The 60948-nt window shown below is 36.4% G+C and overlaps 1 protein-coding gene across 1 annotated transcript; it reads right to left on the bottom strand.

The window, feature by feature from the left end:
• Positions 1-589: 589 nt before the first annotated feature.
• LOC136028207 (nucleoporin SEH1-like) lies at positions 590-47664 on the bottom strand. Its single transcript, XM_065705921.1, has 7 exons — positions 47508-47664; positions 36831-36990; positions 32114-32218; positions 17596-17743; positions 11582-11815; positions 4770-4933; positions 590-811 (listed from the first exon to the last, which is right to left on the bottom strand). The coding sequence occupies exons 1-7, from the start codon at positions 47628-47630 to the stop codon at positions 639-641; spliced, it is 1107 nt and encodes a 368-aa protein (XP_065561993.1). The 5' UTR covers positions 47631-47664; the 3' UTR covers positions 590-638.
• Between the last annotated feature and the right edge of the window lie 13284 nt (positions 47665-60948).

Below are 60948 nucleotides of genomic sequence, written 5' to 3'. Positions count from 1 at the left end.
TTATGTTTATTTGGTATATTTGTTTATTTAATATCTGTTTGTTTTGGGTTTCATTGACACTTCAATAGCAAAATATTTTCTTCATTTTAAGCTTGATTTCCGTATTTAATTTAAGCTTTACTCGTTTGATATTTATTAATTCATTTGTATTTTTACCTGTTTTTACTATAATTGTTTGATTTATGTTTGTTTTGGGTTTCATTTATTCTTCAAGAGAGATTTCTGGTCGTTTTGAGTTCGAGTTATTGTAGGTTTCCATTTCTTTTGATCTTAAGTTTAATATGACCTTTACTTTTCTTTAAAAAACTACTTTTTCGGAAAGTTTTTTTTTTTATTAATTATTAAAATAAGTTACACTATACGGATAACTTTTGCTTAAACATAGATGATACAAAGAAGTTTTAAAAGATTTTACACAACCAATCCAATCTATTTAAAACTGTTTAGGATGCATAATGTCAAAAATTAAGAACCTACCGTTCATGCTCAAGAAAAATACATTTTAATCAAAATATATTTCCAAGATTTGGGACTGTCAAAGAAATGAGGGATCTTTACCCAACAATAAAACTTCTGAATAAAAATATAATGCTTTTGTAAAACTTTAATTCAAAAAAAAAATGTAGAATTAAAACAAATTAGTGACGGGGACTTGGACCTTTCTGATCTCCAATAGATCCAGCTTTGATAAACTTAGCACTGACGGCCCCTACTTGAGATTTTAGCTCTTGGTCTCCAGTTGTTGTTGACTGGTAGTAGCTTCCATCACCTTTAAACTCCGCTACTTGCTTCCAACTTTGCATATAATTCGCTATAAACAGAATTTAAAAAAAGTCATAAATGTAATGATGTTTCATTTAAAAAAAAAATGCTTAAAAAATAGGAACAATAACAAAGCCTGGAGCTATTATTCACAACTATAGTATATGCCTCGCTTCTTTAGAATTTTTTTTAATGTTTTCGAAAAAGTAAAACTGTTGAAAACTTACTTGGAGTTTTCCTAAAAAAATGCACAATACCCTTTAAAGGGGTTTCGGAGGGTGGTTACACTGCATCTCCTTGTGGCAGAATTATTTAGGGTTTATGATAAGCTTCATGGTTCATTATAACTGCTGTTTGTTTTGAGTTTCATTTCTTCATTGATAGTAATTTCTGCTTTGATACCTCAAACATGCTAGTTTTCGCTCACTTTCAGAACTAAATTTACTCTCCTTATTTTTCATAGGAAAACCATTGTTTTTTTACTCCACATCTGTTCGTTTTTAATTGATTCTTTATATGTGCTAATAGTAGTAATATTGACCAATAAAATTTGTTAATAGTAACGGTTATTGTTAATTAAGAATTAAAATGTGGTTGTACCAGTAGGAGTGTTGAAACACTAATATTCTTGAGATGTTTAAACATCGAATGGGAATCATTTGCAGACTGTTCGCTTTTGGATTCTGGATCGAAATATTAGCCTCAAGGGTTCACAGAGATTCAAAATATTTGAATGATCTCAACAGGATGTAATTATGTCCACGTTTCTACTAAAATCTATTAAGATCTTTTTTAAACTGACCACTTGCATTATTCAGGAACCTTGCCGATTTGGGCTAAGCTTTAGCAATGTCGACCCGTTTTGGAGAAAATCTAACACGACTTGACATATTATCTTAATCAATTTTCTTTTCTTACATCGCAATATTATCCTCTTATTTTTAACCATCATCCTTAGAAATATTTAAATATCAACTATGGTGAAAATCCGGCACCACTTTTTTAAATATATACTTAGTATATTTTAGTCTTGGACTTTTATATTTCAACATTAGCCTCAGATTCATTGTCAAAAACGTCACAGATTCTAAAAACAACATTAGTAGCAATCATACACCATTTGTAACACCGACGTCAGTAATCCTTGAATACAAACTCCGTCTTGTAGCCTTTGGTGGGTAAATCTAAACTTACTGAAACTTATATATTTGAAATCAGCATAATAAGCCCATTCTTTTGATATATCTACTACTATCAAAGTTCCCTTTTCTAGTTTCGGTTACTATTGAGCTAGGTTGCTCCTTACTTACAGTTCGTTACCACGGAGTGTTTTATATGAAGGGTGTCACCCCCTCGCAAACATCTTGCTCTTCACGATAAAGTGCTATTCGGAACGTGAAAAATCCTCTTAATGCTCTAGTTAAGTGACCTTTGTGTTTTAGGATTCGTTCTTAATAAATTGGGTTAAAATCCAAACATTAGCGTAAAGAGCCTGCTGTTGACGCTGCAAAAGCATGAGTTCCCCCTGTTTCAAAAATCAGGCAAATTTTCTCAGGTTCGAACCCTTTGATGGGTAACACTAAACCTAATAAAACTTGTATATTTGGAATCAGCATAATAAGCCAATTTGCTTCATATATCTATTGGTTTAAAAATGGGGGTTTTTAGAGTTTCGGTTATTATTGAGTCGCGTCGCTCCTTAGTTACAGTCCGTTAATGCAAACTAAAAAACTTTTAGCACTTTTAAAAAGCTTCCTATTGTAACTAAATGGCTCCTGTGTTTCAGTTGCCATTCTTAAAAAAATTGGGACGAACAGTCAGACTTTAGCTTAAAGAGCAAAGTATTGAGGAGGGGTCAAACCCTTCATATATGGAATAGTTTCTTTTCGGTTTGAATTTTAATGTTGCTCCTTACTTTCAGTTAAAGAAACCTGTTTGTTTATTTATTTTCTGATTGTTTTTCAAATAATGCCGGTAAATCTGGTTCACCATGCATGAAATATCACCCCTCCCCCCTCCTCATGAGAAACTACTCCGCGGAAATTTCATCCGACGTAAAGTGTAAATTCCCTCCAGACAGTTCCATCCACGATGAAAATCCCTCCCTCCCTTCCGTAAAATTCCTTGCGGGACGATTCAGCCTGAAAATTCTCCTTTAGCATATTTACATTTGAAAAAAGACTTCAATTTCTAATCGGTTTCTCGATCACTCTGGGAATTCCCCCTTCCGTGGCAATTTGCTCCCGACAATCAAAACACGCAGAAAAAATCCCCCAGACAGTTCCCCCGGAACATCTCCGCACACAAAATTGAGTTGGCAAAGATAATGTATGACAATTAACGAGAATTTCGTATAGGAAAATCCCCAGTGTAAAATTCCCCAGGAAAATTTCCCACCCCAAGGAAAATTATCCCTATGGAAACGCAACCCAAGTACAAAGTCGGAACTCAGTAAAAAATTGTGCGGGAACTTCATCTTTTTGTTAAGAAATGCGAGCCTAGTTTCTTTTTTTAAATGGTAAACTGTAAATTATTAAATAAAAACAAGTTTTTTTTAACTGAAAGTAAGGAGCAACATTAAAACTTAAAACAAAAAGAAAATACTTCGTATATGAAACGGGCTGCTCCCTCCTCAACACCCAGCTCTTTACGCTGAAGTTTGACACTTTCTCTCAACTCTACTTTTCAAAGAATAAGAAACTTTAGCGTAAAGAGCGGGGTGTTGAGGAGGGAGCAGCCCCTTTCATATACGAAGTAATTTCTGTTCGTTTTAAGTTTTAATGTCGTTCCTTACTTTCAGTTAAAAAGAAACTTGTTTTTTTTCTTTAATTTCTAAACGTTTTTGAATTAATGCATGTTTTGAATTTGGCTCTCCGCACATGAATAATTAAAACGGAATTTTCATTTTAATTTATTCTTTTGGCTAAATGACTTTCTCATAGTTTTGATCGGACGATTTCAGAGAGATTCCTTAAGAATGACCGCTGAATCACAAAGGCCGTAGAATAAAGAGTTAAAACTACTAAAATTACTTTAGCGTAAAGAGCGAGGTTTAAGGAGGAGGTGAACCCCTCATATGCGTAATAATTTCTGTTCGTTTTAAGTTTTAATGCTGCTCCTTACTTATGGTTGAAAAAACTTCTTAATATTTATTTTTTCATTATTTTTTTAAATAACGCTAGAAAATCCTGCACTCCCTTCATGGAAATTTTCTTCCCCCATGACAAATTCCTCCATGGATAAGTTCACCCAACATATCTCCCTCTTCTCAACAACTCCCCCCCCCCCCAACTGAAAAATCCCCCTTAAAACGTCTGTACACTTCTCAATAACCATTACTATACATAAGCACTGATCAAAGTTTGTAACTTGTAGCCCTTCCCACGGGGACTGTGGGGGAGTAAGTCGTCCCCAAAGACATAGTTATAAGGTTTTTAGACTATGTTGAATAAAATGGTTATCTCAGAATTTTGATCCGGTAACCTTGGGAAAATAATTGGCGTGAGAGGGGGCCAAGGTGCCATCCAATTTTTTTGGTCACTTAAAAAGGGCACTAGATCTTTTCATTCTGGCAAAAAAATTCAAAATTCCACATTTTTGTAGATAGTAGCTTGAAACTTCTACCGTAGGTTCTCTGATACGCTGAATGTGATGGTGTGATTTTAGTTAAGATTCTATGACTTTTAGGGGATGTTTCCCCCTATTTTCTAAAATAGGGAAAATTTTCTGAGGCTAGTAACTTTTGATGGGTACGACTAAAGTTGATGATACTTATATATTTCAAATTATTTTTTTTGACATATGTATAGCTACATTTTTGATGTAGCTATTGGTATCAAAATTCCGTTTTTTTAGAGTTTTGGTTACTATTGAGCCGGGTCGCTCCTTACTACAGTTCGTTACCACGAACTGTTTGATGACGCTTATCTTTGGTTAGTTTTTCTGGTGAAACTACATAACTAGAGGCTTATAGTTTAATGTCCTAAAACGGGGCTATATTTCCTTACCCTTCCACAGCCGTATATATTCATCATCACCACAAGATGCCAACATAGTTCCAGTAGAGTTCCAGGCTAGTCTCCACACAAGACCTCCATGAATATCGGATTGAAATACTTGACTTACTTCTAAAGCGGGTGCCGAAACCGAAGTAGAGGTGCTGTAGTAAGCCCTGTAAAAAAGTTAAAAATAATTAATTCGTGTACCTAAAGAATTAAATAGTCCCAAAAAAGTAGCTATTTTTTATTTTCCGGGTCGCAGCGGTAGATGGCAATCTAGTATGAGACGATCACGTTCCATACTAGGATATAAAAAAACATAAGTCCTAAAACTATAGTCAGATCAAAAAACGAAAGTACACTATTGGAGCCGCCTTGTTCAGTACACCTACATTGGAAATTAACTGTCCCTTGGCTTGAATAACGGGAAAAATTAATTGGCTTGAAATAAAAAAAAGTGGCTCTAACAACGATTTTCTCCATCGACGGCATCGCTTTTTTCCGTTTGTTTCCTTTTCTAAAGCTTGCGGGGCACTGAAAAATCATTGAGTGCTGTTTAATGGCTCATTCGAAAGGAAATCCCTACATCTAGTGCCTTTTGTAATGAAAGAAATAGTTTTCAAAATAGAATCAATTTTTTACGAAAACTACGTTTTTATACATTACAAAACTAAAATATAACAAAGACAAAAATATTTTTTTTTATCATAACCATAAGCAAGTAGATGTAGTTATATAATATGTAGGAATTCCTTTAGGGTTTTAGCAAAAATCTGACGCCATAATAGGTCCCATGAGGCCCGTAGGGGGTATATTATTGGAGCTACTAGTCTCTCAAGACGTTACTTAAGCACAAATGGGTTTTACGCACTACTATAGTGCACCTGTAAAGGTAAATTACACCTGTATGTTACGTTATAGGGTTTGTTTACTTTAGGATTTTTTGTTTGTTACGTAATAGGAGTTGTTAGAGTTCAGGGCCCCGCCGAATCAAGATGCAAACGTATGCAAGATGCAATCATAGATGCGTTACATAATAGCTTTTTCTTTGATTGTTTAAAAAACCCATAAGGGTCAGGAAAAACCTTCAAGGCCCGATGTAGGGACATAGTCCGAATTGATCATCACCCTATATTTTCATGCTTCACACTCATATAGCCTTCTATTGTCGGCAAACGAAGGATGTTCCCGCTATTTCCAGGAATAAGGGGGGGGGGAATTGTTATACAGTCTAGACGTTTATTGATTTTCTAGCAAAAAAGGCTTATTATTCTTCTAGCAGGGTCGGGTAATTTTCTATCGTTCTCGAGGGGTATAAAATTGGGTATCAAACAAGCATTTTCATCAGTCTTATATTGGATATTGGGCGTATGTCTATTTTCTAAAATGGATGCTTCTAGAAATTTGAAAAAGAACTGGATTTCTGCCTATATACTAGTAAACCTCTATCTATATTAAGGATACGCCTTCCCCGCCAAAAAAGAGTTGAGATTATACCCAAAATAAGACCTAGCATGATTCTTTATATGGAAGAGCCAGTAAACCCTAACCCCTCGTCCCCATTACATATCTCCATCACTGATAAATTAATCGAATTTTTACCATGTCAAACAATATATATTTTTCCTCGTCTGCACTTTCAATATGTTTTTCCGCTAACTGAAGTTTTTTCTAGCAGGGGTACGATTAATAGTCGTCAGATATTTGCGTAACTTTTAATGACACCCCCCCCCTTCAGGTAGAGGGTTCGTTCCTGTGAGCAGGTACCATCTGGCATAGGGTTACGGTGAAAAGACTTGCTTTATTATATCTGTTTTGTCTGCTAAATTCCATCAAAAAGGTAATTGTGAAAAAGGAACAATTTTTCAGAAGAAAAAAAAATATTTTTGCTAAAATTAAGAGACGATAATTAAATTGATTGCATTTTTTAGAGAGGATTTCACTTGGAAAATTGGACAAAATTTCTTTTATAATAATAATGAATTATTATGAGGCCCCTCCTCGCCTACATAAGGTTATGCAGTCATTTTGAAGTCATATTTTTGGTTACACACAGCTTATTAAAGTCGAATTTAAAAAGAGGTGCTAGGTTGAAACTAGAAATTTATTCATGTTAAAGAATGTCTTGGTTATTTCATTTAAACGCTCTTGTATAAAACTGTTGTGGCTCAAGCGCAAAATAGGTGTGAAGAATAGATTTCCTTCCCTCTATTGTAGCATTTACAGTCTGCGATATTTTTCGAGGATTCCATGTGAAAAAATGGACAAGGGTCATTTTGATTATAATAACGATTTATTATGTGAGGCCCCTCCTCCTTAATAAGGTCAGATGTAACCCTAGACTACAGACTAATAGTTTGTTGATTGTGCAGTCTTTTCCTCTAGGGTGGCCTATTTATTACGCCTATGTCTCATAAAAAGTTGCTTCTTATAAACAAATGCCAAAGAATGCAGCCTAAATCAGCAGAGATTGCTAAAATTCTAGTTTAGCTACTTTTTTGCCATCTTGAAAAAGAGGTTAGGTTGGGGAAATGACACTTTCAGAGACGTGTCTACAGACTAAATTATGTCCTGGGAGGGCATTTCGAAGCACCTAGCAGACCTAGATTATCACCCTTTAAGGAAATAAATGTGAATCAGTTTACTTAGGTCCAAACAAAACACTGTATTCTCAATTTGTTGCTGCATTGTGAACTGGATTTCAAATTCTTGCCTTTGAATTGAAGCAATTTTAGCCTTACTAAAGTTCTTAGGCACTGGAATGATTGAAAATTTTTTTAACAACATTTTAAACCTATTTTCTTTACTTTTCTTAGAAAAAATTGTTTTGTCTTTCATAATTTTTATTTTTTATCCTCAATGAACCGTGAAAACTACTTCGAAAGCTAACAATTTAGGTTGCAGAGCGGGAAGGTTTCTAACATTGATAAAGAGGGAATTGCTGCAATAGGATTGCGTTAAACTTAAGTGGGGGTGCAAAATACATATTGAAAATGAGATGTATTTTTAACCCATTTACTTCATGAAAAGCTAAAACTTTGTTTCAGTTTAAGGAAAATTCCAACCAATCAAAATGAAATCAAAATGTCCCTCAAAATGAGCATAGGCATGCAATGCAACAACCATGCCTAGTGTCCAAGATGAGAAACTATCGAGACCAGCGGTCCCATTGCAAGGCGAGAATGCAGCAACTATACACGGCAAAACAACCGGCCCTTCCGCGGCCCCAAAACGAAGAAGGGAGAATGCTGCCCCTATATATGGCGAAATTACAAGCCCTTCCGAAGTCCCACAACGAAGCAGGGAGAATGATACCTCTTCGACTCTCATGCAAGATAGGAATGCAGAGCACACTGCACCCTCCAATTAAGGAGGCATTATCAACCCTAACGCAAGTAAAATTATTGACATTTTTTCACAAAACATAAAATTTTAGCGGTTAAAAACACAACGTTTTTTCGGCATGGGAAAATAAGTAGGATGACAGGGATCGTGTTCGCTACCTTGGTATATGGGGTATTATCCCATCCTAAAAAATGGGTTTCTTTTCAGCTTAGTAATACGTTTCTTTTCAGAGTATTATCATAAGTGTCTCAAGGGAATAACAACAGTCTTCTTTCCGGGGTGCACCTGAAATTCCAGCAATTGAGAAGACTCATGCCGAACCAGAATGGATCAAGCAGTTACTGGTGGATTTCTTTGGAGTACCATAAATGGACAAAACCTTCCCCTCCGAGTGTATTTTAAGACTCTTTAGAACTTTGTATTAGTTGAATAGTAAAGAGGAAGACAACTTAACCCGAAATATAGGGTAATTTCTGGCTCTTAAGTTCATAGCTGGTAGTAAGGTCTAAACAAGACCGAACACCCACTTTGGGTCCAAGTACAGAATAATTTCTGGTCATTACACCTTTCGGTGGTAAGGAGGTCTCAATAAATCCGAACGGTCAAGTTCCCCCCTCAAAACTTTCTCAGAATAATATGGTATTATTTTTCAGCTTAATATAAATTCTTTTTCAGGATGAAATCAAGTGTTTCAATGGACTAATAAGCTCTTATTTTTTTAGGTCCACATACCAACACTAACATCTCAAGGGGCGTAGATTCGGAACATATTGTCACCACCAACGCAATTCCGCGACAATCTGTGTACGGCCTCAGATAAAATTGAACGTGAGGGGGATTTTCATAAGGGAGTGAGCGCGGTTAATGCAGCCCTCCTATCTTTGACTTACACGCTTTTGTGAGAGAATTTGACCTCGATAAGGAGTTTTCACACTCTATTAATACCATTACCAACTAGCAAGGTTGAGAGAGTACTTGAAGAGCAGGTTGCCACCTTCATAGGGAGAGTTATGTAAGGGAAGCATGACAAAGTGGTGCTGGTTCAGCCCCTATATTGGCAAAGTTTTATTTAGCCAATTCTGCTTTGTACAATATTTATGTCTTTAGAGCAGAGTTCAGAGATCCTACTAATACTCTTACAAGTGGTAGTATTTTCAAGGATCCAGTTGACAAAATACACTACTATGTAAGCCTGATTCAGGCCCTTCTTTGAAAACAGATTCGGGAGGGGGGTAGGGACAGAGTTAAAGCATCTATCGCTAAGAAAAATAACAATAAAAATTCGGTTGAGGTGTAGTCACGTTAGCTGCAAACGGAAATGTAGACCTTTCACCCAGACTAAAATAATTTTGAGGGTGTTTTTTCGATTGGGTGGGTAGTATTTTTAATAGGGTGGAGAATTATAATAAAAATGGGAGCGGATGAGCAGTTCTACTTGTAAAAACTTTTATATTTAAATGTTACAAATTGTAACAGGGAATTTGTATTTAGAAGCGGGAGGGGGACTGGGGGTCGAAAATATAATGCAGATTTAAAGGGTTGTAGAGGTGTACAACACTTTATTTTGATTATGGCTTAGAGTGCTTCAAGGATTCAGTCCTTATCGCAGGGCATAAACCTCAGAAAGAAAATGATGTTAGTAAGACATATCTGGACAAATTGGCTGCTAATGGGGTAGATTTCAGCTGTTTAAAAGGGCAATATCCTGTAAGACTTAATGTAAATGACATTTTTGAGAGGATTAACGAGCATTTAAAATTGGTGTTACAGTATTACAAAATGCCACAGAACATGAAGAGGGTGAAATTAAATATAAAAATATTCAGTGAGAAAATATTTTCAATGAGGGTTCCATCCATTGAATCGGTGAAACACTGGGTATGGCTTCTCTATAAGCCTGCCACAAAGCCTGATTCAATTGAACATTTTTTCCAATTCCACACATTACCCAGGTTTTACAGGAGAAAAAGGGGATTGTTCTAGATTCCGAATAGAGTTAAAATTGAAATATCACTTGAGGTACTGTAAGCGCCATGGGTACCAGTCCTTGGAGACGATTATTGGTGACAGTTCTATCTTGCGTTTCAAAAATTTTTAGAATTCGCTCCTGTAGAGCGACAGAGGGGAATTAGATATCGAAGCCAAGCTCAAGGACGTGTACGATTCATCAAACTCGATAGAGTTAAAGAACATGAAGCCATTGCAGTCTCTTATGGCCATGACCAAAGATACTCCATTAATACCATTCAATTGGTAGAAGTATTAAAAGACATTGGGTAGGGAAGATGGTGTAGGCACAGCTATGGTTGCACTTATTAAAACAGCAAATAAGTCAATTTCACGGCTGCGCAACGTAAACCATCAAATGACTAAAATCAGAAGACGAGTTGGCAATTAAATACAAAGACACGTGTTGGGTTTGTAAGACGAAATTTGTTAAAGGTAGTGGGGAAATGTCAGTCCTTGACCATGACCCTTTAAACAATCCAATTTTATCGGGAGGGGAAGGTAACTTCTGTAGACTGGCACATATACCATATAAGTTAAACATTAAGCAGAAATATTTTCTGCCGGTTTACATGCACAATTCCAACTATTATTTGAAATTCACATTACCAGCACTGGCATGTTTGTAGAAAGGTCAAGTTGTAAATGGCGCATGGGTAAATGGATCTTTTTCATATAATATCCAGCCCAGATTATCTGAGAAGTGGCTGCTCTTAGAATTCAAATGAAAAACAGGGGAAAATATTAATACATACTTGAATAAAATCCGTTTTAGATTCGTATAGTTTTTCCCCAAGTCCCTAAGTCAATTGATTCAAAGACAGAAAAGTGACAATTTTAATAGATTCCCTCTTCTTAAACAGCGCTTTCCAGATGATGAAATGTATCATTTATTAACGAGTAAGGGGATATACCAATATGTGTAATAAAGCTCCACTTCGAGGCTACGTGATTGGCATTTTTATATACGCGAGGTATTTTTATGACACAAAACAGCTTTAAGTCTTCTCTTAGTTAATACGATTGTCATGAGACAAACAACAGTGAAGTAACAAATGTTGCAGAGCTCCGGCTGAAAGCCTTATCAAATCGGCAAAGATACAAAACCCAACCAATATTCTACCTTGGTATTCAACTCAAAGAAGGGAAAAAATAACCACTTACCTTTTGAAATAGAGGTTTGAAAGAATTTCATTATTTTGGAAGTTTTACTCTCGTGATATCTTTGAGGGAAATTGCTTTATGTTGGCTCAGAGGCATCTAATACCGTACCCTTGGGCGGAGAAGTCAGCAAATCACTACTTACGATTTCATGGTGACTAGGACGATTCACCTTCTGAACTGTTTACCGACTAAACAATTCATCAAAAACCCCTTTGCGTGCATCTCTACCAATTTCCCTTTTTTTTTATTATACTAAACATTAATTGAATAACTACGATTTTTTTAACTAATCAAATAAAACTTACGCATTGGATTTTATCCTGAAAACACGGATGTCTTTTGAAGCAACGGCTAAAAGGTGATAACTTCGACCCACATTCGGGGCGAATGCTATGTCGTTAACTGAATCAGTGACCACACTTAAAGATTCAACTCGATTCCATTTCCTTCCCGTTTCATTATATTCATATATTACAACTCTGCTACCAGGAACCGTTCCATCAGAATCGCTACCGATAGCTAATGTCGGTGGAAAATTTCTAGAAAAAAAATTATCTAGAAAGTTAAATTTTCTAAGTGAAATCTAAAAAAAACTTATAATATCTTAAAAATAAATCAAATAAAATAAGTATCTAGAAAAAATAAAATGAAGTGGAATATAGTAGAATGCGGAATTTTTCCAGGCAACGCCTCATTTTTTATCCCAACAGTCACGATTTTCATCAATGCTATCATCATTTTCATCATGGCATTTTTCAAAGATGGCTTGCAAAGCCGGTTAGCCATGATATTAATTTTCAGGTTTTTACAGAAACAGCAAGACAGATAGTCCAAAGTTTGATAAAAATACAAAACATATATCAAATGGCCTACAAGCACTGCAAAATTACATTGAGAAAATCAAGGTGAGTTAGATCTGAAACTATTTATGAACCTCGCGCTCAGCAATTTCTTGCAAACAAGATATAGCCAAATTATGAAAACTGCACTAAAATATGCATTATGAATTCATACCACACTTGTTTTCTAGAATGACACAGTTCACTTTACTCAGGAATGCAGATACAATATTACGATGAACAGGTGAGACACTAAATGATCATGATGATTATGATGATCATCACATGATGATTATGATGATACACAAATAATTCTACGAAATCGAGCTTCCGGTTCTTTGTAGGAGTTTTTCTCCTTGGATTTAAGGGGTTCAGCTTAGATTTGGAGAGTCAGAGTTGTGGTCGGAGCAGTATTATTGTATAAGATTCACCAGTCCGGTAGTCAATACATATGAGCAGTATTGCCATATCTGTTCCAGTAAGAACAATTTGGAAGAACAGCCTTATCAATTAGTTGTTTTGTAGATCACTATGGAATGTGAAATTTTAAACTTTCAATATTTGTTTTAAACTCAGCTTAAGTTATTCTTTCAATCATGATTTATACCAAATGTCTACCTAGTAAGAAAAAGAAACCCAAGATGGGTAGTTATATTCTCCTTATTCAACTGAAATTTTCATATTGTAAATACAATTTAAGCTAAACCCACAAATAAGGTCACAGGAATCATACTTTAAATTACTAAACATTGTTGTTGTGCTTTTGAAAAGTAGACAGACAAAAATATATTTGGGCATTTCTTCCTCCGTTTGAGAAGTCGTTAAAGATAGCAAGCAGTTTTCCTTCCTTATTTGTGATATGTTTGATTGTCCATCTTAAGTAGACCTACCTGACAAAATTAATTTCCATTGCTCATTTCATAGATTGTATTTAGAGCTGTTATGAAATTATCTGCCCCTTCCTTTAAAAAAAACGGAAGCAACTAGTTTTGGTAAGAGGTTAAAAAAAAAAAAAAAAAAAAAAAAAAATCAAAAAGTACGAGTAGCAGATAAGAGAGGAAACGCGAGTATTCTCTAATGGAAAAAACAACGACATCTAACGCCGAAGACAATTCTCAATAAGAACTTACCAATACTAATATTATTAACATAATACTAAAAATTGGTTTTGTTGGTGATGATTTTACCGTTTGCAATGGATTCAAGAATATATTAAATAATAAAAACTAGTTCTTTTAACTGAAAGTAAGGAGCGACATTAAAACTTAAAACAAACAGAAATTACTCCGTGTATGAAAGGGACTGTTCCCTTCTCAACGCCCCGCTCTTTACGCTAAAGTTTGACTCTTTCTCTCAATTCTACTCTATTAAACAGTAAAAAACTTTAGCGTAAAGAGCGGAGCGTTGTAGTAAGGAGCGACTCAATAATAACCAAAACTCTAAAAAATGGAATTTTGATGCCAATAGTTATATAAAAAGAATCGCATTTTAATGCTAATTTTAAATATATAAGTTTCATCAAAATTAGTCTTACCCGTCAAAAGTTACGAGCCTGAGAAAATTTGCCTCATTTTAGAAAATAGGAGGAAATACCCACTAAAAGTCATACGATCTTAATGAAAATCACACCATCAGATTCAGCGTATTAGAGAACCTTATTGTAGAAGTTTCAAGCCCCTATCGACAAAAATGTGGAATTTCGCAATTTTTGCCAGAAGACAATTCACGGATGCGTGTTTAGTTGTTTTTTTGTTGTTATTTTTTCCAGAGGTGATCGTATCGACTCAGTGGTCCTAGAATGTCGCGAAAGGGCTTATTCTAACGGAAATTAAAAGTTTTAGTGCCCTTTTTAAGTGACCAAAAAAATTGGGGGCACCTAGGCCTCCCCCCACGCTCATTTTACCCCAAAGTCACCGGATTAAAATTCTGAGATAGCCATTTTATTCACCATAGTCGAAGAACCTAACAACTATGTCTTTAGGGACGACTTACTCCCCCGCAGTCCCCGTGGGAGGAGCTGCAAGTTACATACTTTGACCTGTGTTTACATATAGTAATGGTTACTGGGAAGTGTACAGACGTTTTCAGGGGGATTTTTTTGGTTTGGGGGTAGAGTTGAGGGGGAGAGGGTTATGTGGGAGGATATTTCCATGGAGGAGCTTCTCATGGGGGAAGAGACTTTCAATGGAGGGGGCGCAGGATTTTCTAGCATTATTTAAAAAAAAATAATGAAAAAATAAATATGAAAATTTTTTTCTACTGAAAGTGAGGAGCAGCATTAAAACTTAAAACGAACAGAAATTATTACGCATACGAGGGGTTTACCTCCTCGTAATACCTCGATGTTCACGCTAAAGTATTTTTAGTAATTTCAACTATTTATTCTACGGCCTTTGTGATTCAGGGGTCATTCTTAAGGAATTGGGAAAAAATTTAAGCTTTAGAGTAAAAAGCGAGGTATCGACGAGGGGTGATCCCCCTCATATACGCAATAAAAACATACGAATATAGAAGTTCACTACGTAAGTTAATTCGTAAGTTATGTATATTTTTTACTTATGGAAACGTTCGTAAAAAATTAAAAGTTATAGTTGCCTTTTTAAATAATCAAAAAATTGGAGGGCAACTAGGCCTCCTCTCTCGCTCCTTTTTTCTCAAAATCTTCCGATTAAAACTATGAAAAAACCATTTAGCCCCAAAAAATTAATATGCGAATTTCGTTTTAATTATTTATGCGCGGAGAGCCAAGATCAAAAAATGCATTAATTCAAAAACGTCCAGAAATTAAACAAAAAAAAAAGTTTTTTAAGTGAAAGTAAGGAGCGACATTAAAACTTAAAACGAACAGAAATTACTCCGTATATGAAAGGGGCTTTTCCTCCTCAACGCCCCGCTCTTTACGATAAAGTTTATTACTGTTTTAAAATGTAGAGTTAAGAGAAAGAGACAAACTTTAGCGTGAAAAGCGGGGCGTTGAGGAGGAAAAGCCCCTTTCATATACGGAGTAATTTCTGTTTGTTTTAAGTTTTAATGTCGCTCCTTACTTTCATTTAAAAAAAACTTGTTTCTTTTTGTTTAATTTAGCATAAAGAGCGAGGTATTTAGGAGGAGAAGAACCTCTCATATGCGTAATAATCTCTGTTCGTTTCAAGTTTTAATGCTGCTCCTTACTTTCAGATGAAAAAAAAACTTTTTCATGTTTACTTTTTCATTTTTTTTAAAATAATAATGCTAGAAAATCCTGTGCCCCCTTCATTAAATTTCTCTTCCCCCATGGCATATTCTTCCAAGGAAAGATCCTCCTACATAGCCCCCTCCCCTGAACCCCCCAAACCAAAACAATCCCCCTGAAAACATCAGTACACTTCCCAATAAACATTACTGTATGTAAACACTGCTAGAATAAGTACACTGCAAGGTAGAATACTTTACTAGAACCTCCAAAAGATTGACTCTAGTCAATCATTTGACTAAAATGAAAAAAAAATCATTGTGGAGCGACATGAGAGGTGTAGCATAAGTGGGAGATGGTAACGTCGGCAATGAAGGGGGGGGGAATCAATGCCGGGTTTTTCTTCTCACTCAATTGGACTATCTGTCTTGGCTTTTTCTACAATTAGCCATGTACTTGATGCCCACAACTATTCCATTTTAATTCAAAAATCAACGGACTAGGTCGAGGCCTTTAAAATCGTTGTTTAAATAAATCAAATTGTTTTTTTTTAAATAATAATGCTAGAAAATCCTGCGCCCCCTTCATTGAATTTTCTTCCCCCGTGGCATATTCCTCCGAGGAAAGATCCTCCCACATGGCCCCCTCCCCTCAACCCCCCCAACCAACCAAAAAATCCCCCTGAAAACGTCTGAACACTTCCCAATAACCATTACTGTATGTGAACACTGGTCAAAATTTGTAACTTGCAGCCACTCCCCCGGAGACTGTGGGGGAGTAAGTAATCCCCAAAGACATGGTTCATATGGTTTTCAACTATGCTGAACAAAATGGCTATCTCAAAATTTTGACCCGTTTACTTTGGAAAAAATGAGCTTGGGAGGGGGCCTAGGTGCCCTCCAATTTTTTTGGTCACTTAAAAAGGGCACTAAAACTTTTCATTTTCATTAGAATGAGCCCTCTTGCGACATTCTAAGACCAATTGGTCGATACAATGACCCCTCAAAAAAAAAAAATAATAAACACGCACCTGTGATCGGTCTTTTGGCCAAAAATAATCGTAACTTTTGATGACAAAGACTAAATTTGATGAAACTTATATATTTAAAATCAGTACCAAAATTTCGTTTTTTAGAGTTTCGTTTACTATTGAGCCGGGTCGCTCCTTACTACAGTTCGTTACCACGAACTGTTTAATTTATCCTATAAAAAATTCTGAACCAAATTCATTTTCATTTACATTATCTACCTTACAGTTCTTTTTTCCTTCTCACCACTCAAATTTTTCTATACAGCTAAGGACTGACATTGATGCGCTCATTGATTGAGCCTTAACCAGCTCTGAATAAATAACTCGAGTTTTGGCTAAATACAGTTCTGGATACTAACTTCCTTGACTATGAATGGGTTAGGGATTAGCTGAATTCAAAAATGAATGTTAGCTGATTCTTGGTATTACCAAATTCGAATTAAGAAGGAGTATTTATCCAGCAAAATCATAAACTCAAAAATAAAAATTCATAGGTTTTGTCTCTTTTTTCCTTTTGTTTACATTTCTATACTATTGCCAAAAGGGCGCTTTAAATATATTTGCTATGCTTTTAAAAGCTAGCCTTTCAACAGTAAACTACCAATGTGCTAACTTCTTATAATCAAGAAAAAAAAGTTTGAAAATAAAAGAATCTGCCAACTTTGAGAAAATTTCAGTAAAATTTCAGGAACCTTTGCAATCCAGTTGGTTCGTTTTGAAAAGTCTACATGTCCCGTAGGTTGCAAGTCGTACACAAAAAAAGCTGTGCCTGTTTCAAACGTCACGAAATAACAAAAATAAATCAGTTTTTCAATTTGTTCGTCTTTGTGGAGTCCTCCAAGTCTCTCTCTCGACAAGCCCTGTGAGTAACAAGCTAGTCTTTTTTTGGATATTCTTACGTCACTAAGTAATGTCATCCATTCTCTTTTCATTTTTTATCTTTATCCAATAGACCCAGAGGACCTCTCTCAGTCCTATTAACACGTCACGTAAGTTGAATCAAGTCAAAGAAAAAAAAATTTTTGGCTCGGTTTCAGGAGTCAGAGACTGATACGTTTTTTTTTTTTTTTTTACAAAATGCTTGGTTCAGATTAATATTCAGATTTCAAAATTGAAATCCAGATTTTAATAAATTAAAATTAAGCTTGTTAGGAAATCTTTTAGTTTTGCTGCATGACGCTTTACTGTCAGTGACAGTAATAGTTTTATTTCCTATCAGAACCCAGTCAAAGTGTCAAAGATTTCTCTTTTATCAGTTTCCTAAACTCTTCAGAATACCTGGCAAGACATGGATTCCATGAGATGCAAGAACAGGACATCTTAATATGGAATTCACTGTGCACAATAAATTGACCTAAGTTCATCACATCTTGAGCTTCATAGAGACGAACATATCCATCAGCCGAACATGCAGCTAACATCAAACCTAAAAAAAAACTGGTCATAAATTTTTTCGTTCTTTCTATTACGACTTGTATTATTTTTTAGTGAAGTTCAGTCACTGTATTAACAAATAAAATTTAATGATTAGATTCTTAACTATGTTACATTTGATTACATGCCTCAGCTACAACTTTCCCTAATGCTGGTCTGACAGATCCCCATAAAAGTTGAAAAACTACAGGTACGACAGATACCCATGAAAGTTGAAAAAGTACAGGCCTAAAATATACAATTTCTGAGGTTTCAACTTACCATTGTCAAGAAAGACAAACAGCCCCCTTCCCCACCCTTCGCTACATGAAAACACAAGATATCACTTAAAATGATTTCCAGATTGTGAAAAAGAGCCAGTTAAACAATTGTTAGATTTCCTGCCAAAGTATGTGTGCATATTGCGGTCGTTGCGTGAAAACCCGTATGTAGCAAAAAGCTCAATTTTCAGGAGAGTTAGAAAATTAGCTCTGGTAGATTTTCGGTCGTAATGTACATAAATGATACAGAGGTTGGGGAAACACTTATGTAGGGCGAAAGGGAGATATTTCTACAAGTGTTTTTATCAATACACAAGAAAGGTATTTTTCAGAATCTGGTGGGGGGGCAGTAGCGTTGATTTTATGGCACTTGTTATTAACCAAGTGACATAGAGCAATCGCAAATTTTGTCGGTCTGTCTGTCGGTCCCGGTTTTGCTACTTTAGGCACTTCCAGCTAAGCTAGGATGATGAAATTTGGCTGGCGCATCAGGGACCGGACCAGATTAAATTAGAAATAGTCGTTTTCTTGATTTGACTATTTGGGGGGGGGTGTGGGGGGCGGTTAATTCGGAAAAAAATGAAAAAAATGAGGTAAATGGGTTTTAACTTAAAAACGGGTGATCGGATCTCAATGAAATTTAATATTCAGAAGGATATCGTGCCTCAAAGCTCTAATTTTAAATACCGACCGGATCTGGTGACATTGGGGGGAGTTTGGGGGGGGACCTAAAAACATGGAAAACGCTAAGAGTGGAGGGATCGGGATGAAACTTGGTGGGAAAAATAAGCAGAAGTCTTAGATACGTGATTGACATAATTGGAACAGATCCGCTCTATTGGGGAGGGGGGTTAATTCTGAAAAATTTGAAAAAATGACGTATTTTTACCTCACGAAGTAGTGATCGGATCTTCATGAAACTTCATAATTAGAAGGATCTCGTAACTCATATGTCTTATTTTAAATCTCAACCGGATCCAGCGTCATTGGGGGGGTAGTTGGGCGGGGGGACCGGAAATCTTAGAAAACACTTCAAGCGGAGAGATCAAGACGAAACTGGATGGGAAGAATAAAAAAAAGTCGAAGATACGTGACTGACATAACCGGACCGGATCGACTCTCTTTGGTGGAGTTGGGGGGGGGGTAATCCGGAAAAAAGAGGTATTCTTAACTTACGAACGGGTGACCAGATCTTAATGAAATTTGATATTTAGAAGGATCTTGTACTTTAAAGCTCGGGTTTTAAATTTCGACGAGATCCTGTGACATTGGGGGGAGTTGGAGGGGGAAAACGGAATTCTTGGAAAACGTGAAAATTAGGGTATCCATTTTCGACTCTAATTGGATCCGGGGACACAGGGGGTTGGAGGAAGGAACCAGAAATCTTGGAAAACGCTTAGAGTGGAGAGATCGGGATGAAACTTGATGGGAAGAATAAGCACAAGTTTTAGATACGTGATTGACATAATTGGAAAGGATTCGTTCTCTTTGAGGAGCTGGGAGGTGTTAATTTGGAATATCTAGAAAAACTGAGGTATTTGTAACTTAGGAACGAGTGACCAGATCTTAATGAAATTTGATATTTAGTAGGAATTCATCTCTCAGAGTTCTTATTTCAAATCCCGACCAGATCTGTTGACATTGGGGGGAGTTGGAGGGGAAAATCGGAAATCTTGGAAAACGCTTAGAATGGAGGAATCGGGATGAAGCTTGGTGGATAGAATAAGCAAATTTCGTAGATACATGATTGACGTAACCGTACTGGATTCACTCTCTTTGGGGGAGTTGGGGGGTTCAGTGCTTTGGCGAGTTTGGTGCTTCTGGACGTGCTAGGACGATGAAAATTGGTAGGCGTGTCAGGGAGCTGGACAAATTGACTTGATAAAGTCATTTTCCAAGATTCGACCATCTGGAGGGCTAAAGGGAGAGGAAAAATTAGAAAAAATGAGGTATTTATAACTTACGAGTGGGTGATCGGAAGTTAATGAATTTTGATATTCAGAAGGACATCGTGTCTCAGAGCTCTTATTTTAAATCCCGACCGGCATTAAGCCTCTGATTTTCCTTTTAAATCAATCTATTGATTATTAGAATTTTGTTAGAGGTCCTACCATATGAGCTCTTAGCTCTTCTTGCCTCGTCACAAGTGCCATATGAGTTCTTAGCTCTTGTTTGTATATATATATATATATATATATAAATAAGTTGTTTGTGGGTTATGTCTGTCGAGTGACGTCATGTCATCAAGTCGTCATGTCGTCATGAAGTTAGTTGTCGTCATGTTTGTTATGACAATGACGTCATTAAAGGTATTTAAGAAAATCGCTCAAAGACAAATTTTTAATTGTAAGAAGATCGTGGACGGAAAAATGTTTAATTGTAAAATGACTGAAGAACCTACAATGGCAACAGCCGAGGAAGCTGCTCAAAGAGTCTATGCCAAAAAACTTGCGGCTGATAGAGAAAGTAAGAAAAGAAAGCGTGCCGAAGTAGCTGAGTTGGTAAAGCGTTATGTTCCAGGTTCCAGGTCCGAGAGGTTCTAGGTTCGAACCTTGGCTTTAGCATTAATATAAAAGAAGAAAAAAAAACTAAAAGAGGTAAAAACTACAAAAAAACTAAAAAAAATACTAAAAAAGCTAAAAAACTTAAAAAACTAAAAAAAGTAAAAAACTAAAAACTAAAAAAGAAAAAAAACTAAAAAAAACTAAAAAAGGTAAAAACTACAAAAAAAAACTAAAAAGAAAAAAAACAAAAACTAATAAAAAAAAAACTAAAAAAACTAAAAACTGAAAAAGAAAAAAACTAAAAAAAGGAAAAAAACTGAAAAATAAAGGAGAAAAAGAAAACTAAAAACCGGGACACAGGGAATATGAATGACGACCGGGACACTCGAAGAGAAATTACAGACTGGGACATAAATAACGACCGGGAGATATAAATGACGACCGGGACACTCAAGACAAATTACAGACCGAGACACCGGGACACAGGGAATATAAATGACGACTGGGACGCTCAAAGAGAAATTACAGACTGGGACACTGGGACACAAATGACGACCGGGATACTGGGAATATAAATGACGACCGGGACACAGACACAACTACAAGGGGGATGCCGGGGGCACAGGGGGATATATAAATGACGACGGGGACACAGGGAATGTTCGATACAATCACCATCAACAAAGCTCAGGGGCAATCGTTAGAATAATCAGGTATAGATCTGAATACGGATTGTTTTTCCCATGGACAATTTTATGTTGCATGTTCAAGAGTCGGTAAACCTGACAACCTATTTATATGCACAGACAATGGGACATCGAAGAATGTTATATATTCGCAAGTTTTACGTAGTTAAAAACATATATATCTATATATATAATACATATATATATATATATATATATATATATATATATATATATATCATGAAAAGAGACATCACCAATGCTACAGCACAAACAAACAAACAAAAAAAAAAAAAAAAAAAAAAAAAAAAAAAAAAAAAAAAAAAAAAAAAAAAAAAGAGACAGAAGGAGAAAAGGAAGACTGTTTTCCTAAATTAGTGATTAATATAGACCAGCACTTGAATGAGGCCTTAACCCTACTCATCCATACAATCACATAGGTCAAACAGCATAGCCACACACAATCAACCATAAAGAATAATCCATGGACAGGCAGTCATGTTGTCAATAAGTATAAGTCGTCATTTTCCGAACAATAGAAAAAATAATATAGACAAATAATTCAGAGGCAACACCCAACATAAGGGCTCATCAGGAGAATACACTGGCCTATATAGGGTTTCGCCACTCTAAATTCTCTACCCAGCACAGTGTTGTGGCTACCACAGACTATCCATGGCATCCCCGGGTCAGGTATCACCCCCAGAATACATGCCTATGAAAAAAAAAAACAGCAAACGTAAAACAACCAAGTAAAACCAAAACAAGCTTATCCTATTAATATATCCCTCCCTTTAGCAACAATAGGTAAACTAAATATTATAAATTTTACCAAATCACAAATATTAACACATTGCAAAAAACCTGAATGAACTAAACAATTATAGAATTCATCTTTACCATGTGGCTAATTTTTTAAAAAATCCGCTCAATTAGAAACACAATTCAAAATAAATGGCGCTGTGACAACATTTCTCGAACCTCCGAAATTAGTTAAAAATTTCTTTAAGTATTTCTAGATAATTCTTTTGATATTTATTTAAAAGTTCGTTATAATGAAAACTAAATTTTTTAAATTGCCAAGTTAATTTATTTGCAGAAAAACCTCTTGATATCAATTTTTGGCTTAAGATTTTACATCTATTTTTAAAATCAATATAATTACTACAAATCCTTGCATAATGAAGTAACTGTGAGAAAAGCGCTGAATATGTGATATTTGAGTGTATATATATATATATCTATATATATAAAAATAAGTTGTCTGTCTGTCTGTCTGTGGATCAGGTGACGTCATGTTTCTGTGTTGACTGACGTCATGAAATTAGTTGTCGTCATTTTTGCTTTGACGGTGACGTCATTAGACCGAGACAGAGGGAATATAAGTGACGACCGGGAACCTCAAAGAGAAATTACAGACTGGGACACCCGGACACAAATCACGACCGGGACACAGGGAATATAAAGGACGACCGGGACACAGGGACACAACTACAACGGGGACGCCGGGGGCACAGGCGGGATATATAAATGACGACCGGGACACAGGGATTGTTCGAATAGAAATTACAGACCGGGACACCGGGACACAAATGACGACCGGGACACCGGGACACGGGGAATATAAATGGCAACCGGGACACTCAAAGAGAAATTACAAACTGGGACACCGGGACACAAATGAGGACCGGGACACAGGGAATATAAATGACGACCGGGACACAGGGACACATCATTAGAATAATGAGGTATAGATCTGAATACGGATTGTTTTTCCCATGGACAATTATATGTTGCCTGTTCAAGAGTCAGTAAACCTGACAATCTATTTATATGCACAGACAATGGGACAGCGAATAATTTTGTATATTCGCATGTTTTACGTAGTTAAAAACATATATTTATATCTATCTCTATTCACAGGTGGGACACAGGGACACAACTACAATGGCGCGTAACTAATATGGCGCGTAACGACTTACGCGCGCCGGGGGGCTTGGGGGGCGCGAAGCGCCCCACCAACTAGGTGTTGGGGTGGCGCGAAGCGCCACCCCAACAGCTAGTATATATATATAAAAATAAGTTGTCTGTCCGTTACGCCAGATTATATCTTCTATATATATAAAAGAAAACAAACTAGAATGTAAAAACTAGAAATTGCATAAATATTTCGAAATATTTTGACAATAGATTAAAGTAATTCGAAAAAAAGAAAAATGATAAAAAACTAAAAAAAAAACTAAAAAGAAAAAACCAAAAAAAAAAAATAAAAATTAAAAAAATTAAAAAAAGAAAAAACCTAAAAAGAAAAAACGTAAAAAAATGAAAAAGATAAAAAACTAAAAAGAAAAAAAAACTAAAAAGCTAAAAAACTAAAAAAAAGAAACAACTAAAAAAAACTGGGAATTGCACAAATATTTCAATATATTTTGACAATAGATTAAAGTAATTCGAAAAGCTTAAAACAGATACCCCAAATTTTGAGGTTTGATATAAATTGTTGGAGCTTTAGCATACTTGGCACGTAAAGATTTTTCGAAGTGTCAATGTTAGAATGAACATTGACAAATTGAAGAAAACAAATCAATAAAAAGAAGAAACTAAAAAAAAAGAAAAAACTAAAAAATAAAAAAAAAATAAAGAAGAAACTGTATCTATATATATAAAAATAAGTTGTATATATGCATGTTTGTTTGTTTGTGGGTTTGCATTTGACGTCATTATAAGTATATAAGGCTTTGTATATGACGTCATTATAAGATGGCACAACAGGCCGGGACACCGGGACACAGGGAATATAAATGACGACCGGGACACTCAAAGAGAAATTACAGACCGGGACATCGGGACACAAATGACGACCGGGACACAGGGAATATAAATGACGACCAGGACACAAGGACACAACTACAACGGGGACGCCGGGGGCACAGGGGGATATATAAATGACGACGGGGACACAGGGAATGTTCGATTAGCAATCACCATCAACAAAGCTCAAGGGCAATCGTTAGAAAAATGCGGTATAGATCTGAATACGGATTGTTTTCCCATGGACAATTATTATGTTGCATGTTCAAGGGTTGGTAAACCTGACAATCTATTTATATGGACAGACAACTTACTCGCGCGGGGGGGGGGGGCTGAGGGGGCGCGAAGCACCACCCCAACAGCTAGTATATATATATATATATATATATATATATATATATATATATATATATATATATATATATATATATATATATATATATATATATCTATATATATAAAAATAAGTTGTCTGTGGATGGATGGATGGATGTGTCAGGTGACGTCACCTGAAAAAACTGGATCAGGTGACGTCAAAACTGAAAAAACTAAAAAAAGGCAAAAACTACAAAAAAAACTAAAAACTAATAAAAAAAATAAAAAAGCTAAAAAACTAAAAAAACTATAAAGGTAAAAACCAATAAAAAACTAAAAAAAAAACTGAAAAAACTAAAAAAAGGCAAAAACTACAAAAAAAACTAAAAACTAATAAAAAAAGTAAAAAAGCTAAAAAACTAAAAAAACTAAAAAAAGGTAAAAAACTAAAAAAAATAAAAAATAAAAAAAACTAAAAAAAAGGAAAAAACTGAAAAATAAGCTAAAATAAAGGTAAAAACCAATAAAAAACTAAAAAAAAAAGGAAAAAACTAATAAATGACGACACTCAAAGAGAAAAAAAAGGCAAAAACTACAAAAAAAACTAAAAACTAATAAAAAAAATAAAAAAGCTAAAAAACTAAAAAAACTAAAAAAAGGCAAAAACTACAAAAAAAACTAAAAACTAATAAAAAAGCTAAAAAACTAAAAAAACTAAAAAAAAGGCAAAAACTACAAAAAAACTAAAAACTAATAAAAAAAATAAAAAAGCTAAAAAACTAAAAAAAACTAAAAAAACTAAAAAAAGGTAAAAAACTAAAAAAACTAAAAACTAAAAAAAACTAAAAAAGGTAAAAACTAAAAGAACTAAAAAAGAAAAAAATAAATGACGACACTCAAAGAGAAAGCGACCAGGACAAAAGGAATGTTCGATTAGCAATCAACAAAGCACCGGGACACAGGGAGTATAAATGACGACCCGGGGGAAACAGGGGGATATAAATGACGACCGGGACAAAAAAACTAAAAAGAAAAAAAAACTAAAAACTAATAAAAAAAACTAAAAAATCTAAAAATCTAAATAAGCTAAAAAAGAAAAAAAAAGGAAAAAAATAAAGGAGAAAAACAAAACTAAAAAACGAATGTATATACAGACCGGGACACCGGGATACAAATGACGACCGGGACCCGGGACACAGGGAATATAAATGACGACCGGGACACAGGGACACAACTCCGGTACACCGGGATACAAATGACGACCGGGACACAGGGAATATAAATGACGACCGGGACACAGGGACACAACTACAACGGGGACACCGGGGGAAACAGGGGGATATAAATGACGACCGGGACAAAAAAACTAAAAAGAAAAAAAAACTAAAAACTAATAAAAAAACTAAAAAATCTAAAAATCTAAATAAGCTAAAAAAGAAAAAAAAAGGAAAAAAATAAAGGAGAAAAACAAAACTAAAAAACGAATGTATATACAGACCGGGACACCGGGATACAAATGACGACCGGGACCCGGGACACAGGGAATATAAATGACGACCGGGACACAGGGACACAACTACAACGGGGACACCGGGGGAAACAGGGGGATGTAAATGACGACCGGGACACCGGGACAGGGAATGGTCGATTAGCAATCACCATCAACAAAGCTCAAGGGCAATCATTAGAATCATGAGGTATAGATCTGAATACAGATTGTTTTCCCATGGACCATTATATGTTGCATGTTCAAGAGTCGGTAAACCTGACAATCTATTTATATGCAAAGACAATGGGACAGCAAAGAATGTTGTATATTCGCAAGTTTTACGTAGTTAAAACCATATATATATATCTATCTATATTCACAGGTGGGACATAGGGACACAACTACAATGGCGCGTAACTATTATGGCGCGTAACGACTTACGCGCGCGGGGGGGCTTGGGGGGGGCGCGAAGCGCCCCCACCAACTAGGTGTTGGGGTGGCGCGAAGCGCCACCCCAACAGCTAGTATATATATAAATAAGTTGTCTGTGTGTGTGTGTGTAGAGTGACATCATGTTTGTGGGTCGACTGACGTCATGTTTGTCGACTGACGTCATTATAAGGATTGAGCTGTATGCGTCGTCAAGTTGTTTGTCGACTGACGTCATGTTTGTCAACTGATGAAATTACATACCGGAAACCGGGACACAAATGACGACCGGGACACAGGGAATATAAATGACGACCGGGAATCTCAAAGAGAAATTACAGACTGGGACACCCGGACACAAATCACGACCGGGACACAGGGAATATAAATGACGACCGGGACACAGGGACAGGGATTGTTCGAATATAAATTACAGACCGGGACACCGGGACACAAATGACGACCGGGACACCGGGACACAGGCAATATAAATGACGACTGGGACACTCAAAGAGAAATTACAAACTGGGACACCGGGACACAAATGACGACCGGGACATAGGGACAAATCATTAGAATAATGAGGTATAGATCTGAATACGGATTGTTTTTCCCATGGCCAATTATATTTTGCATGTTCAAGAGTCAGTAAACCTGACAATATATTTAAATGCAACATATATATATATCTATCTATCTATCTATCTCTATTCACAGGTGGGACAAAGGGACACAACTACAATGGTGCGTAACTAATATGGCACGTAACGACTTACGCGCGCGGGGGGGCTTGGAGGGGCGCGTAGCGCCCCCGCCAGCTAGGTGTTGGGGTGACGCGAAGCGCCACCCCAACAGCTACTGACTTATATGCACTTACTGAATTTATGGCATCTTTGTACGTATGTACTTGGTTTTGTGCTAAACGTGGATGGTGTCGAAAATTACAACGCCGTTTTCGTCTAAACCTAATATTTTCTTCTGTTAGAAACTGATGTTCGACACGTTCTGATTCTCGGTGTTTGTTTAGGTTAGGTTAACCTAAGCGACCTAACCTACACATGGTAGGTTAGGTTAGATGCCACAACATCTAACCTAGCCTACATTATCGACTTTTAAAAAAAACTATACACATGTTGACCGTCTTTTTTCAGAAGCAGTAATGCCATATGTTAGCGAATTGGTTTCTAAGGGTGCAGGTAGCCTTACAAAATAACTGTTAAAATAGACGTATGTTTTATTAAAAAAGAGTTTCCCACAGCAAAGCGGCGTTTTCGCCCATTTTATGGTGCAAAACAACAATTCTTACCAAAAGACGGCCAAAAAACTATTGTCTGAAAATTCTGAGATAGTCAATTAATTTAGAATTGTCAAAAATCTATGTACATATTGAGCTTTGAGTTTCAGAGACAGTAATGCCGTATGGTAGCGCATTCGTTTTTAAAGGTGCAGGTAGTCCCACGATATAACGGTTAACCTGGACATTTATTTTAGCCTAAGACTGTCTCATACTAATGCAGAGCTTTCAGGCATTTTGTGCTGCAAAACAACAAATCTAGTCAAAAGAAAATGTTATTTTGTGAAAATTCTAAAATAGTCAATTGATTTAGAATTATAGAAAAACCACACACATATTAAGCCTCAAGTTTCAAAAGCAGTAATATGGTACCGTAGCACATTCATTTCCAAGGTTGATGGTAGTCTTGCAAAATAAACTGTTAACATAGACAGTTATTTTGGCCAAAAGGACTGTCCCACAGCAAAGCGGTATTTTTAGCCATTTTGTTGTGCAAAATAACAATCCCAGCCAAAAGAAGTTCAAAAACCTATTGTGTGAAAATTCTAAGACAGTCAATGCTATAGAAAATCTACATGCATATTGAGCCTCGAGTGTCAGACAGTAATGTCTTACGGTAGCGCATTCATTTTTAAAAGGTGCAGGTAGTCCAACAAAATAAACGGCTAACATATACACTTATTTTAGCAGAAAAGAATGCCCCGCAGCAGAGTGGTGTTTTCAGCCATTTTGTGGTGTAAAACGACGATTTTAGCGAAAAAAGGTTAAAAGGCTATTGTGTGAAAACCTAACCGGTAGGTTAAAATTCAAAATGAATAATCAAAAATCTATAGGTATGTTGAGTCTCGAGTTTTATAGGTAGTAATGCAGTACGGAGGTGTGTTCGTTTTAAAAAGGAGCAGGAAGTCCTACAAAATAAACGGCTAACATATGCATTTGAATTGGCCAAAAAGACTGTCCCACAGCAAAGCGATGTTTTCAGCTGTTTTGTGGTGCGAAGCAACAATTCTGGTCAAAAGGGCAAAAAATATACTATATGAAAATTCTGAGATACTTAATTGATTCGAAAACCTATACACATATTGAGCCTCGAGTTTCAGAGGCAGTAATGCCGTACAGTAGTGCATTTGCTTTTAAAGGTGCATGTAGCTCTACAAAATATCCCTGAACATAGACATCTGTTTCAGCCATAAAAGACTGTCCCATAGCAAAGTGGTGTTTTCAGGCATTTTGTGGTGCAAAACAACAATTGTAGCCAAAAGAAGGCTAAAATACTATTGTGTGAAAATCCTGAGATAGTTAATTGGTTTAGAATTATCGAAAATCTATAGGCATATTGAACCTCGAGTTTCAGAGAAAGTACTGCCGTACGGTAGCGCCTTCGTTTTTAAATTATACAGAATATTTCAGAATATTAAATATATAAATTAAATATACAAAAACACTCAGAGGCAAATATATGAAGTAAATTGCATCAAATATTAGATATTTGTAAAAGTACTATTATTAAAATACCGAATGAAATAAAGGACAAACGATTTGCAACATCTCTCAGTATTAGAGGCTGGATAAGTCATTAACTGTGGACAATTGTTTTTTATTTGTCGGAGTCTAGTGACTGGCCCTTCAGTAGGGGGGCTCTCAAGGTCGGCTAGAACACCAGGAAGAGCTGGAGAATTCAAATAATTTAGTCCGAATGGATATACCAACTCACGTCTACGACTATCAAGTGAATTCAAGTTGAGTTGCTTTAGCGCGTCATCATATGTTGAGTAGTTGTGTCCTAGTATAATTGTTACAGCTCTTTTTCGTATTATTTCAATTCTATGTGATTGATTCTTCGTCAAACCCGGATACCAAGCTGACATGCATACTTGAGAGAAGGTCTAACGTAGCTGCAGTATACAGACTTTAAAACCTCAGTTGACATACCAAATCTCTTCAGGTTAGAAAATGAACTTAAAAGTGAGGCGCCTTTTTTAGTCAGATAGTCAACGTGCGAGTTTCATCTTAAATCTTCGTCCAAAAGTTCTCCAAGTATTTTAACAGTTTTCTTTATCGACAGTAGAGAAATAAGAGAAGAGTGGCTGTCGGTCTTTAAAAATGAAAAGGTCATATAAGAGCTCTTAGTTTCGCTGACCGTCAGTTTTATCTTTACCAATTCAGCTTTTACGTAATCTCGTTAAGTCAGACTTTTCAGTAGTTGAAGGGCTTAGTTGCAGTTATAAGACAGCTAAATCATCAGCAAATTTAAAACGCTCACCAACTGTTGCTGAAATACGATTAAAACAATTAGAAAGGAAAGTGGACCTAATTTCGTCCCTTGTGGCGATTTGCAAAAAAATATCTAAAAGCTTAGATGGCTCATGATCAGGGCGATGGACACAGTGAGATCTTTTAAAAAGAAAACTAGCAAGCATACGTACAACAAATGGCCGGCAGCCACAAACTTGGCTTCTTCCACTACAAGACTATGGTAGAGACTATCAAAAGCCTTAACTAAAACCATTATACAACAATGCAACCAAATAATAAACAGTACTATGCCCAGGTCAAAAAACCAAATTGTTGGGAATCTGTGTTATCTTTTATGTCCTCAAATAAACAATCAAAAATAAAACTTTCAAATACTTTTGAAAGAGCCGATGTTTTTTAAATCGGCCTCATTTCAGTAATGTTCTTAGTAGCCCTACATTTGGGGATTGGGGCAACATACGCCTGTTTAAAAATACTAGGGAAAACACCAGCAATAAAACATTTGTTAAAAATCGCCGTTAAAGGAATAGATAAAAGATTATCATACTCAATAATCGGTTTAAATGGTATTTTACTTGAGTAACTAGATCTACGAGGATCAAGTGCCTTCAACTTTTTAACAACTGAACTAATCTCTAGGATAGTGACATTTGAAATTGAGTCATTAGGTGGTAATATTGATAGTCGCAGATTAATTTTACAAATTGATTCAAAAAATTTATTACTCTCATTAGGTAGCAGGGGTTTACTCATAATTATCTCTAAATTCAAGTTTGATCACTTTTTTACCGATAATATTATGAACAGTATAATGGAACTTCCTTGGGTTAGATTGATATATTTTGCTTATTATTTTTGAATTATACTGCTTACGTGAACATCTTATTTTTGTATACAATTGTATTTCTTGAACTATTATAATGACCTGTTTGAATAAAAATGGAATAGCTGTGGGCATCAAGTCAGGGCTAATTGTAGACAAAGCCAAGACAGATAGTCCAATTGAGTGAGAAGCGAACCTGGCATTAATCCCCCCCCCCCTTATTAGGATTGTATAAACATGATGTTAGTTCATTTGTTAATAGATATTTCTATATATTATCCGTCCATACGTCATTCCTAAGGCAGTAGAATCAAGGTAGATAGTCATAGAGCTAAGATAGTGATAGGACCTGTAGGTAGTGATTAGAACCTATAGTTAGATGCAATTCATTCCTCAATTTCTGCTCGTTTTCAGTTTGACTCGGTTATTTTTGTAATTACTGTTCGTTTTGGGTTTCATTTAATCATCGATGCTGATTTGTGGTGGTCTTACGCTTGGTGGATTATTTGATTTTATTTTTGTTCATTTTTGGTTTAATGAAGTTCTTTACTTCTCATTGAAAAACTCGTTTTGTAGAGTTTTTTTAAACTAATCTCCAGAAAGAGAGATACACTTGTTCCAATCAGTAAACCCGTAATCTGACAGAACCTTTTTTGTCACTGACCAAGAAATAAAACATAGCAGATATATTTATAGCAAAAGGGGACACAACTAAGAATAGCATTAATTTTCTAAGTTTTACACTCGAATAAACTCAAATAATTACCCTACTTCTTTTTATAACACAGCCTCATACTTGCAACATTTGTAATGCAATTGCAGAAACCATGTACTAAACTGACAGAAGTTTTCAGAAACATAAAGAAACATGGTAATTTGTATATCAAAGTTCGTGGAAAACACTGTCAACACCATCTACAAACTCCCGAATAATCAGGATACTGATATTCACAATATTCTGTATTTACTACTTTTAGATAAAACTTATAAAATATTAATCATTTACTTTCTGTAAGTAATTGCCCTTTTTTATTGGTTTAGTTTGCTGCAAGCAACTGTACTTCTGTATTCACATTAGGTTCTCTTTTTATCTTAACCAGTCTCTTTAATGCGGATGAAAACTACACCCGAGCCACGAAGCGGTGCCCCACCTCTCTAGATCCTCCATCGTTCTCCCCTAAGTCGAATCTTTGTACATTTACAGTCACAGACACGCCTGCACTTGCGGAGGGCACTCCCCCACTCCAGGAGAATTTTAGTTATTCGGCCTAGAAACATAAGTCTGAGAAATCAAATAATCCTCCAGCCCCAAGATAAGTCCTAGATGCCATAAAGAGTATGGCCTATGCGGACCAATAATTTATATAATTCTAGCATTTAATTATATTAGTAGTAGAATGCATTAAAATTTGATAATAAGACCTGACAACAAATTGTCGTCTTAATCTTACAAATAGAAAAAAAAATACAAGAAGCGGAATTTAATGCAACTTACCTAGATGTTTAGGAGCAAACTTGACATCTGTTACAGATAATCTGGCATCAACGAGCGAATTTCTCTTAATCCAGTGGCTTTTTTGTTCACCTTGACTATCAGTATCTTGAAGGAAAAAAATTGCCATAAACAAATAAAACAATATCAAAGGATTTATAGGGACGTTTTCAATCATTACAAAGAATATAATGAGGAAGAGAAGCCATATTTTTTCATAGATATTAGTAATATACTTTTTATGATGAAATATTACGAAACAGCAAGGAAAGGGAATCATTTGACTAATCAGATGTGGGCATAAAGACTGTTTATCTTGGGGAAGTAATGTTAATAGTAAATACCAATTTATAATGTGCATTATACGAGTCATTTTTGACAAAAATTTTTTTGAAGAAACCTGAAAATAACGAAAGTTTAGTGCGTTAAATCATTCAAAATCATAGGGTTTTGGTTCTTCACAATGACGAAAGAATTAATAATCCTCGAATTTTTCAAGGAAAGTCCTTTAAACTTATCTTATTTTTGGGGGAGTTTCCGACCTCTGTGGAGGTAAGCCTCTGACAATAATATTTCCCGTATTTTACACTTAAAATTTTCTCAAAATACGATGGAAGCTGGCAACGACTTAGCCCCTAACCTTTACACAGAGGTCAAATGTGTTACAGACATTAAAAAGTCAAAACTACAGGTCTAGTTCTTAGTTCTAGCAAATTTTGGTTGGAATCTGAGACCGCTTTTAGAGAATCTCCTTGTAGTCAGAATTTGACAACCCATACTTCTTTCTCTCCTACAGAACTTGAAGTGACCGTGGATACTCAAACAAAGAAGTTAGTAACTCTAACTAGGGACTTTTCAGTGCTCTAACTGGGTTTGGTTGAGATAATGACAAGAATGTATCGGCTTGCTTGTCCTGCTTCCCAAAGAAGCAGCTTCCCTGCTTCCCATCAAGCTTAGACTTTGAAAAGGTAAGATTTGGAAAGAAGTTCCGGGTCACCAATGAGTTGGGTTCACATCCCACAACCCCTTCTGAAAGATGTCTTTACAACAAAATACTAGGGACACCCTTCCTCCTCCCCCCGGGTGGCTCGAAGCACCAAGGCAAGGGGGGTTAGTTCTCATCATTTAAACGACTCCTAGATCACATTATACGACCCGTGAGAATATATTATACACTAATCTTTTGTCATTTATACTTATCTATAGATACAAACAAGTATTTAAAACGGAATACAACATGTTTAAATGCGTAACTATAAACAGCTATATTTGTATTCGCATCTTCTTCAAAGTGAACCACCGCTAAAAAATCTTTTTTAAGTCAATTGAATGGATGAAGTCTTTCTCATTCGCCAACAACTTGAGGGAATCTTGTTAAAAATTGACCACGGCAGTTCTCAGCAAATTCTTAACAAACTTGAGCTTGCTAAATGTCTTTTTGGCAGGAGCAACTGCAACAGGTGCTGTTGCAGCCAATTTGTAGAGGCGATTAGCTTGTTCAAGATGATGTTAACGGTGATTTCCTTCACCTAGGACTTCTCTGAAGCAAGTAGCACCATGGCAAAACTGAAACAGAAGTTCAAGCTCTACTTAAAAAGAAGTAGAATCAGAAGCTCTTTCTTGGTTTGGAAAAAAACATTGTTGCTAGCTCAATATCTGCAACTGAAACTCTTTTTTTACAGGAGGCTGAATTCAGGATCAAAATGGCTGAAAATTGACAAGGCAAGGTCTGAGATTATCTTCCACCATTGTAATCAAGCTTTCAAGCAGGATTCTAAAATGTCATCTATAGAAATTATACATTGAGTCTCGGCTTGACTCTGAGCTCGGAAGTCAAAGGGGATGATCCAAGTCACCAGCTATGATGTCTGACGAAATCTACCTCTGGATCGTTCTCTTATTCCGGCTAACACTTTTGCATTGTCAATAAAATCGTTCATTTCATCCTCCGATATTCTTTCAAAATTTTCTTCATTGCTTTAAGCATCTCGATTGCGTCGATGATGTTGATCTCCTCTTCTACCAGTTTTTCTGTTGCTATCCTGATCTTGTATAGGATTTTTTCATAAAGATGAGGCAAGCGATGAATTAAAATTTCAGAATCCTTTTCAGAAGGCCGCTAGCTTGTGCCTTCGTCTATTTATCAGTGTTCATTATCTGTTTTGTTTCGTAAAGGTCGGATACTATTGCTTCAAACTAAGTAACTACGGTTTATATTGTTTCACCCCTTGCAGTTCACCGAGTCTGGGAAATAATTCTGGAGATTAAGGCTTTTTTCAATCGAAGAGAGTTTTTCTTTAAGGGTGGCTAAATGCTGTGTAGATGAAGAGTACAACACGTATATTTCTTCAAGGATGTTGAAAAAATCGACTGTCAAAACAGATGAATTACCGCTGTGTTCTATAGCAATGTTTAGCCTGTGGGCCTTTCGGGGAATATAAGGTACATGACAATCATGAAGTTTATATATTTCCGGTGGACTCTTTAAATCGACCAGACATTGCACTTGCATAGTCATAAGACTGACTGGAAAGCTAGTTTATCAGAGGGATTCCTCTCCTTGAAAATGTTCTTATTAAACTTTCTGCCATACCTTGTCCAATTTCACCATTAGCCTCTTAACGTCTAATAGTCTCTTTCTAGGTATTCCTTTCGAGCTGATATTGCGGAATGCGACCGCGAGCTTATTAGAACGAGAAGCATCAGGTATAATATCATAGTATAAGATTGTGAATCAAAAACTTCGTCAAAGATCTTCTCCCTGACTTCTCCTGAAAGAAAGTAATTGAACTCGTTCTGAGGAATTGTGTAGAAATAGGTAAATTTGTATGGTCTATATACGGTATCAAGAGCTGCCACATATCTCACTAGAAATACTTGTCTGTCCTTCTCAAGCGTTGCATCCGTCTCAACCTCGAATTGAAGCGACTTTTTTTTCACTATTCTGTATAAACTTGCTTTGAAAGGGTCTCATGGGGCTCCTTTTTTTAATTCTAGTTACTTTTCCACTGTGTTTAGAAAATTCTTGCCTTCTTTTCCACTCGTAGTCAAATTTTGACCGACACTCCATCCATGTAACATTGTCTCTTGCTTTTGGTTTGTTCATATTATCTTATAAGGCTTCATTTGAATTTTTCCAAACTACTGAAACACCAGACAGAAATAAATCATACGTGAGCATAAACAGATTTATAAGGCGAGTTGCTAAACTATCTATCCAGTCCCATTAAACCTGGTTTAACCTAAGCGACCCTGTTTAAATCCGAAGTTATTAAAAGAAGAATTAAACTATAAAATAAAGCGACTGTACTCTATTTACATGTAAATTTAGTTTTTGGTATCTACAACTGAAGCTAAGCAGTGCTAAAAGCAACCATTTCTCTACTGAGAAGTCTGAAAATTCCAAAGTCCTTTCAGGAGAAAGAAACCGGAACGTAGACTGCCTCTGACTGAATTGAGCACTTGGGAACTGGATAAGGTCAAAATAGACAACTTAAATGACTTCAAAAAAAAGTAGGGGCTAGATCTGAGCAGCCAGACAAAGCAAATCGTATGTGAGCATAAGCTGGTTTTTTAAGGTATGAGCTGCTACCAGTCCAATCCCTTTAAACCTGGTTTAGTTTAGACGGTTCTGTTGAAAAACGAAATAAGAGAATTAGAATTAACCGACATAATAAAACTACTCTTTTCTATTTACAAGCGAATTAGGTTTTTGGTATCTACAAATGAAACTGAGTTTTGCCAAAATCTGTCATTTCTTTACCGATAAGTTTGAAAAATGCAAGTCTTTTCAAGAGAAGGGTATAAAACTTAGACTGTCTCAGAATTGAGCACCTGGGACCTGAGTGAGGTAAAATAAAACAAATTATATGACTTCACAAGAACCAGGGGGTGAGTTAACCCCCCTTCAATCCAAGCCTGCCCCTCCCTATAGAGGTCAAATTGGTAAGTGACTTTTAAAAGACAAAAGTACTAGCCTGCATCAAATTTGAATTTGACCATTTTAGTTGAGATCCAACAAACCTTACTGGTTACTGTCTTGATGAAAAGGTTTCTCCTCTACAAAGATCAGATTCGATTTTGATCCCCCAAAAAGCATAACTGTTACACTAGCTTCTATTTCCCAACAGGTTTTCAAAGACCTGGCAAACCATTTTGCTAAATATCCTGATGACAAGTATTTATGAATCCCCACCTCTTCCCCCCTCCAAAAAAATGCTTAGAAGTGGTAAGATTATACCTGGATGGCCAGAAGGCACAATTAAAACATTTGCTATTAAGTTTGTCTGAGGCATGACATCCCCTTCTGGTTGATGTACAAATGATAAGAGTCTGGATACTTATCTCCCTTCCTAATTATGAGTTAGATTGTAACTAGAATACTTTAAGTCAACATTGAAACCAAATACTTGTATGTCCAAGCGATGGTGACTGTCTTGTTTTGCTTCTAGTTTATACTATTGAGAAATACTAGGTAGAAAAAAGGAGTTCAGTTTTCTTTAGAAAATTACTGAAAATTGGACAAGTTTCAAGGGAACTTTTCTTCTCTGTTCCACATTTCCCTTGCTTCAAACAAACTTTTGAATATCCTGGCAGCAGTAGTGTTCCTCCACAACTCTGTTAAATTAGTTTCCCAAAAACACCTACTTTGGTAACTCCAGATACCAAATTGGGTTAAATAGATCTATACCGTTTAAAAAGAAGATTTTAATATACAAACCTTTTTCCTCTTCCCAAATAGTTACCATTCTGTCAAATGAGCAGGTAGCCAAAACCTGCCCAAACTCAGGATGTGCCCAAGTTACTTTCCAGACGGAACCACTATGTGCTTTCCAATCTGCAGTAAGCACCCATTCATCAGTTTCATTTAGATCAAAAACCTTAAAAAAAGACAAACAAGTATCAAAGCAACGTAGAAGATTTAACTAATATATTTGGAAGCAGTCTACTTTCCCCTTTCCCCTACAGCTTAGATCACTGAGCATCTACATAAGCTGTTGGATGATGTTTTGAATAAGCTGAAACTTGGTCCTCAGGAATGTAGTCTCAACAAAACGGAAAATTGCGAAAGAAAAATGTACACACAAAAAAACCTAGCTTTCATACTGAGTCCAAAGAGGTGAAATTTGTTAAGTTTAAAGCTGAATGATATTTCAAATAAGTTGAAACTTGATCCCCAGAAAGGTAATATGAAACGAACAATGATTTCTTTTTAACAGATTTTTTAACCAACAAAACAATTCTCTTTAACTATACAGCTTTTAGCAAGTGAATAACATCTAAGCTTATCAATTGTAGCCAAGCCGCATTCAAAATTGAAAATTTGAAAAAAAGAAATTTGAAAATTTGAATGAAAATTTGAATTTAAAGTTACCAATCAAAATTTATTAATATAAGAAAAGTTACATCATTTATAAGAAAAAGTCTGAAACACCCTCAAAAGGGGACATAATCTTGATGAAAATCCCACTATTAATTCTGCTGCATATTTTATTCTTCAAAACAACAAATTTGGCACAAATGAAGCCAAAGGGCAGACATAGAAAAATCCGATATTGGTTATTGCTTTAAAAGTATCAAAAATCTATGTAAAAAAAAAAAAAAAAAAAAAAAAAACATTCCAGTTTTCAAGAATATGCTGTCACACAATAGTCAATGCATCGGAACACTTTTACAGTCTGTCTAAAACTGAAACATTAATATATGCTCATTAGAGACATCATTCATTGCTCTACTTTATCGCAGTTACAGATCAGTTTGATCTCATTTTCTAGGGATATAAAGAAAGTAGAACTAAGATAGCTTGGTCAAGCTTTTCGGAAAATGAATGACAGATTGCCAAAGATTGTACTTTTTGGCAATCCTTCAGGGGCTGAACAAAAAGCAGGTGGTCCCCAAATACGTTGGAAATAGGTCAAAATGGAGGATTTAAAGGAAATTGGATTTTCATGGGAGGGGGGAAAATGAAGTTCTCAATAGATTTTAACCTAGGACAAACTGGTGCAGCTAAGTTGGCCTAAGGTATTCTTATGTTGCAGTGAGTTGTTAGTAGTAGTATTGGTAGTAATAGCAGTAGTTATCATGGGAGAGGTCAGTGGGTATGGTACAGGAGCCCAAACCTCTCTATGTTTTGACAAAGCATGCAATGCAAGTCCTAAAGGATGCAGCTCCTTCCTTAGTATGGAAGCATTTACAGTGCAAATGGGGTGGAGCAGAACAATATTTGTACAAAAAAGAATACGACTTAGGATATTACATCCTGAAAATTCATTTTCAGAGCCCCCCCCCCCCCCTCACACACAAAAAAATAATTTGTTGAATCTTTTTTTCAGCAATGATAGCATCAAATCGATAATTGTAGAAAACCAAACTGATAATCACCTCAATAGTTAGGTCACTATAAAAAGTCTATTATACCCCCTAAAAATGTTATTTTCTTTTCACCATTGGATATGTCTAAATTTCTATAATACGGTATGAACCCCATTTCCCACATGCACTTTAATCAAAGAAATACGATGTTACAAGGTAAATATGTCCTATAAAAATATTACAAGAATGCACCCCACTCATATCACTAAGCCCACAAAAACATAGCAAATATAAGTGTAAACCAAATAGCCTAATCAACCCAGAAGAACTGATGGCTTAGTCATACATAGGTTATTGCAAAACCTGGAGATGAGATATCCTACCCAGAGTCCCTTGACCCAGACACAATAGTTGCTTGTTTTGTTGTTGTTGTTTTTTTTTTGTTTTTTTTTTTTTTTTGCAATTCATGTCCTAATAGTCAGTTCAAGATAACTACCCTAGTCATCAAGGGAAGACATTGAACCAAAAAAGCTAGAAAGAAGTTACTACCAGAAGTCTGGAATTTATTGAAGAATTTCTTCAGCTCCAGGTAAGACTTATTTCATCTATTATCTCTTTAGTTAATTTTCTTTTACTAGTGACAATTGAAGTACCTTTGTAGGGGTGTGTCTATAATTTTTATTTGGACTATGTCTCATTTGTTGAGTTTTTCAAGTTAATTTGGTCTAATTGTTCCATCACTCTGTCTGGGGGGGGGGGGCTCCCCCTGAATCCGCCACTGAATAGGTCATGTTAGCCCTACTTCTGTGTTTGGTAATTCCTGTTCGTTTTAAGTTTGACTTGGATATTTACTGTAATTTCTGTAATTTACTGTAATTTTTTGGTTTTCATTTATTTTGTGACATTTATTTATGGTCCTTTTACATTCAAATTATCATTGGATTTTATTTCTGCTCATCTTTGGTTTATTCTACCTCTTTAATTTTCTTGGAAAAATTCTTTTGTAGAAAAATCTTTTTAAGCTAGTTTATGTACGTTAAAAAAAAAAAAAAATATGAAAAATATTTCAGTAAAGTACAGAAGATGTTTTGGTCTTTAGAAGTTATTGGGTGCATTGTTACTGCTTCTATTTGTGGTAATTTCTTTTAAGTTTGACTTGGTTATTTATTGTAGTTTCTGTGGGTCTCACTTATTTATTGATAGGGATTTATGGTTGTTTTACATTTGGATTATTATTTGACGTTATTCCTGGTAGTCTTTTGTTTAATGTAGGTTTTTACTTTTCTTTGAAAAACTTCTTTTGTAGAAAGGTTTTTTAAGATAATTTATGTACGGTTTTAATTCACATGACATAGTCCATTTTATTGGTTAATAAAAATTATTTGTATGTATTTTTTTTATTTTACTACATAAGAATCATGATTACCATTACTACTACTAATGACTCACTGCAGCACCAAGCCGCCTGAGGCCAACATAGCTATACACGCTCCTCCTCCATCCTAATTTAATTTCCCTGGACTAGTTCTAGCAAATGTTCATCCGTTTTTCAGAGCTCCTATGCTTCAGAACCATATCTGACCACTTTCATCACTGTAGCTTCTAATATTCTAAATTTGGTTTGCAGACTTATCTTCCCATTCCTTCAATTTTTTTTTTCAACTTTGAAAAAACAGCCTGAGTTTTGGCTTTTAACGTCTTCACTGCTCCCACCATCTTTACTAATATTACTACCAAGGTAAGTAAAGCTATCAACTACCTATGAAATATAAGTGCGCTCTTCCTCTACCAGATGAACACCACACAAGTACCTCAATTGACCCGTTTTTCCTCATTGAACAATTAGACCAAATTAACTTGAAAAACTCAACAAGTAAGACATAGTCCAAATAAAAATTATAGACACACCCCTACAAAGGTACTTCAATTGTCACTAAGTAAAAGAAAATTAACTAAAGAGATAATAAATGAAATAAGTCTTACCTGGAGCTGAAGAAATTCTTCAATAAATTCCAGACTTCTGGTAGTAACTTCTTTCCATCCCCTAGAGGTTGCATATATTTGTCCATAAAATTGTCTAAACTGCTATATATACTGTTGAGGATTTTTATACTTATTTTGATACATGTCATCCAATCATATTTCCATGATTAGTTGTTAATAAATCAAAATTTTTACAGGACAATTCTCTTACTTAATGCTAAATCTGAGTCAAATTTTTATTTTTGTGTTCAACAAACATATCGAGATTTAAATTTTGAACTGAATATCTGAAAATCTCAAGACAGAAAAAAAAACTAGAAATCTACCACAGCTTCAAACCCTGAGAATTTAAAGCACCAATCTATACCTATCAAATAGCAAACACATGATTATTAGTTTTTTAAGGAGTATTTCGACTCATGTACTTAGTTTGAAGCACATACCTACAAGCATCTTTATTAGAGTCCATATCTTTTTTTTTACGATATTGGTCTTTATTCGAATATTTTAGGATGAATATAACAGGAAATACTAACACAGAGCTCTAAACTGACAGGGCTCTAGACTGACAGGACTAGCCATTATAAACGTTAACCAAAATATTGAGGTAGACATGTGCCACGTCTGCCAAAGAAGAAGAAGAAGACATTGACCAGGTAACAAATAGATATGGCGGTTGTGGAAATTCAGAACTATACTTTTTGTTATAAAATTGTGAATTCTGTAATTTAAGGGAAATATATTGAAAAAGTGGAAAGATACACTAAATTATAATGAAATGCAAAATTTTGACTATTAATTTTGAGATTTCGTCAAAGTTGACACCATCTATAAAAATACTATTCTTTTAAAGAAACAGTAATTAGTTACTGTCTATTACTTCATTGTCTATTTTGTCTATACTTAAAACCCTCGTTTTAAAGGTCTTATGCATTTCTATATCTTTGTTCTGTTTTTTTTTTTTGTTACACCCCTAAAAGAACTAGTATTTAATGTTTAATATATGAATATAAAAGCTTTATCTTTATCCTCATTTCCTACTCTTCATTACTGTTATAGCTACTAAACAATGTCACAAAGTTAGGTGACATGCTAAATGGTTTGATCTATACAAATTGTTACAAAGAGTGCATGACCCGAAAAGATGGTTCAAGACCTTTTTTTTTACTACAAAAAGCTTAACTCACTCGCTATAGCAGTCAGAAGGGCAAATGAAAAAAATTGTGCTGAAAATATTAAATACCATATTATTTTATAACCAGCTTTTTATTTTTTTGGCAGAGAGGTTTTTATTACTTACTATTTTTATATCAATATTTTTATACCATTTTAATTTCAACATATTTATTAGAACTTTAACCCTCACCAGATTTTAGATCAAATTTACAACCATTTCCACTACCTACCTATGACACATAATTGTTGCGGTTCCCTTTAAATTATGGGTATTTCTTTGTTTGCGAGTTTATCAAAGCAACTTATTATGCCCCCCCCCCCAATAAAATCCTGAATCCACCCTTGGCCATATTCTTTCAATACCAGAAAGTCGATTATGCTTTGCTGGACACAAAATACATTTTAAACATTTTCTCTTTTATAACACTAATAAATCAAAAATTGCTGAGATTCTCAGGAATGTATATCAAACTGTCAATCCACATTCATTTGTTCTTTTTAGTAATTTTGGTTATTATTCTGATTTTGTTTTATATTATGAGAAATAAAAACACAGTTCTAGGTGTCTTTCATTTAATGTAGCTCTTTGGTTTCTTTGAAAACTTTCTTAGTGGAAAAAGTTTATCTTGATTAATTTTCTTTAAAAAGTATGTATTTTGTAGAGGAAATGGTGTGTTTATATTTTCACTTTAAGGCATTATATTTTTACTTTTTACTCCATCTATTAATTTTAAGGCAGGTCAATGTTCATGGATTTTCTTTGGGGGATGTTGACTTAAAAAACATGTAGGCAAAGTAGCCTATCCAAGATCTAAACAAATTAGGTCATCATGCAAATCTGAAGATTTTGTAAGAGCATATACTTGAAGGTTCTGCTATAAAAACAACTTTTATTATGTCATTTCAATAAAATAACTTTTTTTATTACCTAAAAATTATTTCACCTATTATCTCTTTAGTCAGTTTCCAGTTACTTGTTGATAAGTGAGGTGTCTTTGTATACCTTAGTTTATAACATTTATTTTGACTATGTCTCAGTTATTAATTTTTTGAAGTTATTATTTGAAAAATCTTTGAAAATTCTCCTTTTGAAGCTACCTTTCCAAAAAAGAAGCAAATAAAAGCCTTTCTATATTTTTGTAGCATTAAAAGCTAACTAGGATGGTTTTTGACTCCAATGTGTGACATATTTTTGGGTGTACTGCTGAAAATTCAAAATTTTACTTTTTGTTATACTTAAACTGTTACAGGCAAAAGCAATGAAATTGTTACAACAATATATTTTCTAAATTTCCTAGTGACTTTTCCAAAATCTAACCATCTCTTCAAAAGCAAAAGAATTGTAATTATCAGTATTACCAAACCATAAGAAGCTATATACTAAATTGCTCTTTGTGTTTCTGTGGGTTTGATATTCTTGTATTCAATGCTCCAGCTTTGATAATGTAGTTTTTTTCTGCTAATACTATCCTACCATTAAAAAGGTCAATCTGTAATCTATTTTGTTAGGTGCCAACTGCTTTCTATATAAATGAGGCCAAGTATTTTGTTGAACATACTGCTAATGTTGGACTGAATCCAGTAATGGCTGCCAAAATCATACTGGGATTAATATTCCAAGACATATGAAGCACCAATAAAATGGTGCAAGAAAATTCACTTGAGGAGCAATCCAAGATGGAAGAAAGAAGCCCTCTTGTTAGTCCTGGTTCTGAAAATCAAGTAATGCTTGTTGCTGATGGCTGCCAAGAGGTAGGTGACTCTCATTTCTGTTTTGAGGGATGAGTGTAGCCTGCCTATGAAAATGTTAAGCTGACAGGTAGGGTTTTCAAGATAAAAAAAAAAAAAAACAATGGTAGGCAGTTAACACTAAAAAAGGGCTCTCCTACAAAGGATAAAAGATATAGCCTAGCTTTAATTAAAAATACCATGCCCAGGTGGCATCAACAGCCCAGCAGTTCTTTGCAGTTTTTTAGGAGGGAGTGTGGAGGCAATGGGCCTTTGAAGCCTGAGCCTCCATTCTGTTATTTCTTTGGTTGGTTGTCATTAAAATAACAAATATCCTTGGAAGCAGTAAACCAAGCAATTTTTATTTTAACAATCAAATAATATCCAAAGTACCATTTGGTTAAAAAAGGGCCTAAAGAATATAAGGTCCTCATGTGATGGGAATACAACTGACCTTATTGATTATACTATCAGAAATCAAAGACTGGCTGAATTGATACAAGACAATAGGGCATATAAAGTGCTGTTATTGTTGTTAAAATTAAAGATCACCATCTATTAGTGTCTTCATTTGACCTAAAGCTGAAATTTAGGAAGGGCAACTACCAAAAGGAATCACAAAATGTCAGTTGTCACTTGGGCCACACCATTATAACCATCTAAAGCTTCAATTGAAGTAGGAAGAAATAATGTGGTAGATTTACCTACAGTTACTGTAAAAATGAAACAAAATAAAAGAAATCTATTGTTGATCATGTAAATATAGGCCTAAGTGAGCCTCAGCCTAGTTTTTCTGCTATATACCAACCCTGGCCAGTCCCAAATACAAAAAAAAAATATTTTAACACAGGGGGTCTCACTTGTGATACCAGCCATGGCTTCTGATATCTTCAAATTCTATTACAAGATCACTTCTTAGAAGATTTGGCAACATGTTTTTGAGCCTTCAGACAAACTTCAGATTCAAAAAAGAAAATCACAAATAGTGAATTAGTAACAGTACATAATATTGCCTTTTGGCTTGTTTAGAGTAAATTTAAGAAACTATTTTACAGTTTACCTTGTAGGATATTTAGCATGCTGCTTAGGGTGAAATTTTCTTCCTTAACACTTCCTGAAGGCTTTTCTGACAGAAACAGTTGAAAAAACTCTTTGATAAAGTGCCAGAACATGAAAATAGCTCTAATCATAAAGCATGCTAGGCTCAGTGGAATTCAGAGGTGATTACCTTAAATTGCAGCTAGAAGCAAATCTGAGGATTTTCTATCCTTGTAATGCTCCATGATTACTTCTGTAGGTTGTTTGGTACAGTTCCTTACTACATTTGGACTGAGGACTCTACAGCTTCCCAGTTGTAGAGGAGCTGCTGTAGCCATTCTTTGTTAAGACTTCACTTGAATAAGTCTGTTAAATCAGCAGCCACTGCATCTTCAGAGAGTTGATTCCACAAGTTTGTTACTTGCTAACTGAAGAAATGGCTTCTTTCTTGTATTGAGGAGTGTTCCTTAAAGATTTTCTTGGAATGCCCTGTATTCACAAAACATTCCAGGGGGGAAGGAGACCAGGAAGAATATTTCTGGAAATAATTTTGTGGGTCATAATGATGTGTCTGTGCTTCCTCTGGCATGTAAGACTAGGAAGCTTCAAGTGATATAAATGCTCTTTGTATGGCATTTGACCATTTTGGTTTCTCTTGATTGTACTCTTTCTAGTATTGCTTTGTCCTTCTTGACGTAGGGTGATGTCAGGGACATTCTAACCACTAGGCACAGGCAAACTAGTCCTTTTGATCATTCTGAGAGATAGGAGGGCAGACAATGATGCAGATTTTTCATCAGTGCTGAACTTAAGTTGATAGTCAACAATGACTTCAAGATCTCTTTCTTCAGAAACAATAGATATCCAATCACTACAGGGACCAAATGAAAAAAGATAAAAATATGATTGGTGTACTTCTACATTTATTTTAGCAAGAAAAAGATAAATCATGTAATAATTTGAAGAACTGGTCAACAAAGGAATTAACAAAATGATTTATGACCTCTCTAATAGGAATGCTCTCTCTCAGACTATCTGTCTTTGCTTTCTCTATAACCTCCCAACCCCCCCCCCTCAAATATGCAAAATTATAGCCTAGATTATGTATTTTTCAATGCATTATCCTTCAATAACTTGTTTTCTAGTTTTGTGTCACTGGTTGATTCAAGCTACAGGTACATGGGTTGAAACAACTGAGATGCATTCTGAGAATACATGGGAAACAAAAAGTTTGGGCTACATACTTGCATATCAGGGAGGGGGGGGATCAAAACTAGCAGGGCTGCATAAAAAATGTGTTAGCTATTATTATTTAATATATTAGCCCATGAAGTAAGAATTGTTTTCTTAAGTCAGGAAATATATAATTTGGACTATATATTTGCACATTATAGGGGTTGGGGGTAAAGTATAGCAATGGCTGCATACAAAGTAAAAATTGCTTTCTTAACATGTTTCCTTCTCTCCAGGTAGCTACCTAGGCAGATACCATAAATTACATTTGCAAAAACTAGAGCCAATAAAAAGACTAAAAAATAAAATACAGGTAAAATATTTTTTGTTAAAATTTAGATAAATATAAACCTTACACCTATGCAATCTTCTTAGTCCAAGATACATGGAAAGGAGAGATTGGTGTAATCCTAGGACATGAGTTCCACATAAGGAAACAGGTTAGAAATTAATTCTTACTTCATAATATGTAGAATAATCATAGTTAACACATTTTACATGGGGAGAACCTTTATCTTCACTTCTTGTCTTGTATTTTCAGTTTTCTACATTCTAAACTTTTTGTGTCTATTCTCAAGTATTGAAAAACATTTTCAAACAGACACCCACCTGCCATCTAGCCTTGCTTAACCTAACTCAATTTCTCACTACTTTTCTATTATTATTTGATATGAGAAATAATTAGATAGCACTGATAGTGGTAAAATTTATATTTAAAAAAAGAGAAAGTGCTAGTCAAACCTGTTCTTATTGTTCAGAAATTTGTAAATAGATTGTACAACAAATAAAAGTGAAGATAAAGGTTCTCCCTGTGCAAAATGTGTAAACTGTGATAATTCTGTATATTATGAAGCAAGAATTGTTTTCTTAACATATTTCATTATGTGGAGCTTGTGTCTTAAGATTATACTGAGAGATTTAATAACACCTTCTCAGAGTAAATTTTAGGCCTAGGGTTGGTAACTCAAAACTTTATTTGGTAAAATTGTAGTTGATTGACTTTTGGCTATCTCAGAAAGAGGTTAGGTTAGGAAAATGAAACTTTCAGGGATGGGTCTAAAGGCTAAAGTATGTATGAGAAGGTATTTTGAAGTACCTAGCTCTACTCCTTCTCCCTCAAGAGGGCCCTGAAATTCACATACATGACAGGTCTATACCTATTGAAATTTTGACAAGACAACATTTTACCTTAATTTTCAGTTACCAGTTGCCTTTTCTCTGGCTTTAGCTCTGAAAATGCAATTCCTGTTATTTGAGTAGAATTCTGAGCCATATCAATGTTTTTTTCAAAATTTGGGAAATGTATTTGCATATCTTTAAAACCTTATAAATTGGGATTAAGTAAATTTGTGAGGCTGAAAACAATTTTACTGTGCTTCATTCAAGCAGAAGATCTATTTTAGAAGGTCAAGGCCCTCTAGAAGGAGGAGTGGAGGTGAGTACTTTAAAATACCTTCCTGGGACATACTTTAGCCTTTAGACTCATCCCTGAAAGTTTCATTTTCCCAACCTAAGCCCTCTCTGAGATAGCCAAAAGTCAATCAACTAGACTTTTACCCTTTATTCACCTAATTTAGCTTAGGCCTATTTATAAGATAGCAAGGATTCCCTAAACCAAAAATTTACCATAAACAAGCCTTTATCAAAATATTTTTCATATGACTATGCATTGTTTGAATACTATAACAGAAGGATTTAGGCTAATCCTAGGCCTAAAATTGAGTTCTAAGCAGTTAAGAAAAAAATTAGTTTAAGTAGTTTCTAAAAAAAAAACTTCAAAGCCTTATGGAAAACAAAGATGCTGATGCAAGGTCAAAAGAGAAACAGGCAAATGCAAGGGCACAAGATATTCTTCCCAGATTCTAATTCAACCTTTTGGACAGAAAAATATTAGCAAGAACATTTTACAGCCTATTCCATACTGTACCTTCACAGTTTGATCACTAGAACAAGTCGCCATCCTCATTCCGTAAAAATCATAGGCAACATCATGGATCAAATCTTTATGATCGACTTGAATATTTTTAGTAACAAAACTTTGATCCTGCATTTTTCAATGCTGTGTAAGTTTGAAAATTTAAACTTTTTAATCATATTATCGTTGTCAAATCGTCGTTTCTGGTATCCCGACACAATTGTTATATAAGCCAAATCACAAACCACTTTCTGTGATAAAAGAAATCTAACCCCTGGTTCTCACATGCGGCGATTGCACGCAAAATCCTGTAAAATGCAACAAATAACAAAAATCATGCGACAAACGACGCAAAACCACCCGTTTCGCTGCAATGTCGGATGCGTTGAATAATTTCAACGCATACGACAAATCGCAAGCGCTGTTCTGATTAAAAAAAAACCATAGCCAAAGTCATGGAGCTGATTGAAAAGCTAAGTTTGGCTGTTAGGTGCCAGCCCAAGGATCACGAGGACCACTACAAAAAACAACTTGTGCTGAAGGCATTGGAAAAGGTGTCAGTGGAAGTTGGTGTTAGTGGTAAGCATGTCTAGTTCCTTTTTGTGTATTTAGTTCAAATTTCTGAGGGTCACTAGAAATATACAACCAAATCCTGACTTTGGATAGCCTAGACCAGACACTGGGTATATTTAGTATTTATTACACCCATACTGTACAGTATACTCTTTGGTAGGCATATGTCTAACAATACTTTGGGTCCATGACTTTCTTATGATGGCAATCAAGATCAAAGGTCCTCATAAGGTTAAAGGATTGAATTTTCTTTGACCTTTGAAATCTAGTGGTCATGCAAATTGGGTGATCACTAGATTTGTAACATGGTGCATATCCCCTAATACACTAAATCTATGTCTAGAAAAAATTAAATAAAATGTACACGTCTCCAGACATATCCAGACCATATTTAGTAAGCCACTAGAAATGAGATTTTCCATAGCCAAGCTTCTGATAAGAATCAGAAATAGAGTAATAGAAAGAAATATAAGGCATTGAGATTAGAAAGTCAGTTGTGTTGATAGGCCTTGATTATTTAGACCAATTCCATCTGTCATATATTTTACCACCTTTTAGTTGAATTCTTGTATAGTGATTATCTTTATTCATATAAGTCAATAACTAACACTTAGTAATTGATACACTCATTTCCTCAATAAGTCTTGCTATTACAGGGAGCTAAAGATACTCAGTATTATCATTGGGGAACCTTAAGAGAGTTATCTTTTACTTTTCCTTTACTACCAACATCTTCAGACTACATATTGGTAGATTTGTAACTTTACCTGGAGCTTGGAATGATGTCCCTTGAAACCTCAAACCCACATTTGATTGCCACAATTTTCATTAGGCTCCTACCTAGCCTGCTTTTAATGGCTATACCTAGAAAGGGACAACCATTCAGGTTTTGTTACAGATTTAACGGTCAAAGAATGAAACTTTTAGGGATGTGTCTACAATATTTGTTTAAATCAAGCTTCTTCTTTTGTAAAAAAAAAAAAAAAAAATTGAATTCTTGTTCTTTTACATGTTGTATAAATTGGAAAGAAATGCCTGGCCCTTCATTTCATAGATTTGACTAAAAGTCTTTGAAGTATCTTATATCAAAATGCATCTGATACATTTTAATGGTCTTTTCTTAGAGATGACATAGGACAGCATTAAAGTTTTGCATTTCCTTTGCAAAAAAATTGTCTTAAAAAGTGCCAAGTTTAAAAAGCTATATTAATATTCTTCTTTCTGATCAGTATATTTTTTTTTTATAAAACTCCTTTTCTTGTGTAGGCTAAATATATGGCTGATATTATTGATTACTTTAAATTACCTTAAATCGTAGCTTGGAGCGATATGAGGATTTTCCATCCTTGTGATGCTCCAGTGATGAAAAAAAAACTTCGTTTGGCGTAGATTGTTGTTGTTGATCTACACTCTTGCGGAGGAGACTCCATCTTCCCAATTGTAAAGGAACTCCTGGCAGAGCCATTCCTTATCAAGGTGGGACTTGAACGTGTCGGTTGAAGTTGCGAAAATTATTTCCTCAGACAGTTGATTCCACAGATTGATGACTCTTTGGCTGAAGAAATGACTTCTATGTCTACTCGTGGAATGCTGCTTGGGGAGCTTCATTGAATGTCCTCTAGTACCAGAATGCAACGGCTGTGCAAAGCGACCGGGAAGGGTACTTTTAGGAAGAATTTTTTTGGTTAAAATCAAATAACCCCTTTTCCTTTGGTATGTTAGTATCGGCGACTTCAAACGACGTAGTCTTTCTCGTATGGAAATTTATTCATGCTGCTAACCATCTTAGTGGCACGACGCTGGACATCCTCAAGCAACTTTTTATCTGTTTTGAAAAACGGGACCCCCATTGACATTCCGACCTCCAGACGTGGTCGTACAAATGCTTTTTTTATAACTTCATAAAAACTTTTGATTGTCAGCTGAAGATGGTTCTTTTTATGATACCGAGGGATTTATTTGCAGAAGATGAAATAAACTTAGCATGGCTGCTATACTTTAATTTGTGATCAACAATAGCCCCAAGATCTCTTTCATTGGAAACAGCAGAACAGAAAGGAAGTTATCTTGAAGGAAATACTTATGATGCTTATTGTGTTTGCCAAATGGATGACATGGCATTTGTCAACATTAAAAGCAAGGTGTCACATGTTGGTCCATCTTCCTAGACTGTCAATATGTGTTTGAATTGATTGCTGGTCAGAAGGAGTAGCCGCTTCTCCAACTAGTTTTGAGTCATCAGCATAAAGGATAATAAGATTTGAAAGAAAGGTGGGTAGATCGTTGACATAGAAGCTGAAAAGTGTTGGTCCAAGAATAGTTCCCTTGGGCACGCCCCTTAATATAGTTGTGAGAGAAGAGAAATGAGGAGTTCCTTGTGAATCAAAACTCTGACACTCTATCATCTTTTAGGGAGGAAACACATAATCCACTGTGAAAAACCTTCATTGACACCTGCAGCCTTGAGTTTAATAATGAGGAATTCATGACTAACCTTGTCAAATGCTTTGGACAGATCAAAAAGAATCACGTTGACAGAAAGATCCTTATCCAGCAGTGTAGTCACTAATTCATATGTTTGGATGAGGTTAGTGTCCACAGATCTAGATCTGAATCCTTGTTGTGATGTGGAGAGGATGCTTTTGACCTCAAGATGTTTAATTAGAGCTTTGTTAACAAATCTCTCAAGCACCATAACAACTGCAGAAGTGATGCTTATGGGACGGTCATTTTCTGCAGAGTCTCTTCGTCCCTTTTTATGGATCGTGGTTGTATAAGATGTTTTCCAATCATGCGGTAGTTCCCCATTTTAAAACGATAACTGGAGCAGCATGCAGAGGGGGTAACCGAAAGCTTTTCGACACCCCTTAAGAAGACGTGGATGAACACCGTCTGGTTCCTTTGACTTATTTAAATCAAGCTTCCCAAGACTATTGAAAACCATTAATTCACTTACTAACAGATCAGGCATGGGAATAAGCACTTCATACGATGGAGCATCTGGTGAGAAGGTACCTGAGTTTTAGGTAAAGGCAGAAGTGAATTTTGTGCATTTAGAAGGTCAGGCTTATCTATTGCAGATGAATGCAGTAAACCGTGGTCAACAAGGCAGGAATATTATGATAATTTGGGTTTTTAGCAGAGACATGTCTCCAGAAACATTTTGGGTTTAACTTGATGTCAGAAGCTAATTTTTTCTCGTAAGCCAATTTCAATTTTTGACACAACTTGTTACATGATTCCGTGCTACCTTGTACAATGACAGGGTCTCCTTGTTCCTCTTCTTCATATACCGTTTCTAAGCTCTAGATTTCTGGTTAATAGGCTTCTTAACTTCCTTGGTGATGAAGGGAAGTGTTTTAGGCTGCTTTCTAAAAACAACCCTGAAGTCTTTCTTTTCAAGAGCGAGGATAGTTTTTTTGAAATTAATTCAAGACTCATTGATGTCACCGGTGATAACCATTAGCCAGTTTGCAGATGAAAGTTCCTGCTGTATTACCTCATAGCCGGTGAAAGTCTGAGGAGAAATTTAGGTTGAGGACGACTATTTAGGGACAACACAGACAGAATAACTAGGTGGTCACTACTAGCAAAAGGCAGTAAATAATCATTACGAATGAGGGAATCCGGACCATGCAATATGACGAAGTCTAACAGAGAGGGATTCTGATCAGCTCTTTGGTGTGTATCAATAGTGGCTTATCAATAGTCTAATGAAGAAAATTATTTGATAGGCAAGATAAAAAAAAAGGTACTCAATTGCAGGAAAATAAAAATCTCCAATGATTATTAACTCAGATGAGCTAGGAAGGGATATTGAAGATGCCATTTTATAAATAATAGTTTTGAGGGCCAATCAACTGTCTTCAAGGGAAGGAGCACATGTACTTCGATAGACGCACCCAAGACGCAATATTTTATTAGCAATGGAGATATCAAGCCAGACACTTTCAATCAAAGATATATCAAGCACAGAAGGATTTACAACATTAATCTGGATACTGTCTCTTACATAAACACCTACTCCTCTTCGAAAGTTTGGGTGCTCCAAGTTGGTAAATGGCTGATATCCCGAGATCTGTAGGGTTCTTTCAGTAACCGCAAATAGGCTATGTTTCGGTAACAGTTCAACAAAACCCACAACATCTGCTGCTTCTGTTGAGACTCAGAGGTAACTTCAGATATGGCACTTGAAAAACTTGAATCTGCTGAACTCTGACATCACACAAACAAATTATTAGATAGAAAATTTGAATTATCATCAGCAGAAAAACACTTAGATGGACATGGTCCTGTGGTGGTGCAGTGGCTTTGACGTTAGCTTGGTAATACGAGACCCAGAGATCGAACCATGCTGCAGGAATGCACTGCAGGGCCGACAAAGGGACCTTAGTAGTCAAGAAGCGTCGTTAATCCGATACAATAAACACAATACTTAGATGGACATGAGATACGTTTGGAGAAGGATCGGATGAAGCTTCACAAGAAATATCAACTGACGATTTATCAAAACGACGAACAACACAAGGCAATGGAGAAACAAAACTATTTACATGAAGAGGCGATGACGTAACTAGGTTTCCATCGCGGATTGGTTTGGAGGGGATCGGGGTGGGGCTTCCGAACCGCGATGAGCAGCCTCGTTTTTTGGAACGATTTGCCCTTGAAGATCATTAGGTTAGGCTCACCTGAGGTTGTTCTTCTTCTCAGCTCTCCAAGTTAGGCCTTTCTCATGTTTCTCTCTGTCTTGGATGCATCACCATGAAATTGTATATCCTCGCAGAGCTCAAGGGAGCGGTTGACGATTGACCTTTTGATATCCAGACTTCGGACAGTAAAAAGGACAGGAGGAGGGCGTATAGATGGCAAAGAGTTAGTAGGGATCGGAAGTCCTCTCACATTATTGATGTGAACATCTCTGAGCTTATACTTTTGATCAAGATAAGACTTGATGAATAGCTGGTCATTGGGTTGTGGAGGGACTCCATACGCACCTATGTTAAGGGCTCCACATTGCTTGTCCCTTTCCTCGTCTAAGAGGCACTGGATATCGATATCAAGATGTTGGGTAAGATCCGCTTTGATGCTCGTTGTCTCTTGAAGAACAACCGTCTGGTTTTTGGAATGCATTTCAGAGATCGAGCATTTTTCGGACACGCGGGTTTCTAGGGTAGGTACTTGTGATTTTATCTCGTCAATAGTTTGTGAGATCTCAGCTTTTAGTGATGTTTCCAAGTTTTTTGAAGATGAGTGAACAGTTTCCTGAAAGGCCGCTTGGGATGGGGTTTTGTCAATGATCTCATTTTTCATGCTATTTATTGTAGCTTGTACGATACTCTCAACACTTGGATTTTGAGTGTTAACTGATGTTGATGGGTATTTACATGCTGGGTACTTGATACAAGTATCTACACGTCAGGAGATTTTCGTGAAAAGCAGATATTCAGGTTCAGGCATTTCTAGACACTCGATACATATCCACTTGTCACACCCATCACAAAGAATGGCATGAAAAATGATCTTCTAATGCAATATCACTGGCAAGACATTTGTTAGATCCCTTTTTCGGACTTATATGCGTTTTTTTTATCTCCTACTTGATGTGGCCTTAATTTCGCTAGGCGGCGGCATGGTATGGGAAAAATAGCACTGCCTTTCTTTAAAATACGGGGAAAATAACGTTCAGCCGACAGATGTCAATTCGTCACGGGGTTTTCAGAACTTGGGGGGGGGGTGAATTTGGACCCGTGGGAATTACAGACACTCGAATCGCCTATCCACAGCAGTTTAAGGATGGGTATCTCGCCGGTACCAGTACGGCCCTTCGTGTTTGTTATCGCTCTCTTCTGCATAGGTTTCTCCAAATGTAGAAGATAAACAACTCAGTGTACTTAATCTCTGGCTTTTTGGAAAAGCAAATACTTGGCAACCATAGACTGGTAACAGGTTTAATTCCTGGTATTACCAGTTTATTTGGTTTGGGACAGGGGTCAGTGATGTGACTCTGTAAGCTCAGCCAGAATTGGCCCAACTTTAAAAGCTTAGCTAGAGAAATCTTGGGACAGTAAGCAGGAAGGGCATGCAAAAGCATAGGATGGCTGGCCCCTAGCTTCCTATTGCACTTCCTGCCTAAAGGACCACCTAATCCTTTACTAGCCTACTGACTTTGGCATAGAAGCTTTCTTCTAAACCCATTGAATATAAGTACAAATGGAACTGTGGAATGACTAATTAATTTGTAAGGAATGAATATCAATTTAAATGCTAAGAAAAACAATCACATAGAAAACAAACAAGACAAATAAATAAATAAAAGTATCCCTTTACAATCACTTAATGAACTGTCACAAATGTAGGTCACTCTGTAAAAAGTCGGTTGATTCGTAAGCAGACGTTTATTCAATGCTTGTAGAACCCAGGTCAACTAGAATAGAAAAGGTAAGTCAGAATGTTACATCCTTCCTCCTTTCCAAACTAGTGAGCTGGTACAAAAACCATACTTTATATTACCAACAAATAACACTATTCCATAACCAATCCACCCCACTTTAATTAGGCATGCATCACCATACCAATTCTTTAGATAAGTGGTCTTCACTCTTAGAATACGAGAAGGCGCTTAGCTCACTTCTCTAACATTTTCTTTCTCTCATGCATACTTCATAATACAATAAGGCACTTGGGTCACTTCTCTATTTCACCTCTACGATTAGCAGTCTTAACTCTTAGAATACGAGAAGGCGCTTGGCTCACTTTTCGTACTCTCATACATACTTCATATACGATAAGGCACTTGGATAACTTCTCTAGTTCACCTCTACTACACTCACACTATGGTTTCTTTACATTTACAGGTTAAGTTTCTTTACAGGCTTTACGTATCGACCTGAACGGGTTGAATACAGAGCACCCTGTAGATCCGCGTGGGTCGTGCGACTTGTGCTTGGTACAGGTATTGGCGTATGGAATGCTGGACTAAGATCATGGGAAGTCGGCCGTGAGTTTAGATCAGGCGTTTTAGGTGGAGGGGTGAGAGCAGCAAACGCAGTTATGGGTGACGAGGTAAGAGCTTCGGTATGTGGGTTTCCCTTAGATTCACCATGTGGGGTTTCCAGGGCTTCAGCAGCATCAGGTGACATGTTTGAATGGCAGAGCACCTTTATGTGACGCCTGTTTCGCCGATAGTTTCCTCCTTTATTCGTCTCGATTATGTATGATCTGGGATGCTTGTCTGCTCTCACGATTGTACCAGACTGCCATGTCTTACCCTGGATTTGGGCTTGAATTGGTTGGCCGGCTTGGAGGGGTTTTAGTTCTTTTGACTGCCTGTCGTGGTATTTCTTTTGGCGTGATTGTTGCTTTTTTCGGTTCTGCACGAACTCGCCGTGATGAACGATTTTTGGGGAGAGTATTTCTCCAGTGCAAGGAACTATTGATCTCAAGTTTCTGCTCATCAGCATCTGGGCTGGGGATGCCAGTCCATCGACCGGTGTGTTCCTGTATTCGAGTATGGCCAACTCGAAATCGTCTCCTGTGAGATCAGTCTTAGTAAGGATATCTTTGGCAGTTTGTACTGTCCTTTCCGCAAGTCCGTTTGACTGCGGAAAGTTTGGCGATGAAGTCTTGTGAGCTATTTCCCAGTCTTTTATGAAGTTCTGAAATAGAGCTGATGTGAATTGCGGACCATTATCGGAGACGAGGACGCTAGGGATTCCATACCGCACAAATTGTTTCTTCAAACATGATACGATTTGATGGGCGTATGCATTGCTACCGACTCTATCAACCTCGAAAAACCGGCTGTAATAGTCGACGGTGATGAGGTAATATTCTCCACTCTTGTAGAACAGATCACAACTGATCTTCTCCCAAGGTAGGCGAGGGATATCATGAGGTAACAACGGCTCCTTTTGATTCGAGTTTTGATATTTGGTACACGCATAGCAGTGTCTGATATGTTCTTCGACATCCTTTGTCATACCTGGCCAGAACACAATAGAGCGAGCTCGTTGCTTCGTCTTTTCAATTCCCAGGTGTGATGAATGGATGCGGTCTAGGATGTTCTTGCGGGAATTTTTTGGAATGACCAAACGATCGCCTTTCAATATGATCTGGTCTATGACTGTTAACTCGTGTCTGACGTTCCAAAATGGGAGTATGTTTGTGGGAATGGACCTTTTAGATTCGGGCCAGCCACTTTGGATAGTCTTAGTGAGCTCAACCAATTGATCATCAGCTGCTGTCTCTTCTTTTAGCTTTTTAAGCCTGTCCGGGCTTATTGGGAGAAGCGTCATCACAGAGTGCACGTACGATTCAATCTCCATTTGCGTTTCTGTATCCTCTTCAGGGAGATATAAGCGGGATAGGGCGTCGGCAACAGGAATTTCTTTACCAGGGCGAAATATCACTGTAAAATCATATGGCTGGATTTTCAGTAACATCCGCTGCAGCCTAGGTGACGACTTCGAAATTGGGCGGTTTAGGACGACTTGCAGAGGTTTGTGGTCGGACACAACGATGAATTTCTGGCCATACAGGTATTGATGATAATGCAGGCAGCCGAAGAGGATAGCGTATAATTCTTTTTCTATCTGTGAATAATTTTGCTCGGTGCGATTAAGCGATCTCGATGCAAAGGATACAGTTTTTCCGTTCTGAAGAATAGTAGCCCCAAGACCGAACTTCGAAGCATCGACTTGGAGCTCGATGTTTCCTGATGTTGGATCAAGGAATGATAATGAGTCACAAATCGATTCTTTGATGTTTGTGAATGCTGAGTTGTGCTCTTCTTCCCACTTGAACTCTCGCTGGTTTGCCAGTTTGCGAAGTGGCTGGTTCAGTGAGGAAAGATTGGGTATATACCTTGCCAGATAGTTCATCATTCCCAAGACGGTCTGAAGTTCATCTTTAGTCGATGGAATGCGCATTTCCTTTAGTGCTCGAACCTTCCGTGGATCTGGATGGATGCCAGCTTCCGATATTATGTGTCCAAAGTAAGGGATGCTATCACTTTTGAACACACATTTTTGAAGGTTGAGCTTCACGCATTTCTCGCGGGCTCTTATAAGCGCGCTGCGCACATTAGAATCGTGCTCTTCATCGGTTCGGCCGGATATGATGATGTCATCCACTATGACTGAAAAACCTCTGATACCTTCAAATGCCTCCTCCATGCGGCGCTGGAATTCGTCTTGCGCCGAGATTAGGCCAAACGGCATCCGTTTGAACTTGTATCGACCATATGGTGTGTTGAACGTTGTTAATTCGGACGACTCCTCGTCAAGTTCAAGCGACCAATATCCATGGCGAGCGTCAAGTTTTGTGAAGTACTTAGCGCCGGAATGTTTCAAAACAGCTTCGTCGAATGTAGGCATTGGATGGTGGGGTCGTTTGATGGCCATATTCAAGTCGTGGGGGTCGATGCAGACCCGAAGACTCTTGTCAGGCTTTTCAATTACAACTGCAGCGTTGACGCAATCGGTGGGGTGGGAGACTTTTTCTATGACTCCCAGGCTTTCCATCCTGTCGAGTTCCTTCTTAAAGCTGTCTTGGAGGGATATCGGGACGCGTCTAGCTGGTACTGCTTTTGGTTCAGCTCCTTCTTTCAGCGTAATGTGGCACTTTCCTTCGAGCTGACCAATACCTTGGAAGAGGTCTTGGAATTCTTCGACAAATGGAGTTGATTTCTGGACCTTTGAGCTCTCGACTGTGAGGACCAGCTTGACTAAGTTGAGTTTCCTGCTAGTATCGAAGCCAAGGATTGGCATGGGGGCATCTTTTACAATGAAAAAGGGCTGAGTTTCACTGCTGCCGTTTGTGTATGTACATGTCAGGTTGCAGACTCCAAGCGTATGTATTTTCTGGCCGCCAAAACTAGTAAGAATCTGTATCGTTTCACGTACTACAGGCTTTGGCTTGAGGGTCTTGAAATTCCTTTCTGGAATGATGTTTGCTTGGGCGCCAGTGTCGATTTTGAAAGTGATTCTGGCTTGTCCATTCACCATAAGCTTCACATAGTGTTGGTCCTCACCTTTGTCCATGTTAACAGAATCAATAATGTTCACTGTATCGATAAAGAGATCATCGTTTTCATTTCGACATGCTTCCTGGTTTATGAGGTTTACTGTTTTTCTGTTGCTTTTGCAAACTTTCGCAAAATGATTTAGCTTGTCGCAATTGCTACACGCTTTTCCTTTGGCTGGGCATTTGTGCAGGGAGGAGTACTCTCCGCCACAGAAGTAACATTGTTTATAAGCTTGTGCACTCTGGTTCGTCTTCTTGCCTTTTCGAATGAAGTCAACTTCTTGTTTAATGTATGCATCCTGGCCTCTGTGGGTGCTGCTTGAGCCAGGTTGCGACATTGTTCTAAGTTGCACCTGGGTTTCTACATGTGCCCTTGATATAGTAACTGCTTGTGACAGGGTCAGATTTGAACCTGCCTGTAGGAGCTTCTCTCTGACTCTCGCTGAGGAGATACCACATACAAGTCTGTCTCTTATCATTTCCTCTTTCAAGTCTGTTGTGGAGTATTCACATTCCCGAGCCAATAACTTTAATTCTGTGATGTACTGATCGATTGTTTCACCATCACGTTGGTCTCTTTTGTGAAAGAGGTATCTTGAGAACACTGTGTTTGACTGGGGGCTGAAATATTCACCGAATTTGGATATATATGCTCCAATTTTGTCTGTTTCTGCAGCAGATATTGTAAATGTACTGAAAATTTCTCTCCCTTTTTCTCCTAGCCAGATCAGCAAGAACGCACACTGGATTTTTTCAGTCTTTCCACTGAGGGTTCCTTGGAACATGAGGGTTGCATGTGTTTGGAATCTCGACCATGCCTCTTTGAGGTTGTCGCTTGACCAGTCCATTGTGGGGTATGGAACGCTGGCTTCCATGACTTTTAGAGGGGCTCTGACACCATGTAAAAAGTCGGTTGATTCGTAAGCAGACGTTTATTCAATGCTTGTAGAACCCAGGTCAACTAGAATAGAAAAGGTAAGTCAGAATGTTACAACTCTTAAGATTGAAATGAACAAAGCTTCAATTATGAATCTATTTTCTTGAAACAGACTGAAGGGACAAACCTCCACGCTTTGACAAATTCAATCTCACTTTTGGGCTCTTTCCTTTTCAATGGGAACTTTCTTTGAATTTTTTCCAACAAAGTAAAAACAGTAGTGACAGCTTCAGGTACAAGTGACTTAAGAGACTTTACCAACATTTAGAAAAAGCCGAATGCAACCTGATCTAAATAAGGATGCCTACAGGTATATCCCAAATGCAGTAAAGGAATATTACAAAGAAAAAGAACCTACAAGAACAGGTTCATAGAATACCATTGAAGTGGTAAAGAAACAAGAAAATTAAAAAAATTAAGACAAAAAAGGACTGAGAAGAAGATTAACAAGAAACTATGAAAATTGCAAGTACAGTACTAAGTACATACAGCAAGTAATATTAGAAAATTAATATGATCGTAGCTCCATTTTTTTTCTCTCTCTTGCTTGTTCAACTGACACATCCATTTAGCAACAGTTGTGCACCAGGCTCTTTGGATGATTCTTCTGCCGAGGGAAATTCCATACAGGAGTAAACAATTACTGTCTAGCATAATCTGATTTGGAAGGAAAACCTTTGAATATCTCAATCTAGAACCCTGTAAGTCCTGTTACATATTCTATTGAACTATAAGAGGGTCAGGGGTGCCAGTGATCAAGTTTATACTTTCTTTGGTTCTGTAGAACCAGTGGGGTCCACACGTTTTTCTGGATGACCACTTATTTGATCGGTAATAATTCCAGGGACTGATGGCCCATCCTTCAATTGTCCAAATCTGGGTAACCTCTCTAAGAACTGATGGCCTAGTCTAGGTGACCTCTCTGTGAACTGATAGCCCAGTCTGGGTCATCAGTCCATAGATCACCCATATTTTAAGAATGGACCATCAATCCCTAGAATAATGGCCTGTCAAATGAGTGGTTACCCGCAAAAACTTGTGGACCCCACTGTCTAGAGCTGAAATATTTCAGTTTTCCTGCTTCATTCATCCCTGTCATACAAGATTCTTTAAAAAACTGGTGACCCAACTTTAACTATATATCCTGCGTAAACCTAAAAGCAACGACTTGCATGCTTTCTTTGCTTACTCTGCAGATACAGTGCAATAGCCTTTTTTTGAGTTTGACTTAACACTCTCATTGCTTCAATAGGAGAACCTGATTTGAATTCTTCTAGAGTTTGTTGCAGAGAAGCAAAAGTCTGCGTTTCTTTGTGAACCTCCATCAGATGCTGTCGTACGTCTGTTCCGCCAGAAAAAAATTGTGTCGGGATTGACGCAGCAGGGGGAACTAGGGGAAAGACTTCAAATAATGAAATTTTGATTCGTACACTGCGGGATGATAAAATTTGAATTGTAAAATCTTAAAATTCTGCTATTGAAAATATACTTGGTAATTCTCAAAATCTTTGACTGTTCATTAAATTAACGATTGTATGTTGTGTTTCCAATTTCCCAGAGCTAACGAAAAATTGTTAGTTCAAATACTTTGAATCAATAAGGCGCACCAATTAAGGGGGTAGAGGGTAGGGGTTTGTCCCCAACTATACCTTCAAAAATACATTCTTATTTCAATTTCATAGCTATTTTCTATTTTAGCTATGTGAAATCACTTATTCGGCCCATTTTAATTGCTAAATCGTTGCCGATAAGTTGCTTTGTTAGAGGAACTCCTTGGTCAGGTCATAATGACAAAATATACAACTGGTCATTATAACCTAGCCATAAGTTCCTCCAAATTCTGATGGGCTGAACATTTTGTGATAAGGAACTGGTGGCAGGGCTTATAATTTTGGTCTTGGTTATTTTGTATAACAGTGT

Source organism: Artemia franciscana, chromosome 6 (genome assembly GCF_032884065.1).
Source record: "Artemia franciscana chromosome 6, ASM3288406v1, whole genome shotgun sequence".
Lineage (NCBI taxonomy): Eukaryota > Metazoa > Arthropoda > Branchiopoda > Anostraca > Artemiidae > Artemia > Artemia franciscana.
This window is presented reverse-complemented; position numbering and strand designations above follow the sequence as displayed.

What these genes read in the sequence shown, in the direction of transcription:
- LOC136028207 (XM_065705921.1), bottom strand. Translation starts at nt 47,630, where the DNA reads ATGCAGGATCAAAGTTTTGTTACTAAAAATATTCAAGTCGATCATAAA. An exon ending in GTTTGCTCCTAAACATCTAG is followed by an intron (nt 17,744 to 32,113) that starts GTAAGTTGCATT and finishes GTTTTTTTTTAG; the next exon opens with GTTTGATGTTAGCTGCATGT. An exon ending in TTCAGGATAAAATCCAATGC is followed by an intron (nt 4,934 to 11,581) that starts GTAAGTTTTATT and finishes ACTTTTTTACAG; the next exon opens with GGCTTACTACAGCACCTCTA.